The following is a 60,948-nucleotide window of genomic DNA, read 5'->3' as shown; positions in this document are numbered from 1 at the left end:
GTGCAGGACGCCAGCGGTGGTAAACAACAGAGGTGTGCAGGACGCCAGCGGTGGTAAACAACAGAGGTGTGCAGGACGCCAGCGGTGGTAAACAACAGAGGTGTGCAGGACGCCAGCGGTGGTAAACAACAGAGGTGTGCAGGACGCCAGCGGTGGTAAACAACAGAGGTGTGCAGGACGCCAGCGGTGGTAAACAACAGAGGTGTGCAGGACGCCAGCGGTGGTAAACAACAGAGGTGTGCAGGACGCCAGCGTTGGTAACCAACAGAGGTGAGCAGGACGCCAGCGGTGGTAAACAACAGAGGTGTGCAGGACGCCAGCGGTGGTAAACAACAGAGGTGTGCAGGACGCCAGCGGTGGTAAACAACAGAGGTGTGCAGGACGCCAGCGTTGGTAACCAACAGAGGTGAGCAGGACGCCAGCGGTGGTAAACAACAGAGGTGTGCAGGACGCCAGCGGTGGTAAACAACAGAGGTGTGCAGGACGCCAGCGGTGGTAAACAACAGAGGTGTGCAGGACGCCAGCGGTGGTAAACAACAGAGGTGTGCAGGACGCCAGCGGTGGTAAACAACAGAGGTGTGCAGGACGCCAGCGGTGGTAAACAACAGAGGTGTGCAGGACGCCAGCGGTGGTAAACAACAGAGGTGTGCAGGACGCCAGCGGTGGTAAACAACAGAGGTGTGCAGGACGCCAGCGGTGGTAAACAACAGAGGTGTGCAGGACGCCAGCGGTGGTAAACAACAGAGGTGTGCAGGACGCCAGCGGTGGTAAACAACAGAGGTGTGCAGGACGCCAGCGGTGGTAAACAACAGAGGTGTGCAGGACGCCAGCGGTGGTAAACAACAGAGGTGTGCAGGACGCCAGCGGTGGTAAACAACAGAGGTGTGCAGGACGCCAGCCTTGGACGCTGGAAGTCATGTATCATTATGAGTATTAAAGTCAGTAAGTAAGCAATGGCTTTATATCAACTGTACAAGCAAGACTTCCCCAGCAACACGCAACACCACAGAGCCGATGCTTGGTGCTCGTCCTGGTCACTTTCCTGGTTATTTCTTTCTCTGCCATCCAGCTCCTGCTGGGGCCCATAACTCTACTCCTCTCTTGACTCGTACTGATATTCCCTTCATCTCTCTACTTTTTCCGTCGCCCACCCAATGTTCTGTGGCTCGTATCTTTGTGAGTAAATGGTATACGATTTGTTCAATTTATCTCCCCCCCCCCAAATGTTCCACTTTTCTTCCTGATCTTAAACACCTGTTGGACTAAACAAATCCACAAGGGCCGTGACGAGGATTCGAACCTGCATCCAAGAGTATTCCAGACGCTGCCTTAATCGACTGAACTATGGCATGGTCAAAAGGAGTTGAAACCAAAGTTCTTCTGAACTTACTGGATCCTGCAGCCTCTCCGAGACACAAACCAGGGTTTTACACAACTCCCCCCCCTGCACTCGAGCTATGTCAATAGGCCGTTCTCCCTTTTTGCCCTTACTTCTCTCGGACGCAGGTTCGAATCCTCGTCACGGCCCTTGTGGATTTGTTCATTTGATGCATCACACAATTGTGATTTCTGTGTGTAACCTGTTGGACTCCTTACCAGAGCCGGTGCTCCTTTTGGGTGATTGTAACAGTCGACACACCCTCCGGGGTGATGCTCTGACAAACACCCGAGGCCGTCTTCTCGAACCATTTGTCCTCTATTCTTCTGTGTCTCTTCTGAATTTTTGTGAAGCCACTCATGTGGACTCCTGTACTCGTCCCCTCTCCTGTCTTGATCTTTCTCTCTGCTCGTCTTCTCTTTAGTTAGATCTTAAGTGGCGGGTTCTTGATGACCTCCATAACACTGATCATTTCCCCATCCTTGTCACCTTTTTCTCTTTTCACCCTCCCCCCCTCTCCTTCCCTAGGTGGCGGTTAGCCAAGACTGATTGGAATCTATTCACAATTAATGCTACTCTTTCCGACTTTTCCTCTCTGCCGCTCCCTCGAGCCCTCCTCCTTTATCATGACACCGTCTTCGACGCTGCCCTCCGCTCTATTGCTGGCTCTACCTCCCGGGGCACGAGGAAGTGTGTTCCCTGGTGGCGTGCAGACTGTGCTCGGGCTGTCCGCTAAGTGTGCAGCCTGGAAGAAACACCGCCGCCGGCAAACGTCTGATTCCTTTAATTTGTTTTGGTAGGCGAGTGCGGTGGCCCGTAGGACCATCCATACAGCTAAACATGAGAGCTGGAAATCTTATGTCTCCACCATTACGTCCGATACTCCTCTGCTGCAGATCTGGAAGAAAATCTGGAAGATAGCGGGTAAGTTTGTTCCAGATGTCTCATCAGTCCTTCACCTCCTTACAGTTCACCTTACAGTCTCCGTGGTGTAGTGGTAAGACACTCGCCTGGCGTTCCGCGAGCGCTATGTCATGGGTTCGTATCCTGGCCGGGGAGGATTTACTGGGAGCAATTCCTTAACTGTAGCCTCTCTTTAACGCAACATTAAAATGTGTACTTGGATGAAAAAACGATTCTTCGCGGCAGGGGATCGTATTCCAGCGACCTGCCCGAAACGCTACGCGTACTAGTGGCTGTACATGAATGTAACAACTCTTGTAACCTCCGTGGTACTCTTGTGGCAGATCCAGTGACGGTCGCGGGTCAACAAACTGGGTTCCCACTTTTCGACTATTAGCTCTGGTTCTCATCTTCCTCAATCCTTCCTTTTTCGTAAGCCCGTTCTTGAATCTCTTCCCTTTGATTTCCGCACTCATCTCCTACTTCCCTATAACGACCCCGTCTCTCTCTCTCCGAACTTTAGTCAGCTCTGGCTCTCTGCAGTTCTACTGCAGCGGGCTCAGATTATATTCATTATGAGATGCTTCACCATCTTCTTTCATGCATGTTACGGTATCAACACCGTCACTGGAGTATAGAGTGGCGATTTCAGCGCCATTTATGGGTCAGCACTCCAGCTCCGCCTAGTATTGGGAGCTACGTAGACAACGCCATCTGTTGAGGGTGGTGTGGTATCAATGAACGGCCCCGGTTTCCTGCCTCAGTTAGAAGGAGAGGTCGATGTGGATGACCTCTGGTGGGTGACGTATTGTAATCAACGCCATCTAGGTTGTGGCTACAAGTTACAATTTCAATTCCCAGGTGGATGGGTGTTATCCTAGTGTCACCCAGTGTACCGTCTGTCTAACTAATGACGTTTTATGTTCACAGAGGTGATGTAAGCAGGCGCTTGCACTGAGGAGGGCATTTCACCTTGGGCAGTCCTGAACTCTTGATCTGGTCCTGTGTGAGGAGTAAGTGGCCGCCGTCGGTTAGATCAGTGTGTTAGCTAGTGATGTATGCAGTGTTGTATGGACCGACGTACCCAAGATTGGCCAGGAAGAGTTACACGATGAAAGTGTTGTGTGTGTCGTGAAGTGCTGCTAGCAAGCCACTAGACTCTTCCGCCAGGGTGCTCGGTACCTTAGTATATGATTGTTTGAGACCCCTGTCAGCGTGTTGCTGAACCCTCTGCCAGCGTGTACCTGGAGAGTGGAGGCGGGGTACTGGCACATCGTGTATGAACATACAGTGTGTGAGGACTGGCCCGTGTTGAAGGTGAACTCGCCGGTGTTTACCATTAGGAGTGGACGACGTGTACCTGGAGAGTGGATTCACCGGGACTGATGAACACTGCTCTTGTACTGTGTCCTGCGTGAAAGACACACTGGTGTAAATAGGTGTAGTAACACTTTAATATATATATATATATATATATATATATATATATATATATATATATATATATATATATATATATATATATATATATATATATATAGTGGTGAAGGTGTTAATATATTGGTAAAGGTAATTGTGTAGTGCTTATCCCCCCCCCGCCTCTGTTTATTCATAACACTACTACTAGACACAGCCAGTTCTTGAAAGCTTACCACCACCAACTTGGGGTTGGGTATAGAGGAAGAGGTTATAACAGCAAGAACCCGGTTACTGGACCAAGCGGCCGTAACAGTGCACGTCTCAATATTTACTGAATCTGTATCATCGTATCTGGGAGTCGTCGTCAGTCCCTGAGGACTGGCTCCAGGCGGTGGTTCTTCCTGTTCGGAAGACTGGGTCAATAGGGTCATCCCTTAAGGACTTTCACCACATTGCCCTCACGAGTTGCGTCTGCAAACTCTTTTTACGTGTGGGCAATGTCTGTCTGATGGGGTTCTTGGAACACCATCACCTCCTCTCCCCTTCTCAATTTTGTTTTCACAAGTGCCGCAGGACGACTGATGTCCTGGTGAACTTGGAGGTCTATATTCGTACTGCTTTTGCTGCGAAGACCTCCGTTGTTGCCGTCCTTTTTAACCTGGAAAAGGCGTACGACACAGCCTGGCGGTATCACATTCTGTCCCAACTTCGTTCTTTTGGCCTTCGTGGTAATCTTCCTCTCTTCCTCCACAGCTTCCTCTCTTGTTGTTCCTTTAGAATGAGGCTTGGTGCCACTCTAGTTGTTCCCTTAGAATGAGGCTTGGTGCCACTCTAGTTGTTCCCTTAGAATGAGGCTTGGTGCCACTCTAGTTGTTCCCTTAGAATGAGGCTTGGTGCCACTCTAGTTGTTCCCTTAGAATGAGGCTTGGTGCCACTCTCTGGTACCAAGATCACATGAAGGCTCTGGCACACACTTGGCTACAGGCTCCTCCTCTTATATGATTGTCACCTAATATTGTTAATGAATAAAGCCTATTCCTACTGATGCATATAACAGACTCATAAAATAAATGGGTGTATAGGAGTAGGTTTCAACTGAGCTAAGGTAGGATTACAGCTCTTGCTTGCAGTTTCACCAGGTACATCATTTGACAGCCCTTATGAACCCCAGTCTTGGTTAGAAAAAAAGAGTGAGACAGAGAGAGGGAGAGAGAGAGAGAGAGAGAGAGAGAGAGAGAGAGAGAGAGAGAGAGAGAGAGAGAATAAGACAGAGAGTGAGAATGAGAAAGACAGAAAGAGAAGCAGAGAGGGAGAGAGTGAGAATGAGAGACAGAAAGAGAAATAGAGAGAGAGAGAAAAAGAGAGAGAGAGAGACTCGGGGACCGCCGGGTAACCTATCTAATGCATCTTGAAAATAATAATAATAATAATAATAATAATAATAATAATAATAATAATAATAATAATAATAATAATATCTATATAAATAAAAATGTAAATATTCGTTTGTTCAAAATCGCTAATCTCCGAAAGTTCTTCACCGATTACTTTGAAATTTTGACACAGCGTAGCATTCGAGGACGCACGTTTTTATATACCTAATATATAGATGCCACACCTGTGACAGGTAAAAACATATTTTTGTTTAAACAGCACCATCAGTTGGACGTAATAGCAACACACGCTATACTAAATATGTTACAATTCCATTTCAATGTTTCCGATTGCATTGATAAATTGAATTTTCATAGATTTCGATTTATTTTCATTTTGACTGAATTATTTTGTGTGACATTGCATTGGAATTGAGCTGTGTTGTTTACTATACTATTCATTTTGTGAGAATCGTTTATTTTTTTATTTTTTTATGGATTTTCATTTTGTTTTTTTAACTGGTTTTTATTTTTCAGTGATGCGAACATCAGATCATTTGATGTTCCCGTTTTTCTGATGCGAACATCAGATCATTTGATGTTTCCGTTTTTCTGATGCGAACATCAGATCATTTGATGTTCCCGTTTTTCTGATGCGAACATCAGATCATTTGATGTTCCCGTTTTTCTGATGCGAACATCAGATCATTTGATGTTCCCGTTTTTCTGATGCGAACATCAGATCATTTGATGTTCCCGTTTTTCTGATGCGAACATCAGATCATTTGATGTTCCCGTTTTTCTGATGCGAACATCAGATCATTTGATGTTCCCGTTTTTCTGATGCGAACATCAGATCATTTGATGTTCCCGTTTTTCTGATGCGAACATCAGATCATTTGATGTTCCCGTTTTTCTGATGCGAACATCAGATCATTTGGGAACGCATTAGGTGAGGGAATGGGGAATGGTGGGGAAGACGAGGGGACGGGGAAGTGGAGAACGGAGGAAAGAACTAGGGGACAGGGGAGTGCGGGATGGTGGGGAGGACGAGGGGACGGGGAAGTGGAGAACGGAGGAAAGAACTAGGGGACAGGGGAGTGCGGGATGGTGGGGAGGACGAGGGGACGGGGAAGTGGAGAACGGAGGAAAGAACTAGGGGACAGGGGAGTGCGGGATGGTGGGGAGGACGAGGGGACGGGGAAGTGGAGAACGGAGGAAAGAACTAGGGGACAGGGGAGTGCGGGATGGTGGGGAGGACGAGGGGACGGGGAAGTGGAGAACGGAGGAAAGAACTAGGGGACAGGGGAGTGCGGGATGGTGGGGAGGACGAGGGGACGGGGAAGTGGAGAACGGAGGAAATAACTAGGGGACAGGGGAGTGCGGGATGGTGGGGAGGACGAGGGGACGGGGAAGGGGGGAATGGGGAGGATAGGGGGGACATGGGGAGGGCTGCTGTGGCTCAGAAGCACACATGCTTTGCTGAGCCACAGCAACACGTGGCCGGGTACAGCTAATAATAATAATAATAATAATAATAACAATAATAATAATAATAATAATAATATTACATATACAAGTATAGAGAGTAGGATGTTAGGCGCAATAAAACACAGCAATAACGTCGAATTGCTTTAATTACACTTAGTAAATTATCAGCTTAAATAATGTTACTGGAGACCTGATTTATACGTATAGTGTGTTAGGTCAGTTGTATTGTGTGTTAGGTCAGTTGTATTGTGTGTTAGGTCAGTTGTATTGTGTTAGGTCAGTTGTATTGTGTGTTAGGTCAGTTGTATTGTGTTAGGTCAGTTGTATTGTGTGTTAGGTCAGTTGTATTGTGTGTTAGGTCAGTTGTATTGTGTGTTAGGTCAGTTGTATAGTGTGTTAGGTCAGTTGTATTGTGTGTTAGGTCAGTTGTATTGTGTGTTAGGTCAGTTGTATTGTGTGTTAGGTCAGTTGTATTGTGTGTTAGGTCAGTTGTATTGTGTGTTAGGTCAGTTGTATTGTGTGTTAGGTCAGTTGTATAGTGTGTTAGGTCAGTTGTATAGTGTGTTAGGTCAGTTGTATAGTGTGTTAGGTCAGTTGTATAGTGTGTTAGGTCAGTTGTATAGTGTGTTAGGTCAGTTGTATTGTGTGTTAGGTCAGTTGTATAGTGTGTTAGGTCAGTTGTATTGTGTTAGGTCAGTTGTATTGTGTTAGGTCAGTTGTATAGTGTGTTAGGTCAGTTGTATAGTGTGTTAGGTCAGTTGTATAGTGTGTTAGGTCAGTTGTATAGTGTGTTAGGTCAGTTGTATTGTGTGTTAGGTCAGTTGTATTGTGTGTTAGGTCAGTTGTATAGTGTGTTAGGTCAGTTGTATAGTGTGTTAGGTCAGTTGTATTGTGTGTTAGGTCAGTTGTATAGTGTGTTAGGTCAGTTGTATTGTGTTAGGTCAGTTGTATTGTGTTAGGTCAGTTGTATAGTGTGTTAGGTCAGTTGTATAGTGTGTTAGGTCAGTTGTATAGTGTGTTAGGTCAGTTGTATAGTGTGTTAGGTCAGTTGTATAGTGTGTTAGGTCAGTTGTATTGTGTGTTAGGTCAGTTGTATTGTGTGTTAGGTCAGTTGTACTGTGTGTTAGGTCAGTTGTATAGTGTGTTAGGTCAGTTGTATTGTGTGTTAGGTCAGTTGTATTGTGTGTTAGGTCAGTTGTATAGTGTGTTAGGTCAGTTGTATAGTGTGTTAGGTCAGTTGTATTGTGTGTTAGGTCAGTTGTATTGTGTGTTAGGTCAGTTGTATTGTGTGTTAGGTCAGTTGTATAGTGTGTTAGGTCAGTTGTATAGTGTGTTAGGTCAGTTGTATAGTGTGTTAGGTCAGTTGTATAGTGTGTTAGGTCAGTTGTATTGTGTTAGGTCAGTTGTATAGTGTGTTAGGTCAGTTGTATTGTGTTAGGTCAGTTGTATAGTGTGTTAGGTCAGTTGTATTGTGTGTTAGGTCAGTTGTATTGTGTGTTAGGTCAGTTGTATAGTGTGTTAGGTCAGTTGTATTGTGTTAGGTCAGTTGTATTGTGTTAGGTCAGTTGTATAGTGTGTTAGGTCAGTTGTATTGTGTTAGGTCAGTTGTATAGTGTGTTAGGTCAGTTGTATTGTGTTAGGTCAGTTGTATAGTGTGTTAGGTCAGTTGTATAGTGTTAGGTCAGTTGTATTGTGTTAGGTCAGTTGTATAGTGTGTTAGGTCAGTTGTATTGTGTGTTAGGTCAGTTGTATTGTGTGTTAGGTCAGTTGTATAGTGTGTTAGGTCAGTTGTATTGTGTTAGGTCAGTTGTATTGGTGTTAGGTCAGTTGTATTGGTGTTAGGTCAGTTGTATTGGTGTTAGGTCAGTTGTATAGTGTGTTAGGTCAGTTGTATAGTGTGTTAGGTCAGTTGTATAGTGTGTTAGGTCAGTTGTATTGGTGTTAGGTCAGTTGTATTGTGTGTTAGGTCAGTTGTATAGTGTGTTAGGTCAGTTGTATTGGTGTTAGGTCAGTTGTATTGGTGTTAGGTCAGTTGTATTGTGTGTTAGGTCAGTTGTATAGTGTGTTAGGTCAGTTGTATAGTGTGTTAGGTCAGTTGTATTGGTGTTAGGTCAGTTGTATTGGTGTTAGGTCAGTTGTATTGGTGTTAGGTCAGTTGTATTGTGTGTTAGGTCAGTTGTATTGTGTGTTAGGTCAGTTGTATTGGTGTTAGGTCAGTTGTATAGTGTGTTAGGTCAGTTGTATAGTGTGTTAGGTCAGTTGTATAGTGTGTAAGGACAGTTGTATTGGTGTTAGGTCAGTTGTATTGGTGTTAGGTCAGTTGTATTGGTGTTAGGTCAGTTGTATTGTGTGTTAGGTCAGTTGTATTGTGTGTTATGTCAGTTGTATTGTGTGTTAGGTCAGTTGTATTGTGTGTTAGGTCAGTTGTATTGTGTGTTACGTCAGTTGTATTGTGTGTTAGGTCAGTTGTATTGTGTGTTAGGTCAGTTGTATTGTGTGTTAGGTCAGTTGTATTGGTGTTAGGTCAGTTGTATAGTGTGTTAGGTCAGTTGTATTGGTGTTAGGTCAGTTGTATTGTGTGTTAGGTCAGTTGTATTGTGTGTTAGGTCAGTTGTATTGTGTGTTAGGTCAGTTGTATTGGTGTTAGGTCAGTTGTATTGGTGTTAGGTCAGTTGTATTGTGTGTTAGGTCAGTTGTATAGTGTGTTAGGTCAGTTGTATTGTGTGTTAGGACAGTTGTATTGTGTGTTAGGTCAGTTGTATTGTGTGTTAGGTCAGTTGTATTGTGTGTTAGGTCAGTTGTATTGTGTGTTAGGTCAGTTGTATTGTGTGTTAGGACAGTTGTATAGTGTGTTAGGTCAGTTGTATTGTGTGTTAGGTCAGTTGTATTGGTGTTAGGTCAGTTGTATTGTGTGTTAGGTCAGTTGTATAGTGTGTTAGGTCAGTTGTATAGTGTGTTAGGTCAGTTGTATTGGTGTTAGGTCAGTTGTATTGTGTGTTAGGTCAGTTGTATTGGTGTTAGGTCAGTTGTATTGTGTGTTAGGTCAGTTGTATAGTGTGTTAGGTCCGTTGTATTGTGTGTTAGGTCAGTTGTATTGTGTGTTAGGTCAGTTGTATTGGTGTTAGGTCAGTTGTATTGGTGTTAGGTCAGTTGTATTGTGTGTTAGGTCAGTTGTATAGTGTGTTAGGTCAGTTGTATTGTGTGTTAGGACAGTTGTATTGTGTGTTAGGTCAGTTGTATTGTGTGTTAGGTCAGTTGTATTGTGTGTTAGGTCAGTTGTATTGTGTGTTAGGTCAGTTGTATTGTGTGTTAGGTCAGTTGTATTGTGTGTTAGGTCAGTTGTATAGTGTGTTAGGTCAGTTGTATAGTGTGTTAGGTCAGTTGTATTGGTGTTAGGTCAGTTGTATTGTGTGTTAGGTCAGTTGTATTGGTGTTAGGTCAGTTGTATTGTGTGTTAGGTCAGTTGTATAGTGTGTTAGGTCCGTTGTATTGTGTGTTAGGTCAGTTGTATTGTGTGTTAGGTCAGTTGTATTGGTGTTAGGTCAGTTGTATTGGTGTTAGGTCAGTTGTACTGTGTGTTAGGTCAGTTGTATTGTGTGTTAGGTCAGTTGTACTGTGTGTTAGGTCAGTTGTATTGTGTGTTAGGTCAGTTGTATAGTGTGTTAGGTCAGTTGTATTGTGTGTTAGGTCAGTTGTATAGTGTGTTAGGTCAGTTGTATAGTGTGTTAGGTCAGTTGTATTGTGTTAGGTCAGTTGTATAGTGTGTTAGGTCAGTTGTATTGGTGTTAGGTCAGTTGTATAGTGTGTTAGGTCAGTTGTATTGTGTTAGGTCAGTTGTATAGTGTGTTAGGTCAGTTGTATAGTGTGTTAGGTCAGTTGTATTGGTGTTAGGTCAGTTGTATTAGTGTGTTAGGTCAGTTGTATTGTGTGTTAGGTCAGTTGTATTGTGTGTTAGGTCAGTTGTATAGTGTGTTAGGTCAGTTGTATTGTGTTAGGTCAGTTGTATTGGTGTTAGGTCAGTTGTATTGGTGTTAGGTCAGTTGTATTGTGTGTTAGGTCAGTTGTATAGTGTGTTAGGTCAGTTGTATAGTGTGTTAGGTCAGTTGTATAGTGTGTTAGGTCAGTTGTATTGGTGTTAGGTCAGTTGTATTGTGTGTTAGGTCAGTTGTATAGTGTGTTAGGTCAGTTGTATTGGTGTTAGGTCAGTTGTATTGGTGTTAGGTCAGTTGTATTGTGTGTTAGGTCAGTTGTATAGTGTGTTAGGTCAGTTGTATAGTGTGTTAGGTCAGTTGTATTGGTGTTAGGTCAGTTGTATTGGTGTTAGGTCAGTTGTATTGGTGTTAGGTCAGTTGTATTGTGTGTTAGGTCAGTTGTATTGTGTGTTAGGTCAGTTGTATTGGTGTTAGGTCAGTTGTATAGTGTGTTAGGTCAGTTGTATAGTGTGTTAGGTCAGTTGTATAGTGTGTAGGACAGTTGTATTGGTGTTAGGTCAGTTGTATTGGTGTTAGGTCAGTTGTATTGGTGTTAGGTCAGTTGTATTGTGTGTTAGGTCAGTTGTATTGTGTGTTATGTCAGTTGTATTGTGTGTTAGGTCAGTTGTATTGTGTGTTAGGTCAGTTGTATTGTGTGTTACGTCAGTTGTATTGTGTGTTAGGTCAGTTGTATTGTGTGTTAGGTCAGTTGTATTGTGTGTTAGGTCAGTTGTATTGGTGTTAGGTCAGTTGTATAGTGTGTTAGGTCAGTTGTATTGGTGTTAGGTCAGTTGTATTGTGTGTTAGGTCAGTTGTATTGTGTGTTAGGTCAGTTGTATTGTGTGTTAGGTCAGTTGTATTGGTGTTAGGTCAGTTGTATTGGTGTTAGGGTCAGTTGTATTGTGTGTTAGGTCAGTTGTATAGTGTGTTAGGTCAGTTGTATTGTGTGTTAGGACAGTTGTATTGTGTGTTAGGTCAGTTGTATTGTGTGTTAGGTCAGTTGTATTGTGTGTTAGGTCAGTTGTATTGTGTGTTAGGACAGTTGTATAGTGTGTTAGGTCAGTTGTATTGTGTGTTAGGTCAGTTGTATTGGTGTTAGGTCAGTTGTATTGTGTGTTAGGTCAGTTGTATAGTGTGTTAGGTCAGTTGTATAGTGTGTTAGGTCAGTTGTATTGGTGTTAGGTCAGTTGTATTGTGTGTTAGGTCAGTTGTATTGGTGTTAGGTCAGTTGTATTGTGTGTTAGGTCAGTTGTATAGTGTGTTAGGTCCGTTGTATTGTGTGTTAGGTCAGTTGTATTGTGTGTTAGGTCAGTTGTATTGGTGTTAGGTCAGTTGTATTGGTGTTAGGTCAGTTGTATTGTGTGTTAGGTCAGTTGTATAGTGTGTTAGGTCAGTTGTATTGTGTGTTAGGACAGTTGTATTGTGTGTTAGGTCAGTTGTATTGTGTGTTAGGTCAGTTGTATTGTGTGTTAGGTCAGTTGTATTGTGTGTTAGGTCAGTTGTATTGTGTGTTAGGTCAGTTGTATTGTGTGTTAGGTCAGTTGTATAGTGTGTTAGGTCAGTTGTATAGTGTGTTAGGTCAGTTGTATTGGTGTTAGGTCAGTTGTATTGTGTGTTAGGTCAGTTGTATTGGTGTTAGGTCAGTTGTATTGTGTGTTAGGTCAGTTGTATAGTGTGTTAGGTCCGTTGTATTGTGTGTTAGGTCAGTTGTATTGTGTGTTAGGTCAGTTGTATTGGTGTTAGGTCAGTTGTATTGGTGTTAGGTCAGTTGTATTGTGTGTTAGGTCAGTTGTATAGTGTGTTAGGTCCGTTGTATTGTGTGTTAGGTCAGTTGTATTGTGTGTTAGGTCAGTTGTATTGGTGTTAGGTCCGTTGTATTGTGTGTTAGGTCAGTTGTATTGTGTGTTAGGTCAGTTGTATTGTGTGTTAGGTCAGTTGTATTGGTGTTAGGTCAGTTGTATTGTGTGTTAGGTCAGTTGTATTGTGTGTTAGGTCAGTTGTATTGTGTGTTAGGTCAGTTGTATTGTGTGTTAGGACAGTTGTATAGTGTGTTAGGTCAGTTGTATTGGTGTTAGGTCAGTTGTATTGTGTGTTAGGTCAGTTGTATTGTGTGTTAGGTCAGTTGTATTGTGTGTTAGGACAGTTGTATAGTGTGTTAGGTCAGTTGTATTGGTGTTAGGTCAGTTGTATTGTGTGTTAGGTCAGTTGTATTGGTGTTAGGTCAGTTGTATTGTGTGTTAGGTCAGTTGTATAGTGTGTTAGGTCAGTTGTATAGTGTGTTAGGTCAGTTGTATAGTGTGTTAGGTCAGTTGTATTGGTGTTAGGTCAGTTGTATTGGTGTTAGGTCAGTTGTATTGTGTGTTAGGTCAGTTGTATTGGTGTTAGGTCAGTTGTATTGTGTGTTAGGTCAGTTGTATTGTGTGTTAGGTCAGTTGTATTGTGTGTTAGGTCAGTTGTATTGTGTGTTAGGTCAGTTGTATAGTGTGTTAGGTCAGTTGTATAGTGTGTTAGGTCAGTTGTATAGTGTGTTAGGTCAGTTGTATAGTGTGTTAGGTCAGTTGTATTGGTGTTAGGTCAGTTGTATTGGTGTTAGGTCAGTTGTATTGTGTGTTAGGTCAGTTGTATAGTGTGTTAGGTCCGTTGTATTGTGTGTTAGGTCAGTTGTATTGGTGTTAGGTCAGTTGTATTGTGTGTTAGGTCAGTTGTATTGGTGTTAGGTCAGTTGTATTGTGTGTTAGGTCAGTTGTATTGTGTGTTAGGTCAGTTGTATTGTGTGTTAGGTCAGTTGTATTGGTGTTAGGTCAGTTGTATTGGTGTTAGGTCAGTTGTATTGGTGTTAGGTCAGTTGTATAGTGTGTTAGGTCAGTTGTATTGGTGTTAGGTCAGTTGTATTGGTGTTAGGTCAGTTGTATTGGTGTTAGGTCAGTTGTATTGTGTGTTAGGTCAGTTGTATAGTGTGTTAGGTCAGTTGTATAGTGTGTTAGGTCAGTTGTATTGGTGTTAGGTCAGTTGTATTGTGTGTTAGGTCAGTTGTATTGGTGTTAGGTCAGTTGTATTGTGTGTTAGGTCAGTTGTATAGTGTGTTAGGTCCGTTGTATTGTGTGTTAGGTCAGTTGTATTGTGTGTTAGGTCAGTTGTATTGGTGTTAGGTCAGTTGTATTGGTGTTAGGTCAGTTGTATTGTGTGTTAGGTCAGTTGTATAGTGTGTTAGGTCCGTTGTATAGTGTGTTAGGTCCGTTGTATTGTGTGTTAGGTCAGTTGTATTGTGTGTTAGGTCAGTTGTATAGTGTGTTAGGTCAGTTGTATTGTGTGTTAGGTCCGTTGTATTGTGTGTTAGGTCAGTTGTATTGTGTGTTAGGTCAGTTGTATAGTGTGTTAGGTCAGTTGTATAGTGTGTTAGGTCCGTTGTATTGTGTGTTAGGTCAGTTGTATTGTGTGTTAGGTCAGTTGTATTGTGTGTTAGGTCAGTTGTACTGTGTGTTAGGTCAGTTGTATTATGTGTTAGGTCAGTTGTATTGGTGTTAGGTCAGTTGTATTGGTGTTAGGACAGTTGTATTGTGTGTTAGGTCAGTTGTATAGTGTGTTAGGTCAGTTGTATTGTGTGTTAGGTCAGTTGTATTGTGTGTTAGGTCAGTTGTATTGGTGTTAGGTCAGTTGTATTGTGTGTTAGGTCAGTTGTATTGTGTGTTAGGTCAGTTGTATTGTGTGTTAGGACAGTTGTATTGGTGTTAGGTCAGTTGTATTGGTGTTAGGACAGTTGTATTGTGTGTTAGGTCAGTTGTATTGTGTGTTAGGTCAGTTGTATTGTGTGTTAGGTCAGTTGTATTGTGTGTTAGGTCAGTTGTATTGGTGTTAGGTCAGTTGTATTGTGTGTTAGGTCAGTTGTATTGTGTGTTAGGTCAGTTGTATTGTGTGTTAGGTCAGTTGTATTGTGTGTTAGGTCAGTTGTATTGTGTGTTAGGTCAGTTGTATTGTGTGTTAGGTCAGTTGTATTGTGTGTTAGGTCAGTTGTATTGTGTGTTAGGTCAGTTGTACTGTGTGTTAGGTCAGTTGTACTGTGTGTTAGGTCAGTTGTACTGTGTGTTAGGTCAGTTGTGCTGTGTGTTAGGTCAGTTGTATAGTGTGTTAGGTCAGTTGTATAGTGTGTTAGGTCAGTTGTACTGTGTGTTAGGTCAGTTGTATAGTGTGTTAGGTCAGTTGTATAGTGTGTTGGGTCAGTTGTGCTGTGTGTTAGGTCCGTTGTGCTGTGTGTTAGGTCCGTTGTATTGTGTGTTAGGTCCGTTGTGCTGTGTGTTAGGTCCGTTGTATTGTGTGTTAGGTCAGTTGTATAGTGTGTTAGGTCAGTTGTACTGTGTGTTAGGTCCGTTGTGCTGTGTGTTAGGTCCGTTGTGCTGTGTGTTAGGTCAGTTGTATAGTGTGTTAGGTCAGTTGTACTGTGTGTTAGGTCAGTTGTATTGTGTGTTAGGTCAGTTGTATTGTGTGTTAGGTCAGTTGTATTGGTGTTAGGTCCGTTGTACTGTGTGTTAGGTCCGTTGTACTGTGTGTTAGGTCAGTTGTATTGGTGTTAGGTCCGTTGTACTGTGTGTTAGGTCCGTTGTACTGTGTGTTAGGTCCGTTGTACTGTGTGTTAGGTCCGTTGTACTGTGTGTTAGGTCCGTTGTACTGTGTGTTAGGTCCGTTGTACTGTGTGTTAGGTCCGTTGTACTGTGTGTTAGGTCCGTTGTACTGTGTGTTAGGTCCGTTGTGCTGTGTGTTAGGTCCGTTGTGCTGTGTGTTAGGTCCGTTGTGCTGTGTGTTAGGTCCGTTGTGCTGTGTGTTAGGTCCGTTGTACTGTGTGTTAGGTCCGTTGTACTGTGTGTTAGGTCCGTTGTATTGGTGTTAGGTCCGTTGTACTGTGTGTTAGGTCCGTTGTACTGTGTGTTAGGTCCGTTGTGCTGTGTGTTAGGTCCGTTGTGCTGTGTGTTAGGTCCGTTGTGCTGTGTGTTAGGTCAGTTGTATTGGTGTTAGGTCCGTTGTACTGTGTGTTAGGTCCGTTGTACTGTGTGTTAGGTCCGTTGTGCTGTGTGTTAGGTCCGTTGTGCTGTGTGTTAGGTCCGTTGTGCTGTGTGTTAGGTCCGTTGTACTGTGTGTTAGGTCCGTTGTACTGTGTGTTAGGTCCGTTGTACTGTGTGTTAGGTCCGTTGTACTGTGTGTTAGGTCCGTTGTGACTGTGAGGCAGGGGGGAAGGGGGGCTGGGATACGATTGGTGTACCTGCAGTATACCTGGTATGCCATCAGTATACCAGCTTTATGTCTTGTGTAACACTGGTGTTGCCGCGTCATATCAGGTACTCCACTCGTGTACTTTACGCTGTAAGATTGTATAACTTATGCTATACTGTATATAGCACCACCACAACTGGCATTTCACCACTACAGATACACGCCATATAATCTGGTGTAACACCCCCGTGGCTTGCACCACTCTACTCTAAAACACACAAGAAAAAGCTGTCTCAATCAGCTGGTCCTTCAAACCGTACCATGCAGATGGCACTTAAGCGCGTGTCTGACCACTGAACAAGGTGATTCAACACTACTGTCTCTAAATCACTCCTACCTGGATCTAGCTTAGAGAGGTTTAGACTCTAGGAAAACCTGGGTAAATACTGGTTAGAAATGGTGGTGACTGATACATGAAACAGATTACCGAAAATTCAGCTGAGGTGATCACCTGATTGTTTCAAGCATAGGTTAGACATGAGTGAGTTAGTTTCAAATAGGAGCTGCCTCATATGGGTTGACAGAAGCTGCCTCGTGTGGACTAACAAGAGCTGCCTCGTGTGGACTAACAAGAGCTGCCTGGTTGTTTCATTAACTGTAATGAGGTAATGGTGAACGGCTGGTGACTGCTTACCGTGGTGATCAGGACTGGAAACTGCCGGAGGCGCCTCTGGATGACGTCTATCCATGGTTAAGAATTGTGAACCGATATAACGAGCACTGTCTATTGCCCTGCCCATTATAACGGTCACAACTCATAACTACGGAACAGGTAGTTGGCGCGTAATTTGCGCCACCGGCGGCTGATTGGTGCCCCGTCCCTGGGGGCTGATTGGTGCTCCGTCCCTGGGGGCTGATTGGTGCCCCGTCCCTGGGGGGTGATTGGTGCCCCGTCCCTGGGGGCTGATTGGTGCCCCGTCCCTGGGGGCTGATTGGTGCCCCGTCCCTGGGGGGTGATTGGTGCCCCGTCCCTGGGGGCTGATTGGTGCTCCGTCCCTGGGGGGTGATTGGTGCCCCGTCCCTGGGGGCTGATTGGTGCCCCGTCCCTGGGGGCTGATTGGTGCCCCGTCCCTGGGGGCTGATTGATGCTCCGTCCCTGGGACCTGATTGGTGCTCCGTCCCTTGGGGCTGATTGGTGCTCCGTCCCTGGGACCTGATTGGTGCTCCGTCCCTTGGGGCTGATTGGTGCTCTGTCCCTGGGGGCTGATTGGTGCTCCGTCCCTGGGGGCTGATTGGTGCTCCGTCCCTGGGGGGTGATTGGTGCCCCGTCCCTGGGGGCTGATTGATGCTCCGTACCTGGGACCTGATTGGTGCTCCGTCCCTGGGGGCTGATTGGTGCCCCGTCCCTGGGGGCTGATTGGTGCCCCGTCCCTGGGGGCTGATTGGTGCTCCGTCCCTTGGGGCTGATTGGTGCTCTGTCCCTGGGGGCTGATTGGTGCTCCATCCCTGGGGGCTGATTGGTGCCCCGTCCCTGGGGGGTGATTGGTGCCCCGTCGCTGGGGGCTGATTGGTGCCCCGTCCCTGGGGGCTAAGGTTTCCACGGCCACCTTACTCGAGCCTTCGTTACCTGTGAAACATACGGAACATGTGAGCGGGTCCTGGACACCATGTTTGTCTTCCGCTCTCCAGCCCCCCCTCACCCCTCCCCCAGCCCCCCTGCCCCAGCCCCAGCCCCCCCCCCCCGCCCCCCTGACTAGTCTCACACCTGCTGGGACGACGCACACTACTGACTGGTGGTGACGAATGGTGTCACCATAAGGGACGTGTAGTCACGGGTCACCACCAGGTCACACCTCTGTGTCACGGGTCATGAGAGATGTGAGGGTCCCCGTGACTGTGGATATAAGGGTCCCCGTGACTGTGAATATAAGGGTCCCCGTGACTGTGGATATTAGGGTCCCCGTGACTGTGGATATAAGGGTCCCCGTGACTGTGAATATAAGGGTCCCCGTGACTGTGAATATAAGGGTCCCCGTGACTGTGGATATAAGGGTCCCCGTGACTGTGAATATAAGGGTCCCCGTGACTGTGAATATAAGGGTCCCCGTGACTGTGAATATAAGGGTCCCCGTGACTGTGGATATAAGGGTCCCCGTGACTGTGAATATAAGGGTCCCCGTGACTGTGAATATAAGGGTCCCCGTGACTGTGAATATAAGGGTCCCCGTGACTGTGGATATAAGGGTCCCCGTGACTGTGAATATAAGGGTCCCCGTGACTGTGAATATAAGGGTCCCCGTGACTGTGGATATAAGGGTCCCTGACTCATGTGAACGAGACCGGGGGAGCGACAGCTGTGTGTGTGTGTGGGGGGGGGAGGGGGGGAGGGGGGGGGTGTTCAACAGGTGTGTGAGTGGTGTATTGATCCAAAGGTGTAGCTTATGGAGGGGGGGGGGGTCCTGGGGGTCCTGGGGGTGTGGGGGTTCCTGGGGGTCCTGGGGGTGTGGGGGGGGGGGGTCCTGTGGGGGGGGGGGGGTCCTGTTGGGGGGGTCCTGTGGGGGGGGGTCCTGTGGGGGGGGGGGAAGGATCACTATGTCTCTGGGCTTCTCTCTTCACTATTAATTACAACAGTTCACTTCACAGGTGAGTTGAGATCACTATTTGTTGAGCGTTGATGTCACCATCTGTTGTTACATCACCACCACACACATCACCACCACACATCACCACACATCACCACCACACACATCACCACCACACATCACCACCACACATCACCACACATCACCACCACACACATCACCACCACACATCACCACCACCACACACATCACCACCACACATCACCACCACCACACACATCACCACCACACACATCACCACCACACATCACCACCACACACATCACCACCACACATCACCACCACCACACACATCACCACCACACACATCACCACCACACACATCACCACCACACACATCACCACCACACATCACCACCACACACATCACCACCACACACATCACCACCACACACATCACCACCACACACATCACCACCACACATCACCACCACCACACATCACCACCACACACATCACCACCACCACACACATCACCACCACACACATCACCACCACACACATCACCACCACACACATCACCACCACACATCACCACCACACACATCACCACCACACACATCACCACCACACACATCACCACCACACATCACCACCACACACATCACCACACACATCACCACCACACACATCACCACCACACACATCACCACCACACACATCACCACCACACACATCACCACCACACACATCACCACCACACACATCACCACACACATCACCACCACACATCACCACCACACACATCACCACACACATCACCACCACACATCACCACCACACACATCACCACGACACACATCACCACCACACATCACCACCACACACATCACCACCACACACATCACCACCACACATCACCACCACACACATCACCACCACACATCACCACCACACACATCACCACCACACACATCACCACCACACATCACCACACATCACCACCACACATCACCACCACACATCACCACCACACACATCCCCACCACACACATCACCACACATCACCACCACACACATCACCACCACACATCACCACCACACACATCACCACCACACACATCACCACCACACACATCACCACACATCACCACCACACACATCACCACCACACACATCACCACCACACACATCACCACCACACACATCACCACACATCACCACCACACACATCACCACCACACACATCACCACCACACACATCATCACCACATATCACCACCACACATCACCACCACCACACATCACCACCACCACACATCACCACCACCACACATCACCACCACCACACATCACCATCACATACATCACCACCACACACATCACCACCACACATCACCACCACACACATCACCACACATCACCACCACACACATCACCACCACACACATCACCACCACACACATCACCACCACACATCACCACCACACACATCACCACCACACACATCACCACACATCACCACCACACACATCACCACCACACATCACCACCACACATCACCACCACACACATCACCACACATCACCACCACACACATCACCACCACACACATCACCACCACACACATCATCACCACATATCACCACCACACATCACCACCACCACACATCACCACCACCACACATCACCACCACCACACATCACCACCACCACACATCACCACCACACACATCACCACCACACACATCACCACCACACATCACCACCACACATCACCACCACACACATCACCACCACATACATCACCACCACATACATCATCACCACATATCACCACCACACACATCACCACCACACATCACCACCACCACACATCACCACCACACATCACCACCACACATCACCACCACACACATCACCACCACATACATCACCACCACACACATCATCACCACATATCACCACCACACACATCACCACCACACATCACCACCACCACACATCACCACCACCACACATCACCACCACCACACATCACCACCACACACATCACCACCACACATCACCACCACACACATCACCACCACATACATCACCACCACATACATCATCACCACACATCACCACCACACACATCACCACCACATACATCACCACCACACACATCACCACCACTACACATCACCACCACCACACATCACCACCCCACACCACCACCACCACCACACACCACCACCACCACACATCACCACCACACACACATCACCACCACACATCACCACCACACATCACCACCACGTACATCACCACCACACATCACCACCACCACACATCACCACCACATACATCACCACCACATACATCACCACCACACACCACCACCACACACCACCACCACACACATCACCACCACTCACATCACCACCACATACATCACCACCACCACACATCACCACCACACACATCACCACCACATACATCACCACCACCACACATCACCACCACTCACATCACCACATACATCACCACCACCACACATCACCACCACACACATCACCACCACACACATCACCACCACACACATCACCACCACCACACACCACCACCACCACACATCACCACCACACACATCACCACCACACACATCACCACCACACATCACCACCACACACACATCACCACCACACATCACCACCACCACACACACATCACCACCACACATCACCACCACCACACACACATCACCACCACACATCACCACCACACACACATCACCACCACACACATCACCACCACCACACATCACCACCACACACATCACCACCACACATCACCACACACATCACCACCACCGCACATCACCACCACACACATCACCACCACACATCACCACCACACACATTACCACCACACACATTACCACCACACATCACCACCACACACATCACCACCACACACATTACCACCACACATCACCACCACACATCATCACCACACATCACCACCACACACATCACCACCACACACACATCACCACCACCACACATCACCACCACACACATTACCACCACACATCACCACCACACACATCACCACCACACATCACCACCACACACATTACCACCACACATCACCACCACACACATCACCACCACACACATCACCACCACACACATCACCACCACACACATTACCACCACACATCACCACCACACATCATCACCACACATCACCACCACACACATCACCACACATCACCACCACACATCACCACCACACACATCACCACCACACATCACCACCACACACATCACCACCACACACCACCACCACACACATCACCACCACACACACATCACCACCACACATCACCACCACACATCACCACCACACATCACCACCACACACATCACCACCACACACCACCACCACACACATCACCACCACACACACATCACCACCACACATCACCACCACACATCACCACCACACACATTACCACCACACATCACCACCACACACATCACCACCACACATCACCACCACACACATTACCACCACACATCACCACCACACATCATCACCACACATCACCACCACACACATCAACACACATCACCACCACACATCACCACCACACACATCACCACCACACATCACCACCACACACATCACCACCACACACATCACCACCACACACATCACCACCACACACATCACCACCACACACATCACCACCAAACATCACCACCACACACATCATCACCACCACACATCACCATCACACACATCACCACCACACATCACCACCACACACATCACCACACATCACCACCACACATCACCACCACACACATCATCACCACCACACATCACCACCACACACATCACCACCACACATCACCACACACATCACCACCACCGCACATCACCACCACACACATCACCACACATCACCACCACACATCACCACCACACACATCACCACCACACACATCACCACCACACACATCACCACCACACATCACCACCACACATCACCACCACACATCACCACCACACACATCACCACCACACATCACCACCACACACATCACCACCACACATCACCACCACACACATCACCACCACACACATCACCACCACACATCACCACCACACACATCACCACCACACACATCACCACCACACATCACCACCACACACATCACCACCACACATCACCACCACACACATCACCACCACACACATCACCACCACACATCACCACCCCACACATCACCACCACACTCATCACCACCACACACATCACCACCACACACATCACCACCACACACATCACCACCACACACATCACCACCACTCATCACCACCACACATCACCACACACATCACCACACACATCACCACCACACACATCACCACCACACATCACCACACACATCACCACCACACATCACCACCACACATCACCACCACCACACATCACCACCACACTCATCACCACCACACATCACCACCACACATCACCACCACACTCATGACCACCACACATCACCACCACACATCACCACACACATCATCACACACATCACCACACACGTCACCACCACACACATCACCACACACATCACCACCACACACATCACCACACACGTCACCACCACACACATCACCACCACACACATCACCACCACACACATCATCACCACACACATCACCACACATCACCACCACACACATCACCACCACACATCACCACCACACACCACGACCACACATCACGACCACACATCACCACCACACATCACCACCACACATCACCACACATCACCACCACACACATCACCACCACACACATCACCACACACATCACCACCACACACATCACCACCACACACATCACCACCACACATCACCACACATCACCACCACACACATCACCACCACACATTACCACCACACATCACCACACATCACCACCACACACATCACTACCACACACATCACCACCACACACATCACCACCACACACATCACCACCACCACCACACACATCACCACCACACACAACACCACACATCACCACCATACATCATCACCACACATCACCACACATCACCACACATCACCACCACACACATCACCACCACATCACCACCACACTCATCACTACTACACACATCACCACCACACACATCACCACCACACACATCACCACCACATCACCACCACACTCATCACCACCACACACATCACCACACATCACCACCACACATCACCACCACACATCACCACCACACACATCACCACCACATCACCACCACACTCATCACTACTACACACATCACCACCACACATATCACCACCACACACATCACCACCACACACATCACCACCACATCACCACCACACTCATCACCACCACACACATCATCACACATCACCACCACACATCACTACCACACATCACCACCACATCACCACACACATCACCACCACACACATCACCACACACATCACCACCACAACATCACCACACACATCACCACCACACATTACCACCTCACATCATCACACATCACCACCACACATCACCACACACATCACTACACACATCACCACCACACACATCACCACACACATCACCACACACATCACCACCACACCATCACCACACACATCACCACCACACATTACCACCTCACATCATCACACATCACCACCACACATCACCACCACACACATCACCACACTCATCACAACCACACATCACCACACACACACATCATTACCACACATCACCACACACATCACTACCACACACATCACCACCACACATCACCACATCATCACCACACACATCACCACCACACATCACCACACATCACCATATCATCACCACACACATCACCACCACACATCACCACCACACATCACCACCACACATCACCACCACACATCATCACACATCACCACCACACATCACCACACATCACCACACACATCACCACACATCACCACCACACATCACCACACATCACCACAGACCACCACACATCACCACAGACCACCACACATCACCACACATCACCACAGACCACCACACATCACCACACATCACCACACATCATCACAGACCACCACACATCACCACATATCACCACATCATCACCACACATCACCACCACACATCACCACATCACCACACATCACCACATCATCACCACACATCACCACATCATCACCACACATCACCACATCATCACCACACATCACCACCACACATCACACATCACCACATCATCACCACACATCACCACACATCACCACCACACATCACCACCACACATCACCACACATCACCACACATCACCACATCATCACCACACATCACCACACATCACACATCACCACATCATCACCACACATCATCACCACACATCACCACCACACATCACCACCACACATCACCACACATCACCACATCATCACCACACATCACCACACATCACACATCACCACATCATCACCACACATCATCACCACACATCACCACCACACATCACCACCACACATCACCACACATCACCACACATCACCACATCATCACCACACATCACCACCACACATCACCACACATCACCACATCATCACCACACATCACCACCACACATCACCACACATCACCACCACACATCACCACACATCACCACACATCACCACCACACATCACCACATCATCACCACACATCACACATCACCACCACACATCACCACCACACATCACCACACATCACCACCACACATCACCACACATCACACATCACCACCACACATCACCACATCATCACCACACATCACCACACATCACCACCACACATCACCACCACACATCACCACACATCACCACATCACCACACATCACCACACATCACCACATCACCACCACACATCACCACATCACCACCACACATCACCACCACACATCACCACCACACATCACCACACATCACCACATCATCACCACCACACATCATCACCACACATCACCACATCATCACCACACATCACCACCACACATCACCACACATCACCACATCATCACCACACATCATCACCACACATCACCACATCATCACCACACATCATCACCACATCATCACCACACATCACCACACATCACCACACATCATCACCACACATCACCACACATCACCACATCATCACCACACATCACCACACATCACCACATCATCACCACACATCACCACCACACATCACCACACATCACCACACCATCACCACACATCACCACACATCACCACACATCACCACATCATCACCACACATCACCACACATCACCACATCATCACCACACATCACCACACATCACCACACATCACCACATCATCACCACACATCACCACACATCACCACACATCACCACCACACATCACCACACATCACCACATCATCACCACACATCACCACACATCACCACACATCACCACACATCATCACCACACATCATCACCACACATCACCACACATCACCACACATCACCACACATCACCACCACACATCACCACATCATCACCACACATCCATCACCACACATCACCACACATCACCACACATCACCACACATCACCACCACACATCACCACATCATCACCACACATCACCACACATCACCACACATCACCACCACACATCACCACATCATCACCACACATCACCACACATCACCACACATCATCACCACACATCACCACACATCACCACCACACATCACCACATCATCACCACACATCACCACACATCACCACCACACATCACCACACATCACCACATCATCACCACACATCACCACACATCACCACACATCACCACACATCATCACCACACATCATCACCACACATCACCACACATCACCACACATCACCACACGTCACCACCACACATCACCACATCACCACCACACATCACCACACATCACCACACCTCATCACCACACATCACCACACATCACCACACATCACCACCACACATCACCACATCACCACCACACATCACCACACATCACCACACATCATCACCACACATCACCACATCACCACCACACATCACCACACATCACCACACATCATCACCACACATCACCACCACACACCACCACACATCACCACACATCACCACACATCACCACACATCATCACCACACATCACCACATCACCACCACACATCACCACACATCACCACACATCATCACCACACATCACCACCACACATCACCACACATCACCACACATCACCACATCATCACCACACACCACCACACATCACCACACATCACCACACATCATCACCACACATCACCACACATCACCACCACACATCACCACACATCACCACACATCACCACCACACATCACCACACATCACCACATCATCACCACACATCACCACACATCACCACCACACATCACCACACATCACCACACATCACCACACATATGGGGTAAACACTGATTTTGGGCATTTGTGATCGTTGAGAGAGAATTAGCAGAGTTGTCTTGAAATATTCCTACTGGCCTAGTTGGTGAACAGTCAGCCCTGAGGGGCCCTGTTCCCCAGTGCCCTGGACGGGGACAGGCAGCCCTGAGGGCCCCTGTTCCCCAGTGCCCTGGACGGGGACAGGCAGCCCTGAGGGCCACTGTTCCCCAGTGCCCTGGACGGGGACAGGCAGCCCTGAGGGCCACTGTTCCCCAGTGCCCTGGACGGGGACAGGCAGCCCTGAGGGCCACTGTTCCCCAGTGCCCTGGACGGGGACAGGCAGCCCTGAGGGGCCCTGTTCCCCAGTGCCCTGGACGGTGACAGTCAGCCCTGAGGGCCACTGTTCCCCAGTGCCCTGGACGGGGACAGTCAGCCCTGAGGGCCCCTGTTCCCCAGTGCCCTGGACGGGGACAGGCAGCCCTGAGGGCCCCTGTTCCCCAGTGCCCTGGACGGGGACAGGCAGCCCTGAGGGCCACTGTTCCCCAGTGCCCTGGACGGGGACAGGCAGCCCTGAGGGCCCCTGTTCCCCAGTGCCCTGGACGGGGACAGGCAGCCCTGAGGGCCCCTGTTCCCCAGTGCCCTGGACGGGGACAGGCAGCCCTGAGGGCCCCTGTTCCCCAGTGCCCTGGACGGGGACAGGCAGCCCTGAGGGCCACTGTTCTCCAGTGCCCTGTACGGTGACAGGCAGCCCTGAGGGCCACTGTTCCCCAGTGCCCTGGACGGTGACAGGCAGCCCTGAGGGCCACTGTTCCCCAGTGCCCTGGACGGGGACAGTCAGCCCTGAGGGCCACTGTTCCCCAGTGCCCTGGACGGGGACAGTCAGCCCTGAGGGCCACTGTTCCCCAGTGCCCTGGACGGTGACAGGCAGCCCTGAGGGCCACTGTTCCCCAGTGCCCTGGACGGTGACAGGCAGCCCTGAGGGCCACTGTTCTCCAGTGCCCTGGACGGTGACATTCAGCCCTGAGGGCCACTGTTCTCCAGTGCCCTGGAGGGTGACAGGCAGCCCTGAGGGCCACTGTTCCCCAGTGCCCTGGAGGGTGACAGGCAGCCCTGAGGGCCACTGTTCTCCAGTGCCCTGGACGGTGACAGGCAGCCCTGAGGGCCACTGTTCCCCAGTGCCCTGGAGGGTGACAGGCAGCCCTGAGGGCCACTGTTCTCCAGTGCCCTGGACGGGGACAGTCAGCCCTGAGGGCCACTGTTCCCCAGTGCCCTGGAGGGTGACAGGCAGCCCTGAGGGCCACTGTTCTCCAGTGCCCTGGACGGTGACAGGCAGCCCTGAGGGCCACTGTTCTCCAGTGCCCTGGAGGGTGACAGTCAGCCCTGAGGGCCACTGTTCTCCAGTGCCCTGGACGGTGACAGGCAGCCCTGAGGGCCACTGTTCCCCAGTGCCCTGGACGGGGACAGGCAGCCCTGAAGGCCACTGTTCCCCAGTGCCCTGGACGGTGACAGTCAGCCCTGAGGGCCACTGTTCCCCAGTGCCCTGGACGGGGACAGGCAGCCCTGAGGGCCACTGTTCCCCAGTGCCCTGGACGGGGACAGTCAGCCCTGAGGGCCACTGTTCTCCAGTGCCCTGGACGGGGACAGGCAGCCCTGAGGGCCACTGTTCTCCAGTACCCTGGACGGGGACAGTCAGCCCTGAGGGCCACTGTTCCCCAGTGCCCTGGACGGGGACAGGCAGCCCTGAGGGCCACTCTTCTCCAGTGCCCTGGACGGGGACAGGCAGCCGTGAGAGCCACTGTTCCCCAGTGCCCTGGACGGGGACAGGCAGCCCTGAGGGCCACTGTTCCCCAGTGCCCTGGACAGGGACAGGCAGCCCTGAGGGCCACTGTTCTCCAGTGCCCTGGAGGGTGACAGTCAGCCCTGAGGGCCACTGTTCTCCAGTGCCCTGGACGGTGACAGGCAGCCCTGAGGGCCACTGTTCCCCAGTGCCCTGGACGGGGACAGGCAGCCCTGAAGGCCACTGTTCCCCAGTGCCCTGGACGGTGACAGTCAGCCCTGAGGGCCACTGTTCCCCAGTGCCCTGGACGGGGACAGGCAGCCCTGAGGGCCACTGTTCCCCAGTGCCCTGGACGGGGACAGTCAGCCCTGAGGGCCACTGTTCTCCAGTGCCCTGGACGGGGACAGGCAGCCCTGAGGGCCACTGTTCTCCAGTACCCTGGACGGGGACAGTCAGCCCTGAGGGCCACTGTTCCCCAGTGCCCTGGACGGGGACAGGCAGCCCTGAGGGCCACTCTTCTCCAGTGCCCTGGACGGGGACAGGCAGCCGTGAGAGCCACTGTTCCCCAGTGCCCTGGACGGGGACAGGCAGCCCTGAGGGCCACTGTTCCCCAGTGCCCTGGACAGGGACAGGCAGCCCTGAGGGCCACTGTTCTCCAGTGCCCTGGACGGGGACAGGCAGCCCTGAGGGCCACTGTTCTCCAGTGCCCTGGACGGGGACAGGCAGCCCTGAGGGCCACTGTTCTCCAGTACCCTGGACGGGGACAGGCAGCCAGCAGGTGGAGAGTGCGAGGCGGAAGAACCGCCGAAGAACGTAACTTAACCGCAGAAGAACACTGCAACAAGTCACCCGGAAGGAACAAGAAGATGTTGAGAGTGTGGTGAGAGTGTTGGGAGGCGTGAGGCAGGGAGGCGTGAGGCAGGGAGGCGTGAGGCAGGGAGGCGTGAGGCAGGGAGGCGTGAGGCAGGGAGGCGTGAGGCAGGGAGAGGTTGTGACTTACAGGCGACGCAGGAGGTGTGTGTGGCGGGGCCCGGGGCCGCCCTGCTGGTGACGCCGCCGCCGGGGGACAAGTGAGGGCCGCCACGCGCGCCGCCCCTCCACCTCCAGCCTCGCCGCCACGTGGCACGCCCACAATGGCCGCCACGTGCGACTCGTGGCACTGACGTTGCGCGTGCCACGTGACGCCATTGCGTCATCAACAATGGCTTACCGGGACGTGAAGGAAGGAGGCGAGCAGCGTGGAGGTGTGAGACAATGGGCGGCGAGGGCAACACTGGTGAGGGCGAGGCCGGGCCTCAGGTTATAAGCCCTGGCGCCCCTCACCTGCCCTCTTCCGCCCACCTGGCACTTCCCCTCCTCCTGCAGCCTCACCTGTTGCTGTTATCTCACCATCACCGGCCACCAGCACCGGCCGCCGGGGCACCACAACTGTGCCCGGCCGCCGAGGACCTGGTAGTTAAGATCACCTGATATACGGCGACCCTCCTATATCCCCCCCCCCCCCCACACTACACCCCCACACTACACCACCACTCTACAGCCCCACACTACACCCCCACACTACAGCCCCACACTACACCACCACTCTACAGCCCCACACTACACCACCACTCTACAGCCCCACACTACACCACCACTCTACACCCCCACACTACACCACCACTCTACAGCCCCACACTACACCCTCACTCTACAGCCCCACACTACACCCCCACTCTACAGCCCCACACTACACCCCCACTCTAGAGCCCCACACTACACCCCCATGCTACACCCCCACACTACACCCCCACTCTACAGCCCCACACTACACCACCACTCTACACCCCCACACTACACCCCCATGCTACACCCCCACACTACACCACCACTCTACAGCCCCACACTACACCCCCACTCTACAGCCCCACACTACACCACCACTCTACAGCCCCACACTACACCCCCATGCTATACCCCCACACTACACCACCACTCTACAGCCCCACACTACACCCCCATGCTACACCCCCACACTACACCACCACTCTACAGCCCCACGCTACACCCCCACTCTACAGCCCCACACTACACCACCACTCTACAGCCCCACACTACACCCCCACTCTACAGCCCCACACTACACCACTACTCTACAGCCCCACAATACACCCCCACTCTACAGCCCCACACTACACCACCACTCTACACCCCCACACTACACCTCCACTCTACAGCCCCACACTACACCCCCATGCTACACCCCCACACTACACCACCACTCTACAGCCCCACACTACACCACCACTCTACAGCCCCACACTACACCCCCACTCTACAGCCCCACACTACACCACCACTCTACAGCCCCACACTACACCACCACCCTACAGCCCCACACTACACCCTCACTCTACAGCCCCACACTACACCACCACTCTACACCCCCACACTACACCACCACTCTACAGCCCCACACTACACCACCACTCTACACCCCCACACTACACCACCACTCTACAGCCCCACACTACACCCCCACTCTACAGCCCCACACTACACCACCACTCTACACCCCCACACTACACCACCACTCTACAACCCCACACTACACCCTCACTCTACAGCCCCACACTACACCCCCACTCTACAGCCCCACACTACACCCCCACTCTACAGCCCCACACTACACCCCCATGCTACACCCCCACACTACACCCCCACTCTACAGCCCCACACTACACCACCACTCTACACCCCCACACTACACCCCATGCTACACCCCCACACTACACCAACACTCTACAGCCCCACACTACACCCCCACTCTACAGCCCCACACTACACCACCACTCTACAGCCCCACACTACACCCCCATGCTACACCCCCACTCTACACCACCACTCTACAGCCCCACACTACACCCCCATGCTACACCCCCACACTACACCACCACTCTACAGCCCCACACTACACCCCCACTCTACAGCCCCACACTACACCACCACTCTACAGCCCCACACTACACCCCCACTCTACAGCCCCACACTACACCACCACTCTACAGCCCCACACTACACCCCCACTCTACAGCCCCACACTACACCACCACTCTACACCCCCACACTACACCACCACTCTACAGCCCCACACTACACCCTCACTCTACAGCCCCACACTACACCCCCCACTCTACAGCCCCACACTACACCCCCACTCTACAGCCCCACACTACACCCCCATGCTACACCCCCACACTACACCCCCACTCTACAGCCCCACACTACACCACTCTACACCCCCACACTACACCCCCATGCTACACCCCCACACTACACCACCACTCTACAGCCCCACACTACACCCCCACTCTACAGCCCCACACTACACCACCATTCTACAGCCCCACACTACACCCCCATGCTACACCCCCACACTACACCACCACTCTACAGCCCCACACTACACCCCCATGCTACACCCCCACACTACACCACCACTCTACAGCCCCACACTACACCCCCACTCTACAGCCCCACACTACACCACCACTCTACAGCCCCACAATACACCCCCACTCTACAGCCCCACACTACACCACCACTCTACAGCCCCACACTACACCCCCACTCTACAGCCCCACACTACACCACCACTCTACACCCCCACACTACACCTCCACTCTACAGCCCCACACTACACCCCCATGCTACACCCCCACACTACACCACCACTCTACAGCCCCACACTACACCCCCATTCTACAGCCCCACACTACACCACCACTCTACAGCCCCACACTACACCACCACTCTACAGCCCCACACTACACCCTCACTCTACAGCCCCACACTACACCACCACTCTACACCCCCACACTACACCACCACTCTACAGCCCCACACTACACCCCCACTCTACAGCCCCACACTACACCACCACTCTACACCCCCACACTACACCACCACTCTACAGCCCCACACTACACCCTCACTCTACAGCCCCACACTACACCCCCACTCAACAGCCCCACACTACACCCCCACTCTACAGCCCCACACTACACCCCCATGCTACACCCCCACACTACACCCCCACTCTACAGCCCCACACTACACCACCACTCTACAGCCCCACACTACACCACCACTCTACAGCCCCACACTACACCCTCACTCTACAGCCCCACACTACACCACCACTCTACACCCCCACACTACACCACCACTCTACAGCCCCACACTACACCCTCACTCTACAGCCCCACACTACACCCCCCACTCTACAGCCCCACACTACACCCCCACTCTACAGCCCCACACTACACCCCCATGCTACACCCCCACACTACACCCCCACTCTACAGCCCCACACTACACCACTCTACACCCCCACACTACACCCCCATGCTACACCCCCACACTACACCACCACTCTACAGCCCCACACTACACCCCCACTCTACAGCCCCACACTACACCACCATTCTACAGCCCCACACTACACCCCCATGCTACACCCCCACACTACACCACCACTCTACAGCCCCACACTACACCCCCATGCTACACCCCCACACTACACCACCACTCTACAGCCCCACACTACACCCCCACTCTACAGCCCCACACTACACCACCACTCTACAGCCCCACAATACACCCCCACTCTACAGCCCCACACTACACCACCACTCTACAGCCCCACACTACACCCCCACTCTACAGCCCCACACTACACCACCACTCTACACCCCCACACTACACCTCCACTCTACAGCCCCACACTACACCCCCATGCTACACCCCCACACTACACCACCACTCTACAGCCCCACACTACACCCCCATTCTACAGCCCCACACTACACCACCACTCTACAGCCCCACACTACACCACCACTCTACAGCCCCACACTACACCCTCACTCTACAGCCCCACACTACACCACCACTCTACACCCCCACACTACACCACCACTCTACAGCCCCACACTACACCCCCACTCTACAGCCCCACACTACACCACCACTCTACACCCCCACACTACACCACCACTCTACAGCCCCACACTACACCCTCACTCTACAGCCCCACACTACACCCCCACTCAACAGCCCCACACTACACCCCCACTCTACAGCCCCACACTACACCCCCATGCTACACCCCCACACTACACCCCCACTCTACAGCCCCACACTACACCACCACTCTACACCCCCACACTACACCCCCATGCTACACCCCCACACTACACCACCACTCTACAGCCCCACACTACACCCCCACTCTACAGCCCCACACTACACCACCACTCTACAGCCCCACACTACACCCCCATGCTACACCCCCACACTACACCACCACTCTACAGCCCCACACTACACCCCCATGCTACACCCCCACACTACACCACCACTCTACAGCCCCACACTACACCCTCACTCTACAGCCCCACACTACACCACCACTCTACACCCCCACACTACACCACCACTCTACAGCCCCACACTACACCCCCACTCTACAGCCCCACACTACACCACCACTCTACACCCCCACACTACACCACCACTCTACAGCCCCACACTACACCCTCACTCTACAGCCCCACACTACACCCCCACTCTACAGCCCCACACTACACCCCCACTCTACAGCCCCACACTACACCCCCACTCTACAGCCCCACACTACACCCCCACTCTACAGCCCCACACTACACCCCCATGCTACACCCCCACACTACACCCCCACTCTACAGCCCCACACTACACCACCACTCTACACCCCCACACTACACCCCATGCTACACCCCCACACTACACCACCACTCTACAGCCCCACACTACACCCCCACTCTACAGCCCCACACTACACCACCACTCTACAGCCCCACACTACACCCCCATGCTACACCCCCACACTACACCACCACTCTACAGCCCCACACTACACCCCCATGCTACACCCCCACACTACACCACCACTCTACAGCCCCACACTACACCCCCACTCTACAGCCCCACACTACACCACCACTCTACAGCCCCACACTACACCCCCACTCTACAGCCCCACACTACACCACCACTCTACAGCCCCACACTACACCCCCACTCTACAGCCCCACACTACACCACCACTCTACACCCCCACACTACACCACCACTCTACAGCCCCACACTACACCCTCACTCTACAGCCCCACACTACACCCCCCACTCTACAGCCCCACACTACACCCCCACTCTACAGCCCCACACTACACCCCCATGCTACACCCCCACACTACACCCCCACTCTACAGCCCCACACTACACCACTCTACACCCCCACACTACACCCCCATGCTACACCCCCACACTACACCACCACTCTACAGCCCCACACTACACCCCCACTCTACAGCCCCACACTACACCACCACTCTACAGCCCCACACTACACCCCCATGCTACACCCCCACACTACACCACCACTCTACAGCCCCACACTACACCCCCACTCTACAGCCCCACACTACACCACCACTCTACAGCCCCACACTACACCCCCACTCTACAGCCCCACACTACACCACCACTCTACAGCCCCACACTACACCCCCACTCTACAGCCCCACACTACACCACCACTCTACACCCCCACACTACACCTCCACTCTACAGCCCCACACTACACCCCCATGCTACACCCCCACACTACACCACCACTCTACAGCCCCACACTACACCCCCATTCTACAGCCCCACACTACACCACCACTCTACAGCCCCACACTACACCACCACTCTACAGCCCCACACTACACCCTCACTCTACAGCCCCTCACTACACCACCACTCTACACCCCCACACTACACCACCACTCTACAGCCCCACACTACACCCCCACTCTACAGCCCCACACTACACCCCCACTCTACAGCCCCACACTACACCCCCATGCTACACCCCCACACTACACCCCCACTCTACAGCCCCACACTACACCACCACTCTACACCCCCACACTACACCCCCATGCTACACCCCCACACTACACCACCACTCTACAGCCCCACACTACACCCCCACTCTACAGCCCCACACTACACCACCACTCTACAGCCCCACACTACACCCCCATGCTACACCCCCACACTACACCACCACTCTACAGCCCCACACTACACCCCCATGCTACACCCCCACACTACACCACCACTCTACAGCCCCACACTACATCACCACTCTACAGCCCCACACTACACCACCACTCTACAGCCCCACACTACACCACCACTCTACAGCCCTACACTACACCACCACTCTACAGCCCCACACTCCACCACCACTCTACAGCCCCACACTACACCACCACTCTACAGCTCTACACTACACCACCACTCTACAGCCCCACACTACACCACCACTCTTCAGCCCCACACTACACCACCATTCTACAGCCCCACACTACACCTCCACTCTTCAGCCCCACACTACACCACCATTCTACAGCCCCACACTACACCACTACTCTACAGCCCCACACTACACCACCACTCTTCAGCCCCACACTACACCTCCACTCTTCAGCCCCACACTACACCACCACTCTACAGCCCCACACTACACCACCACTCTACAGCCCCACACTACACCCTCACTCTACAGCCCCACACTACACCACCACTCTACAGCCCCACACTACACCACCACTCTTCAGCCCCACACTACACCTCCACTCTACAGCCCCACACTACACCACCACTCTACAGCCCCACACTACACCTCCACTCTACAGCCCCACACTACACCACCATTCTACAGCCCCACACTACACCACCACTCTACAGCCCCACACTACACCACCACTCTACAGCCCCACACTACACCTCCACTCTACAGCCCCACACTACACCCCCACTCTACAGCCCCACACTACACCACCACTTATGGGAGAAATTCAGATTTTTTTAGAGTCCAGTGGTTTAAAAATATTTCATAGTTCATATAATCATAGAAGTTTTGTTAAAGAAAATAGACATCTTAGATGTAACCTTTAGTTTTAAATCCATATCCCTGGAAAGACAAACCGAGACTGTCTCTATTTTCCGCTTGTTACAACTTGTAATAAAGTTGTTACATCTTGGCTTAACGTGTTTATGACGTATTAGAACGTTGTTACAACTTGTTATATTGGTTGTTATAACTGGTTAGGAGGGGTTAAAACTTGTTCGAACGTTGTACCAACGTCGTAGTTTCGGTGTGTGTTTGGAGGGATACCTCTGTCACACATTTTTAAGATTAAAATGATGTCAGAGATTTAATCCTCGCTGCTGTCTTAAGGATTTCTTACAGATGGAATTCAAATATTTTCAGTCGTGTGTGAGGTCAAATATGTTTGTCTCACATGTGTCATCTGAGTCATGGGAGTTAAGACTGAATTAATCCTCGCTGCCGTTTCTAAAATAGATCTTATGGAGCAAATTAAACTCTACGGACTTGAGCAGATATTTTAAAAAGTTTATTAGATATTAGCTCCTGGACCCGACTCTATACATTTATAAGTCTAGTTTCGCTATTAACTAATCAATTTCCCTGAAATTTAAACCATAGTTATTTCGTACGCAGTAATTAAAGAAAATTAAGTTACCGAGTTCTAGCTCTCGTCCTCCGCCTTAGTTTACTAATACAACTTCGTTATTAAAATACCAAGTTTTAATATCCCTGTATCTGTATTTAATATCCCTATAGTATCCTTGAAATTTAATATCCCTGTATCTGTATTTAATATCCCTATAGTATCCTTGAAATTTAATATCCCTGTATTTCAGACATAGTAAAATACAAAAAATTGTTACCGAGCTCCAGCTCCTGTCCCCCACCTTAGCCTCTTCTCTTATCTTCGTTAGTAACTATCCCAATCCACTAAGATTTAAACTTGCTATATTTCTGATATAGTAAATAAGATGACGAAAGTTTCCGAGTTACAGCTCTTGTCCCCCACCTCAGTTCATTCGTCAGTAAATATCCAAATATCCTCCGTCACTAAATATCCAAATCCTCTATAATTTAAACCTGCTGTATTTCAGACACTTTAAAATACAGTAAAACAAATACTGAGTTCTACGGTATGTAATCGAAAATACGATTCATACCATCAAAAGTTATACTCAGAGTCATCAAAGGTAATGGGGCCGAGGACTGGTTGACAAGTTTAGCAGTTACCAGGGAGGATGTTATTAAACAATTAGAAAAACTCAAACCAAGCAAATCCCCAGGGCCAGATGAAGTGTTTGCCAGGGTGCTAAAAGAATGCAAAGAGGAGCTTTGCGAGCCACTGTCTACCATATTTAATAAATCAATAGAGTCAGGCAGAGTGCCAGAGTCATGGAAGGTAGCTAGTGTGGTACCAATTTTTAAGAAAGGAGATAGATCACTTGCGTCAAACTATCGGCCAATTAGCCTAACGTCTATTGTGGGAAAGTTACTTGAATCGATAATTGCAAATACAATTCGTCTTCATCTTGAAAAACATAAATTAATAAATGAGTCGCAACATGGTTTTTACAAATGGCCGTTCATGTTTAACAAATTTGCTAACTTTTTATTCAAGCATAGTTGAGGCAGTTGATAGTGGTAAGGATTGTGATGTTGTGTACCTTGACTTTAGCAAAGCTTTTGATACAGTGCCACATGAAAGACTAATTAAAAAAATAGAAGCTCATGGTATTGGGGGTGCTATATTAACTTGGATTAGGGCATGGCTATACCAAAGGAAACAGAGAGTTAGTATAAATGGGGTTAAGTCAGAGTGGGATAATGTTGTTAGTGGAGTGCCTCAGAGCTCTGTCCTGGGACCTCTGTTGTTTATAATATATATAAATGATTTAGATTCAGGTTTGAGTAGCAACATTTGCAAATTTGCAGATGATACAAAAATCGGTAGGGAAATTAACACGGAAGAAGACTCACTATCACTTCAAGTTGATCTAAATAGGGTTTTGAAATGGTCAAAAGATTGGCAGATGCAGTTTAATGCTGATAAATGTAAAGTTCTGAGGCTAGGTAATGATGATAGAGTTACAAGATACGAGCTAGATGGTGTTGAGAATGCGAAGTCGAATTGCGAAAGGGATCTGGGAGTAATGATTAGTAAGAATTTAAAACAAAAGGATCAATGCATGAATGTTCGTAATAAGGCGAATAGGACACTGGGATTTATTAATCGAAGCGTTAGTAACAAGACACCTGGTGTGGTTCTTCAGCTATATCTTGCTCTGGTTAGGCCCCATTTAGATTATGCAGTTCAGTTTTCGTCGCCATACTATAGAATGGATATAAATTCACTTGAATATGCCTAGTGTAGGATGATTTAGTGAATTCCCCAAAGACAGGAGGCACTGAACTACAGGCCAGTGTCCCTAACCTGCATACCATGCAAGCTGATGGAGAAGATTGTGCGAAGAAAGCTAGTGGAACATCTGGAGCGAAAGAACTTTGTAACACAGCATCAACATGGTTCAGGGATGGCAGGTCCTGCCTCACAGGGTTACTTGAATTCTACGACCAGGCAACAAAAATAAGGCAAGAAAGAGAAGGGTGGGCAGACTGCATATTTTTGGATTGTCAGAAAGCCTTTGATACAGTACCACACAAGAGGCTAGTGAAAAAGCTGGAGATGCAGACTGGAGTGAAAGGGAAGGTACTCCGGTGGATAGAGGAGTACCTAAGCAACAGGACACAACGAGTCAATGTGAGGGGTGAGGTCTCAGATTGGCGAGACGTTACGAGTGGAGTCCCGCAGGGGTCAGTCCTTGGACCTATACTGTTTCTGGTATATGTAAATGATCTCCCAGAGGGTATAGAATCGTTTCTCTCAATGTTTGCCGATGATGCAAAAATTATGAGGAGGATTGAAACAGAGGATGATAGTAGGAGGCTACAAGATGACCTAGACAGACTGAGTGAATGGTCCAACAAATGGCTCTTGAAGTTCAAACCGAGTAAATGCAAAGTAATGAAACTAGGCAGTGGAAACAGGAGACCAGACACAGGATACAGAATAGGAGATGAAGTACTTAATGAAACGAACAGAGAGAAAGATCTAGGAGTTGATATCACACCAAACCTGTCTCCTGAAGCCCACATAAAGAGAATAACGTCTGCGGCATATGCGAGGCTGGCTAACATCAGAACAGCGTTCAGGAACCTGTGTAAGGAATCATTCAGAATCTTGTACACCACATATGTAAGACCAATCCTGGAGTATGCGGCCCCAGCATGGAGCCCGTATCTTGTCAAGCACAAGACGAAGCTGGAAAAAGACCAAAGGTATGCCACTAGACTAGTCCCAGAACTAAGAGGCATGAGTTACGAGGAAAGGCTGCGGGAAATGCACCTTACGACACTGGAAGACAGAAGAGTAAGAGGGAACATGATCACAACCTACAAAATCCTCAGGGGAATCGACTGGGTAAACAATGATAAACTATTCAACACTGGTGGGACGCGAACAAGGGGACACAGGTGGAAGCTGAGTACCCACATGAGCCACAGAGACGTTAGAAGGAACTTTTTCAGTGTCAGAGTAGTTAACGGATGGAATGCATTAAGAAGTGATATGGTGGAGGCTGACTCCATACACAGTTTTAAATGTAGATATGATAGAGCCCAGTAGGCTCAGGAACCTGTACACCAGTTGATTGACAGTTGAGAGGCGGGACCAAAGAGCCAGAGCTCAACCCACGCAAGCACAAATAGGTGAGTACACACACACACAGCTTGTTCCCCCAAGCTGGTGGGGGAACAGCCTCCCCCACCAGCAGAACACTCACCAAGGAGGAGATTTGAGAAGAGACAGAAGAAAGTGAGCCTCAAGGCAATGTACACTAACATAGATGGAATTACAAATAAAGCAAATGAACTTGGAGAATGGGTACTAGAAAAAAACCCAGACATAATAGCCCTCACAGAAACAAAGATCACGAAAACGATAACAAACGCAGTGTTCCCACAGGACTATTATGTTATGAGGAAAGAGAGGGAAGGAAGAGGTGGGGGTGGTGTAGCTCTGCTGGTAAGACAAGGCTGGGATTTTGAGGAGATGGATATTCAGGGGTGTGAAGGTTTCAGTGACTACATAGCAGGTACCATAACAACTGGAGGGCAAAAAATTATAGTCGTAGTCATATATAATCCACCACCAAATGACAGAAGACCCAGACAGGAGGATGATAGAAACAACATGGCCACCATTAACATAATAGAGAGAGCAGCTTCTGTTGCTAGCAGGAATGGATCTGGACTACTAATTATGAGAGACTTCAACCATGGGAAGATAGATTGGGAGAACAGAGACCCACATGGAGGACCAGAAACATGGAGAGCTAAGCTGCTGGACGTGGCAACAAGAAACTTTCTAAGCCAGCACATCAAGGAACCAACAAGAATGAGAGGAGAGGATGAACCAGCAATGCTTGATTTGATATTTACCCTAAATGAATGGGATATAAGGGAAGTTAAGATGGAAGCGTCCTTGGGAATGAGTGATCACAGTGAATTGAACTTTGAGTACCTGGTAGAGCTAGGAATTATCCCCCCCCCAAAAAAGAACTAGGAAACAAAAGGCTGGCATACCGAAAGGGAAATTATGAGGAGATGAGAAGTTTCCTAAGGGAAATACCTTGGGACACAGACCTCAGAGATAAGTCTGTACAGGGTATGATGGACTATGTCACCCAAAAGTGTCAAGAGGCAGTAAGCAGATACATCCCGGCCCAAAAGGAAAAATCCGAGAAGCAAAAGGAGAATCCATGGTATAATAGGTCATGTATGGAAGCGAAGAAACTGAACAAAAGGGCATGGAGGAACTTCCGGAATAACAGAACACCAGAAAGCAGAGAGAGATACCAGAGAACCAGGAATGAGTATGTCAGGGTGAGAATAGAAGCAGAGAAAAGTTATGAAAATGATATAGCAAACAAAGCCAAGACCGAACCAAAGCTACTCCACAGTCACATCAGAAGGAAAACAACAGTGAAAGAACAGGTATTGAAACTTAGAACAGGCGAGGACAGGTATACAGAGAATGACAGAGAGGTGTGTGAAGAACTCAACAAGAGGTTCCAGGAGGTCTTCACAACAGAACAAGGTGAGGTCACTGTGCTAGGAGAAAGGGAGGTAAACCAGGCGGCCTTGGAGGAGTTCGAAATTACGAGAGAGGAGGTCAAGAGACACCTGCTGGATCTGGATGTTAGAAAGGCTGTTGGTCCAGATGGGATCTCACCATGGGTACTGAAAGAGTGTGCAGAGGCACTTTGCTTGCCACTCTCCATAGTGTATAGTAAGTCACTGGAGACGGGAGACCTACCAGAAATATGGAAGACGGCGAATGTGGTCCCAATATACAAAAAGGGTGACAGACAAGAGGCACTGAACTACAGGCCAGTGTCCTTGACTTGTATACCATGCAAGGTGATGGAGAAGATTGTGAGAAAAAACCTGGTAGCACATCTGGAGAGAAGGGACTTCGTGACAAATCGCCAACATGAGTTCAGGGAGGGTAAATCTTGCCTTACAGGCTTAATAGAATTCTACGACCAGGTGACAAAGATTAAGCAAGAAAGAGAGGGCTGGGCGGACTGCATTTTCTTGGATTGTCGGAAAGCCTTTGACGCAGTACCGCATAAGAGGCTGGTACATAAGCTGGAGAGACAGGCAGGTGTAGCTGGTATGGTGCTCCAGTGGATAAGGGAGTACCTAAGCAATAGGAAGCAGAGAGTTACAGTGAGGGGTGAGACCTCCGATTGGCGTGAAGTCACCAGTGGAGTCCCACAGGGATCTGTACTCGGTCCTATCTTGTTTCTGATATATGTAAATGATCTCCCAGAGGGTATAGATTCATTTCTCTCAATGTTTGCGGACGATGCCAAAATTATGAGAAGGATTAAGGCAGAAGAGGACTGTTTGAGGCTTCAAGAAGTCCTAGCCAAGCTGGAGGAATGGTCGAACAAATGGTTGTTAGAGTTTAACCCAACCAAATGCAATGTAATGAAGATAGGTGTAGGGAGCAGGAGGCCAAATACAAGGTATCATCTGGGAGTGGAAATTCTTCAGGAGTCAGAGAAAGAAAAAGACTTGGGAGTTGATATCACGCCAGACCTGTCTCCTGCAGCACATATCAAGAGGATAACATCAGCGGCATATGCCAGGCTGGCCAACATACGAATGGCATTCAGAAACTTGTGCAAAGAATCATTCAGAACTTTGTATACCACATATGTCAGGCCAATCCTGGAGTATGAAGCCCCAGCATGGAGTCCATATCTAGTCAAAGATAAGACTAAACTGGAAAAGGTTCAAAGGTTTGCCTTTGCCACCAGACTAGTACCCGAGCTGAGAGGTATGAGCTACGAGGAGAGACTACGGGAATTATCCTTCACGTCGCTAGAAGACAGAAGACTAAGGGGGGGGGGATATGATCACCACGTACAAGATTCTCAGAGGAATTGATAGGGTAGATAAAGACGGGCTATTTAACACAAGGGGCACACGCACAAGGGAACACAGGTGGAAACTGAGTGCCCAAATGAGCCACGGAGATATTAGAAAGAACTTTTTTAGTGTCAGAGTGGTTGACAAATGGAATGCATTAGGAAGTGATGTGGTGGAGGCTGACTCCATACACAGTTTCAAAGTGTAGATATGATAGAGCCCAATAGGCTCAGGAACCTGTACACCTGTTGATTGACAGTTGAGAGGCGGGACCAAAGAGCTAAAGCACAACCCACGCAAGCACAACTAGGTGAGTACACACACGACTGGCGAACAGTAACGAGTGGAGTACCTCAAGGATCGGTGCTGGGACCAATCCTATTTCTTGTATATGTTAACGACATGTTTACAGGAGTAGAGTCCTTCATATCGATGTTCGCGGATGACGCAAAGTTGATGAGAAGAGTTGTGACAGATGAGGATTGCAGGATCCTCCAAGAGGACTTGAACAGGTTGCAGAGATGGTCAGAGAAATGGCTACTGGAGTTCAACACGAGCAAATGTAAAGTTATGGAAATGAGACTAGGAGATAGGAGACCAAAAGGGACAGTACACAATGAAGGGGAACAGCCTACCTGTGACGACGCGTGAAAGAGACCTGGGGGTGGACGTAACACCTAATCTATCTCCTGAGGCACATATAAATAGGATAACGACAGCAGCGTACTCTACACTGGCAAAAGTTAGAACATCATTCAGAAACCTAAGTAAGGAGGTATTTAGGGCGCTTTACACTGCCTACGTGAGGCCAGTCTTAGAGTATGCCGCCTCATCATGAAGTCGCCATCTGAAGAAACACATAAGGAAACTGGAAAAGGTTCAGAGGTTGCAACGAGACTCGTCCCAGAGCTACGAGGGATGGGGTATGAGGAGCGCCTGAAGGGACTGTGCCTTACGACACTAGAAAAAAGAAGGAGAGGGGACATGATAGGAACGTATAAAATACACAGGGGAATTGACATAGTGGACATAGATGAAATGTTCACACGGAATAGTAACAGAACGAGGGGACCTGGATGGAAGCTTGAAACTCAGATGAGCCACAGAGATGTGAGGAAGTTTTCTTTTAGCGTGAGAGTAGAGGAAAAATGGAATGCACTTCAGGAACAGGTTGTGGAAGCAAATACTATTCATAATTTTAAAACTAGATATGATAGGGAAATGGGACAGGAGTTATTGGTGTAAACAACCGATGGCTTGAAAGGCGGGATCCAAGAGTCAATGCTCGATTCTGCAGACACAACTAGGTGAGTACACTCATGTATCAAGCGACCAAGGGAGCAGACTGTAGTGTTCAAGAGGTCATTACCAACACTACACCCGGACACTACCACACTCTCAGGCGGGCTGTGGTGACCATGGTGGTGATGTGGTGACCGTGGTGGTGGTGTGGTGACCGTGGTGGTGGTGTGGTGACCGTGGTGGTGGTGTGGTGACCGTGGTGGTGGTGTGGTGACCGTGGTGGTGGTGGTGTGACCGTGGTGGTGGTGGTGTGACCGTGGTGGTGGTGGTGTGACCGTGGTGGTGGTGTGGTGACCGTGGTGGTGGTGGTGTGGTGACCGTGGTGGTGGTGTGGTGACCGTGGTGGTGGTGTGGTGACCGTGGTGGTGGTGTGGTGACCGTGGTGGTGGTGTGGTGACCGTGGTGGTGGTGTGGTGACCATGGTGGTGGTGTGGTGACCGTGGTGGTGGTGTGGTGACCGTGGTGGTGGTGGTGTGACCGTGGTGGTGGTGTGGTGACCGTGGTGGTGCTGTGGTGACCGTGGTGGTGGTGTGGTGAGCGTGGTGGTGCTGTGGTGACCGTGGTGGTGGTGTGGTGACCGTGGTGGTGCTGTGGTGACCGTGGTGGTGGTGTGGTGAGCGTGGTGGTGCTGTGGTGACCGTGGTGGTGGTGTGGTGACCGTGGTGGTGGTGTGGTGACCGTGGTGGTGTGGTGACCATGGTGGTGTGGTGACCATGGTGGTGTGGTGACCGTGGTGGTGGTGTGGTGACCATGGTGGTGTGGTGACCGTGGTGGTGTGGTGACCGTGGTGGTGGTGTGGTGACCGTGGTGGTGGTGTGGTGACCGTGGTGGTGGTGTGGTGACCGTGGTGGTGGTGTGGTGACCATGGTGGTGGTGTGGTGACCGTGGTGGTGGTGTGGTGACCGTGGTGGTGGTGTTACAGGATGAGAGCTACGCTCGTGGTGTCCCGTCTTCCCAGCACTCTTTGTCATATAACGCTTTGAAACTACTGACGGTCTTGGCCTCCACCACCTTCTCACTTAACTTGTTCCAACCGTCTACCACTCTGTTTGCGAAAGTGAATTTTCTTATAATTCTTCGGCATCTGTGTTTAGCTAGTTTAAATCTATGACCTCTTGTTCTTAAAGTTCCAGGTCTCAGGAAATCTTCCCTGTCGATTTTATCAATTCCTGTTACAATTTTGTATGTAGTGATCATATCACCTCTTTTTCTTCTGTCTTCAAGTTTTGGCATATTTAATGCCTCTAACCTCTCCTCGTAGCTCTTGCCCTTCAGTTCTGGGAGCCACTTAGTAGCATGTGTGTGTGTGTGTGTGTACTCACCTAGTTCACCTAGTTGTACTCACCTAGTTGTGTTTGCGGGGGTTGAGCTCTGGCTCTTTGGTCCCGCCTCTCAACTGTCAATCAACAGGTGTACAGGTACCTGAGCCTATTGGGCTCTATCATATCTACACTTGAAACTGTGTATGGAGTCAGCCTCCACCACATCACCCCCTAATGCATTCCATTTGTCAACCACTCTGACACTAAAAAGTTCTTTCTAATATCTCTCTGGCTCATTTGGGCACTCAGTTTCCACCTGTGTCCCCTAGTGCGTGTGCCCCTTGTGTTAAATAGCCTGTCTTTATCAACCCTATCAATTCCCTTGAGGATGTGTGTGTGTGTATGTGTGTATGTGTGGGTGTGTGTGTGTGTGTATGTGTGTATGTGTGGGTGTGTGTGTGTGTGTATGTGTGTATGTATGGGTGTGTGTGTGTGTGTATGTGTGTATGTATGGGTGTGTGTGTGTGTGTATGTGTGTATGTGTGGGTGTGTGTGTGTGTGTATGTGTGTATGTATGGGTGTGTGTGTGTGTATGTGTGTATGTATGGGTGTGTGTGTGTGTGTATGTGTGTATGTGTGGGTGTGTGTGTGTGTGTATGTGTGTATGTATGGGTGTGTGTGTGTGTGTATGTGTGTATGTGTGTATGTGTGGGTGTGTGTGTGTGTGTATGTGTGTATGTGTGGGTGTGTGTGTGTGTGTATGTGTGTGTGTATGGGTGTGTGTGTGTGTGTATGTGTGTATGTGTGGGTGTGTGTGTGTGTATGTGTGTATGTATGGGTGTGTGTGTGTGTGTATGTGTGTATGTGTGGGTGTGTGTGTGTGTGTATGTGTGTATGTATGGGTGTGTGTGTGTGTGTATGTGTGTATGTGTGGGTGTGTGTGTGTGTGTATGTGTGTATGTATGGGTGTGTGTGTGTGTGTGTGTGTGCGTGTGTGTGTGTGTGTGTGTGTGTGTGTGGGTTGAGCCCATCAGAGCGGGTTCCTGGCCTGTGATCTATGACGCCTCTGCTATATTTTTGGTCTTCCAGGCCTCTGTTGCCCTTGATAATGTTCTGTCCTCCCCACCAGCACCCTGCCTGTCCTCCCCACCAGCACCCTGCCTGTCCTCCCCACCAGCACCCTGCCTGTCCTCCCCACCAGCCCCTGCCTGTCCTCCCCACCAGCACCTGGCCTGTCCTCCCCACCAGCACCTGCCTGTCCTCCCCACCAGCACCCTGCCTGTCCTCCCCACAGCACCCTGCCTGTCCTCCCCACCAGCACCTGGCCTGTCCTCCCCACCAGCACCTGGCCTGTCCTCCCCACCAGCACCCTGCCTGTCCTCCCCACCAGCACCCTGCCTGTCCTCCCCACCAGCACCCTGCCTGTCCTCCCCACCAGCACCCTGCCTGTCCTCCCCACCAGCACCCTGCCTGTCCTCCCCACCAGCACCCTGCCTGTCCTCCCCACCAGCACCTGGCCTGTCCTCCCCACCAGCACCTGGCCTGTCCTCCCCACCAGCACCCTGCCTGTCCTCCCCACCAGCACCCTGCCTGTCCTCCCCACCAGCACCCTGCCTGTCCTCCCCACCAGCACCCTGCCTGTCCTCCCCACCAGAACCCCTGCCTGTCCTCCCACCAGCACCCTGCCTGTCCTCCCCACCAGCACCCTGCCTGTCCTCCCCACCAGCACCCTGCCTGTCCTCCCCACCAGCCACCCTGCCTGTCCTCCCCACCAGCACCCTGCCTGTCCTCCCCACCAGCACCCTGCCTGTCCTCCCCCACCAGCACCCTGCCTGTCCTCCCCACAGCACCCTGCTGTCCTCCCCACCAGCACCCTGCTGTCCTCCCACCAGCACCCTGCCTGTCCTCCCCACCAGCACCCTGGCCTGTCCTACCCACCAGCACCCTGCCTGTCTCCCCACCAGCCACCCTGCCTGTCGCCTCCCCACCAGCACCATGGCCTGTCCTCCCACCAGCACCCTGCCTGGCCTCCCCACCAGCACCCTGCCTGTCCTCCCCACCAGCACCCTGGCCTGTCCTCCCCACCAGCACCCTGCCGTCCTCCCCACCAGCACCCTGCCTGTCCTCCCCACCAGACACCCTGCCTGTCCTCCCCCAACCAGCACCTGCCTGCCTCCCCACCAGCACCCTGCCTGTCCTCCCCACCAGCACCCTGCCTGTCCTCCCCACCAGCACCCTGCCTGTCCTCCCCACCAGCACCCTGCCTGTCCTCCCCACCAGCACCCTGCCTGTCCTCCCCACCAGCACCCTGCCTGTCCTCCCCACCAGCACCTGGCCTGTCCTCCCCACCAGCACCCTGCCTGTCCTCCCCACCAGCACCCTGCCTGTCCTCCCCACCAGCACCCTGCCTGTCCTCCCCACCAGCACCCTGCCTGTCCTCCCCACCAGCACCTGCCTGTCCTCCCCACCAGCACCCTGCCTGTCCTCCCCACCAGCACCCTGCCTGTCCTCCCCACCAGCACCCTGCCTGTCCTCCCCACCAGCACCCTGCCTGTCCTCCCCACCAGCACCCTGCCTGTCCTCCCCACCAGCACCCTGCCTGTCCTCCCCACCAGCACCTGGCCTGTCCTCCCCACCAGCACCCTGCCTGTCCTCCCCACCAGCACCCTGCCTGTCCTCCCCACCAGCACCCTGCCTGTCCTCCCCACCAGCACCCTGCCATGTCCCTCCCCACCAGCACCATGGCCTGTCCTCCCCACCAGCACCTGCCCTGTCCTCGCCCACCACACCCTGCCTGTCCTCCCCACCAGCACCCTGCCGGTCCTCCCCACCAGCACCCTGCCTGTCCTCCCCACCAGCACCCTGCCTGTCCTCCCCACAGCACCCTGCCTGTCCTCCCCACCCAGCACCCTGCCTGTCCCCGGTCCTCCCCACCAGCACCACTGCCTGTCCTCCCCACCAGTACCCTGCCTGTCCTCCCCACCAGCACCCTGCCTGTCCTCTCCACCAGCACCTGGCCTGTCCTCCCCCACCAGCACCCTGCCTGTCCTCCCCACCAGCACCCTGCCTGTCCTCCCCACCAGCACCCTGCCTGTCCTCCCCACCAGCACCCTGCCTGTCCTCCCCACCAGCACCCTGCCTGTTCCTCCCCACCAGCACCTGGCCTGTCCTCCCCAACCAGCACCCTGCCTGTTCTCCCCACCAGCACCTGCCTGTCCTCCCCACCAGCACCCTGCCTGTCCTCCCCACCAGCACCCTGCCTGTCCTCCCCACCAGCACCCTGCCTGTCCTCCCCACCAGCACCTGGCCTGTCCTCCCACCAGCACCCTGCCTGTCCTCCCCACCAGCACCCTGGCCTGTCCTCCCCACCAGCACCCTGCCTGTCCTCCCCACCAGCACCCTGCCTGTCCTCCCCACCAGCACCCTGCCTGTTCCTCCCCACCAGCACCTGGCTCTGTCCTCCCCACCAGCACCCTGCCATGTCCTCCCCACCAGCACCCTGCCTGTACTCCCCACCAGCACCTGGCCTGTCCTCCCCACCAGCACCCTGCCTGTCCTCCCCACCAGCACCCTGCCTGTCCTCCCCACCAGCACCCTGCCTGTCCTCCCCACCAGCACCCTGCCTGTCCTCCCCACCAGCACCCTGCCTGTCCTCCCCACCAGCACCTGGCCTGTCCTCCCCACCAGCACCCTGCCTGTACTCCCCACCAGCACCTGGCCTGTCCTCCCCACCAGCACCTGGCCTGTCCTCCCCACCAGCACCCTGCCTGTACTCCCCACCAGCACCCTGCCTGTCCTCCCCACCAGCACCCTGCCTGTCCTCCCCACCAGCACCCTGCCTGTCCTCCCCACCAGCACCCTGCCTGTCCTCCCCACCAGCACCTGGCCTGTCCTCCCCACCAGCACCTGGCCTGTCCTCCCCACCAGCACCTGGCCTGTCCTCCCCACCAGCACCCTGCCTGTCCTCCCCACCAGCACCTGGCCTGTCCTCCCCACCAGCACCTGGCCTGTCCTCCCCACCAGCACCTGGCCTGTCCTCCCCACCAGCACCCTGCCTGTCCTCCCCACCAGCACCTGGCCTGTCCTCCCCACCAGCACCCTGCCTGTCCTCCCCACCAGCACCCTGCCTGTCCTCCCCACCAGCACCTGGCCTGTCCTCCCCACCAGCACCTGGCCTGTCCTCCCCACCAGCACCCTGCCTGTCCTCCCCACCAGCACCCTGCCTGTCCTCCCCACCAGCACCCTGCCTGTCCTCCCCACCAGCACCCTGCCTGTCCTCCCCACCAGCACCCTGCCTGTCCTCCCCACCAGCACCCTGCCTGTCCTCCCCACCAGCACCTGGCCTGTCCTCCCCACCAGCACCTGGCCTGTCCTCCCCACCAGCACCCTGCCTGTCCTCCCCACCAGCACCCTGCCTGTCCTCCCCACCAGCACCCTGCCTGTCCTCCCCACCAGCACCCTGCCTGTCCTCCCCACCAGCACCTGGCCTGTCCTCCCCACCAGCACCCTGCCTGTCCTCCCCACCAGCACCCTGCCTGTCCTCCCCACCAGCACCTGGCCTGTCCTCCCCACCAGCACCCTGCCTGTCCTCCCCACCAGCACCCTGCCTGTCCTCCCCACCAGCACCTGGCCTGTCCTACCCACCAGCACATGGCCTGTCCTCCCCACCAGCACCTGGCCTGTCCTCCCCACCAGCACCCTGCCCGTCCTCCCCACCAGCACCCTGCCTGTCCACCCCACCAGCACCCTGCCTGTCCTCCCCACCAGCACCTGGCCTGTCCTCCCCACCAGCACCTGGCCTGTCCTCCCCACCAGCATTCTGCCTGTCCTCCCCACCAGCACCCTGCCTGTCCTCCCCACCAGCACCCTGCCTGTCCTCCCCACCAGCACCTGCCTGTCCTCCCCACCAGCACCCTGCCTGTCCTCCCCCCACCAGCACCCTGCCTGTCCTCCCCACCAGCACCCTGCCTGTCCTCCCCACCAGCACCCTGCCTGTCCTCCCCACCAGCACCCTGCCTGTCCTCCCCACCAGCACCCTGCCTGTCCTCCCCACCAGCACCCTGCCTGTCCTCCCCACCAGCACCCTGCCTGTCCTCCCCACCAGCACCCTACCTGTCCTCCCCACCAGCACCCTGCCTGTCCTCCCCACCAGCACCCTGCCTGTCCTCCCCACCAGCACCCTGCCCTGTCCTCCCCACCAGCACCCTGCCTGTCCTCCCCACCAGCACCCTGCCCTGTCCTCCCCACCAGCACCTGCCTGTCCTCCCCACCAGCACCTGCCTGTCCTCCCCACCAGCACCTGGCCTGTCCTCCCCACCAGCACCCTGCCTGTCCTCCCCACCAGCACCTGGCCTGTCCTCCCCACCAGCACCCTGCCTGTCCTCCCCACCAGCACCCTGCCTGTCCTCCCCACCAGCACCCTGCCTGTCCTCCCCACCAGCACCCTGCCTGTCCTCCCCACCAGCACCCTGCCTGTCCTCCCCACCAGCACCTGCCTGTCCTCCCCACAGCACCCTGCCTGTCCTCCCCACCAGCACCCTGCCCTGTCCTCCCCACCAGCACCTGGCCTCTCCTCCCCACCAGCACCCTGCCTGTCCTCCCCACCAGCACCTGGCCTGTCCTCCCCACCAGCACCCTGCCTGTCCTCCCCACCAGCACCTGGCCTGTCCTCCCAACCAGCACCTGCCTGTCCTCCCCACCAGCACCCTGCCTGTCCTCCCCACCAGCACCCTGGCCTGTCCTCCCCACCAGCACCTGGCCTGTCCTCCCCACCAGCACCCTGCCTGTCCTCCCCACCAGCACCTGCCTGTCCTCCCCACCAGCACCTGGCCTGTCCTCCCCACCAGCACCCTGGCTGTCCTCCCCACCAGCACCCTGCCTGTCCTCCCACCAGCACCCTGCCTGTCCTCCCCACCAGCACCCTGCCTGTCCTCCCCACCAGCACCTGCCTGTCCTCCCCACCAGCACCCTGCCTGTCCTCCCCACCAGCACCCTGCCTGTCCTCCCCACCAGCACCTGGCCTGTCCTCCCCACCAGCACCTGGCCTGTCTTCCCCACCAGCACCTGACCTGTCCTCCCCACCAGCACCCTGCCTGTCCTCCCCACCAGCACCCTGCCTGTCCTCCCCACCAGCACCCTGCCTGTCCTCCCCACCAGCACCCTGGCCTGTCCTCCCCACCAGCACCCTGCCTGTCCTCCCACCAGCACCCTGCCTGTCCTCCCCACCAGCACCCTGATTGTCCTCCCCACCAGCACCTGGCCTGTCCTCCCCACCAGCACCTGGCCTGTCCTCCCCACCAGCACCTGCCTGTCCTCCCCACCAGCACCTGGCCTGTCCTCCCCACCAGCACCCTGCCTGTCCTCCCCACCAGCACCCTGCCTGTCCCCCACCAGCACCCTACCTGTCCTCCCACCAGCACCCTGCCTGTCCTCCCCACCAGCACCCTGCCTGTCCTCCCCACCAGCACCTGGCCTGTCCTCCCCACCAGCACCCTGCCTGTCCTCCCCACCAGCATCCTGCCTGTCCTCCCCACCAGCACCCTGCCTGTCCTCCCCACCAGCACCCTGCCTGTCCTCCCACCAGCACCCTGCCTATCCTCCCCACCAGCACCTGGCCTGTCCTCCCCACCAGCACCTGGCCTGTCCTCCCCACCAGCACCCTGCCTGTCCTCCCCACCAGCACCCTGCCTGTCCTCCCCACCAGCACCCTGCCTGTCCTCCCCACCAGCACCTGGCCTGTCCTCCCCACCAGCACCTGGCCTGTCCTCCCCACCAGCACCCTGCCTGTCCTCCCCACCAGCACCCTGCCTGTCCTCCCCACCAGCACCTGGCCTGTCCTCCCCACCAGCACCCTGCCTGTACTCCCCACCAGCACCTGGCCTGTCCTCCCCACCAGCACCCTGCCTGTCCTCCCCACCAGCACCCTGCCTGTCCTCCCCACCAGCACCTGGCCTGTCCTCCCCACCAGCACCCTGCCTGTCCTCCCCACCAGCACGTGGCCTGTCCTCCCCACCAGCACCTGGCCTGTCCTCCCCACCAGCACCTGGCCTGTCTTCCCCACCAGCACCTGACCTGTCCTCCCCACCAGCACCCTGCCTGTCCTCCCCACCAGCACCCTGCCTGTCCTCCCCACCAGCACCTGGCCTGTCCTCCCCACCAGCACCCTGCCTGTCCTCCCCACCAGCACCCTGCCTGTCCTCCCCACCAGCACCTGCCTGTCCTCCCCACCAGCACCTGCCTGTCCTCCCCACCAGCACCTGGCCTGTCCTCCCCACCAGCACCTGGCCTGTCCTCCCCACCAGCACCTGGCCTGTCCTCCCCACCAGCACCCTGCCTGTCCTCCCCACCAGCACCCTGCCTGTCCTCCCCACCAGCACCCTACCTGTCCTCCCCACCAGCACCCTGCCTGTCCTCCCCACCAGCACCCTGCCTGTCCTCCCCACCAGCACCTGGCCTGTCCTCCCCACCAGCACCCTGCCTGTCTTCCCCACCAGCACCTGCCTGTCCTCCCCACCAGCACCCTGCCTGTCCTCCCCACCAGCACCCTGCCTGTCCTCCCCACCAGCACCCTGCCTGTCCTCCCCACCAGCACCCTGCCTGTCCTCCCCACCAGCACCTGGCCTGTCCTCCCCACCAGCACCCTGCCTGTCCTCCCCACCAGCACCCTGCCTGTCCTCCCCACCAGCACCTGCCTGTCCTCCCCACCAGCACCCTGCCTGTCCTCCCACCAGCACCTGGCCTGTCCTCCCCACCAGCACCCTGCCTGTCCTCCCCACCAGCACCTGGCCTGTCCTCCCCACCAGCACCTGGCCTGTCCTCCCCACCAGCACCCTGCCTGTCCTCCCCACCAGCACCCTGCCTGTCCTCCCCACCAGCACCCTGCCTGTCCTCCCCACCAGCACCCTGCCTGTCCTCCCCACCAGCACCTGGCCTGTCCTCCCCACCAGCACCCTGCCTGTACTCCCCACCAGCACCTGGCCTGTCCTCCCCACCAGCACCCTGCCTGTCCTCCCCACCAGCACCCTGCCCTGTCCTCCCCACCAGCACCTGCCTGTCCTCCCCACCAGCACCCTGCCTGTCCTCCCCACCAGCACCCTGCCTGTCCTCCCCACCAGCACCTGGCCTGTCCTCCCCACCAGCACCTGCCTGTACTCCCCACCAGCACCTGGCCTGTCCTCCCCACCAGCACCTGGCCTGTCCTCCCCACCAGCACCCTGCCTGTACTCCCCACCAGCACCCTGCCTGTCCTCCCCACCAGCACCCTGCCTGTCCTCCCCACCAGCACCCTGCCTGTCCTCCCCACCAGCACCTGGCCTGTCCTCCCCACCAGCACCTGGCCTGTCCTCCCCACCATCACCTGGCCTGTCCTCCCCACCAGCACCTGCCTGTCCTCCCCACCAGCACCTGGCCTGTCCTCCCCACCAGCACCCTGCCTGTCCTCCCCACCAGCACCTGGCCTGTCCTCCCCACCAGCACCCTGCCTGTCCTCCCCACCAGCACCCTGCCTGTCCTCCCCACCAGCACCTGGCCTGTCCTCCCCACCAGCACCTGGCCTGTCCTCCCCACCAGCACCCTGCCTGTCCTCCCCACCAGCACCCTGCCTGTCCTCCCCACCAGCACCCTGCCTGTCCTCCCCACCAGCACCCTGCCTGTCCTCCCCACCAGCACCTGGCCTGTCCTCCCCACCAGCACCTGGCCTGTCCTCCCCACCAGCACCCTGTCTGTCCTCCCCACCAGCACCCTGCCTGTCCTCCCCACCAGCACCCTGCCTGTCCTCCCCACAGCACCCTGCCTGTCCTCCCCACCAGCACCTGGCCTGTCCTCCCCACCAGCACCTGGCCTGTCCTCCCCACCAGCACCTGGCCTGTCCTCCCCACCAGCACCTGCCTGTCCTCCCCACCAGCACCCTGCCTGTCCTCCCCACCAGCACCCTGCCTGTCCTCCCCACCAGCACCTGGCCTGTCCTCCCCACCAGCACATGGCCTGTCCTCCCCACCAGCACCTGGCCTGTCCTCCCCACCAGCACCCTGCCTGTCCTCCCCACCAGCACCCTGCCTGTCCTCCCCACCAGCACCCTGCCTGTCCTCCCCACCAGCACCTGGCCTGTCCTCCCCACCAGCACCTGGCCTGACCTCCCCACCAGCATTCTGCCTGTCCTCCCCACCAGCACCCTGCCTGTCCTCCCCACCAGCACCCTGCCTGTCCTCCCCACCAGCACCTGGCCTGTCCTCCCCACCAGCACCCTGCCTGTCCTCCCCACCAGCACCCTGCCTGTCCTCCCCACCAGCACCCTGCCTGTCCTCCCCACCAGCACCCTGCCTGTCCTCCCCACCAGCACCCTGCCTGTCCTCCCCACCAGCACCCTGCCTGTCCTCCCCACCAGCACCCTGCCTGTCCTCCCCACCAGCACCCTGCCTGTCCTCCCCACCAGCACCCTACCTGTCCTCCCCACCAGCACCCTGCCTGTCCTCCCCACCAGCACCCTGCCTGTCCTCCCCACCAGCACCCTGCCCTGTCCTCCCCACCAGCACCCTGCCTGTCCTCCCCACCAGCACCCTGCCCTGTCCTCCCCACCAGCACCTGGCCTGTCCTCCCCACCAGCACCTGGCCTGTCCTCCCCACCAGCACCTGGCCTGTCCTCCCCACCAGCACCCTGCCTGTCCTCCCCACCAGCACCTGGCCTGTCCTCCCCACCAGCACCCTGCCTGTCCTCCCCACCAGCACCCTGCCTGTCCTCCCCACCAGCACCCTGCCTGTCCTCCCCACCAGCACCCTGCCTGTCCTCCCCACCAGCACCCTGCCTGTCCTCCCCACCAGCACCCTGCCTGTCCTCCCCACCAGCACCCTGCCTGTCCTCCCCACCAGCACCCTGCCCTGTCCTCCCCACCAGCACCTGGCCTGTCCTCCCCACCAGCACCCTGCCAGTCCTCCCCACCAGCACCTGGCCTGTCCTCCCCACCAGCACCCTGCCTGTCCTCCCCACCAGCACCTGGCCTGTCCTCCCAACCAGCACCTGGCCTGTCCTCCCCACCAGCACCCTGCCTGTCCTCCCCACCAGCACCTGGCCTGTCCTCCCCACCAGCACCTGGCCTGTCCTCCCCACCAGCACCCTGCCTGTCCTCCCCACCAGCACCCTGCCCTGTCCTCCCCACCAGCACCTGGCCTGTCCACCCCACCAGCACCCTGCCTGTCCCCCACCAGCACCCTGCCTGTCCTCCCCACCAGCACCCTGCCTGTCCTCCCCACCAGCACCCTGCCTGTCCTCCCACCAGCACCTGGCCTGTCCTCCCCACCAGCACCCTGCCTGTCCTCCCCACCAGCACCCGCCTGTCCTCCCCACCAGCACCCTGCCTGTCCTCCCCACCAGCACCCTGCCTGTCCTCCCCACCAGCACCTGGCCTGTCCTCCCCACCAGCACCTGCCTGTACTCCCCACCAGCACCCTGCCTGTCCTCCCCACCAGCAACCCTGCCTGTCCTCCCCACCAGCACCCTGCCTGTACCTCCCCACCAGCACCTGGCCTGTCCTCACCCACCAGCACCCTGGCCTGTCCTCCCCCCACCAGCACCCTGCCTGTCCTCCCCACCAGCACCCTGCCTGTCCTCCCCACCAGCACCTGGACTGTCCTCCCCACCAGCACCTGGCCTGTCCTCCCCACCAGCACCTGCCTGTCCTCCCACCAGCACCTGCCTGTCCTCCCCACCAGCACCCTGCCTGTCCTCCCCACCAGCACCCTGCCTGTCCTCCCCACCAGCACCCTGCCTGTCCTCCCCACCCCAGCACCCTGCCTGTCCCTCCCACCAGCACCCTGCCTGTCCTCCCCACCAGCACCCTGCCTGTCCTCCCCACCAGCACCCTGCCTGTCCTCCCCACCAGCACCCTGGCCTGTCCTCCCCACCAGCAACCCTGCCTGTCCTCCCCACCAGCACCCTGGCCTGTCCTCCCCACCAGCACCCTGGCCTGTCCTCCCCACCAGCACCCTGCCTGTCCTCCCCACCAGCACCCTGCCTGTCCTCCCCACCAGCACCCTGCCTGTCCTCCCCACCAGCACCCTGCCCTGTCCTCCCCACCAGCACCCTGCCTGTCCTCCCCACCAGCACCTGGCCTGTCCTCCCCACCAGCACCTGCCTGTCCTCCCCACCAGCACCTGCCTGTCCTCCCCACCAGCACCCTGCCTGTCCTCCCCACCAGCACCCTGCCTGTCCTCCCCACCAGCACCTGGCCTGTCCTCCCCACCAGCACCCTGCCTGTCCTCCCCACCAGCACCCTGGCCTGTCCTCCCCACCAGCACCCTGCCTGTCCTCCCCACCAGCACCCTGCCTGTCCTCCCCACCAGCACCCTGGCCTGTCCTCCCCACCAGCACCTGCCTGTCCTCCCCACCAGCACCCTGCCTGTCCTCCCCACCAGCACCCTGCCTGTCCTCCCCACCAGCACCCTGCCTGTCCTCCCCACCAGCACCCTGCATGTCCTCCCCACCAGCACCCTGCCTGTCCTCCCCACCAGCACCCTGCCTGTCCTCCCCACCAGCACCTGGCCTGTCCTCCCCACCAGCACCCTGCCTGTCCTCCCCACCAGCACCTGCCTGTCCTCCCCACCAGCACCTGCCTGTCCTCCCCACCAGCACCCTGCCTGTCCTCCCCACCAGCACCCTGCCTGTCCTCCCACCAGCACCCTGCCTGTCCTCCCCACCAGCACCTGCCTGTCCTCCCCACCAGCACCCTGCCTGTCCTCCCCACCAGCACCCTGCCTGTCCTCCCCACCAGCACCTGCCTGTCCTCCCCACCAGCACCCTGCCTGTCCTCCCCACCAGCACCCTGGCCTGTCCTCCCCACCAGCAACCCTGCCTGTCCTCCCCACCAGCATCCTGGCCTGTCCTCCCCACCAGCACCTGGCCTGTCCTCCCCACCAGCACCCTGCCTGTCCTCCCCACCAGCAACCCTGCCTGTCCTCCCCACCAGCACCTGCCTGTCCTCCCCACCAGCACCCTGCCTGTCCTCCCCACCAGCACCCTGCTGTCCTCCCCACCAGCACCCTGCCTGTCCTCCCCACCAGCACCTGCCTGTCCTCCCCCCCCCCCCCACCTGTCCTGCCTCACCCACCAGCACCCTGCCTGTCCTCCCCACCAGCACCCTGCCTGTCCTCCCCACCAGCACCCTGCCTGTCCTCCCCACCAGCACCCTGCCTGTCCTCCCCACCAGCACCTGGCCTGTCCTCCCACCAAGCACCTGGCCTGTCCTCCCCACCAGCACCTGCCTGTCCTCCCCACCAGCACCCTGCCTGTCCTCCCCACCAGCACCCTGCCTGTCCTCCCCACCAGCACCTGGCCTGTCCTCCCCACCAGCACCCTGCCTGTCCTCCCCACCAGCACCCTGCCTGTCCTCCCCACCAGCACCCTGCCTGTCCTCCCCACCAGCACCCTGCCTGTCCTCCCCACCAGCACCCTGCCTGTCCTCCCCACCAGCACCCTGCCTGTCCTCCCCACCAGCACCCTGCCTGTCCTCCCCACCAGCACCTGGCCTGTCCTCCCCACCAGCACCTGGCCTGTCCTCCCCACCAGCACCTGGCCTGTCCTCCCCACCAGCACCTGGCCTGTCCTCCCACCAGCACCCTGCCTGTCCTCCCCACCAGCACCCTGCCTGTCCTCCCCACCAGCACCCTGCCTGTCCTCCCCACCAGCACATGGCCTGTCCTCCCCACCAGCACCCTGCCTGTCCTCCCCACCAGCACCCTGCCTGTCCTCCCCACCAGCACCCTGCCTGTCCTCCCCACCAGCACCCTGCCTGTCCTCCCCACCAGCACCTGGCCTGTCCTCCCCACCAGCACCCTGCCAGTCCTCCCCACCAGCACCTGGCCTGTCCTCCCCACCAGCACCCTGCCTGTCCTCCCCACCAGCACCCTGCCTGTCCTTCCCACCAGCACCCTGCCTGTCCTCCCCCACCAGCATCCTGCCTGTCCTCCCCACCAGCACCCTGCCTGTCCTCCCCACCAGCACCCTGCCTGTCCTCCCCACCAGCACCCTGCCTGTCCTCCCCACCAGCACCCTGCCTGTCCTCCCCACCAGCACCCTGCCTGTCCTCCCCACCAGCACCCTGCCTGTCCTCCCCACCAGCACCTGGCCTGTCCTCCCCACCAGCACCCTGCCTGTCTTCCCCACCAGCACCCTGCCTGTCCTCCCCACCAGCACCCTGACTGTCCTCCCCACCAGCACCTGGCCTGTCCTCCCCACCAGCACCCTGCCTGTCCTCCCCACCAGCACGTGGCCTGTCCTCCCCACCAGCACCTGGCCTGTCCTCTCCACCAGCACCCTGCCTGTCCTCCCCACCAGCACCCTGCCTGTCCTCCCCACCAGCACCTGGCCTGTCCTCCCCACCAGCACCCTGCCTGTCCTCCCCACCAGCACCCTGCCTGTCCTCCCCACCAGCACCCTGCCTGTCCTCCCCACCAGCACCCTGCCTGTCCTCCCCACCAGCACCCTGCCTGTCCTCCCCACCAGCACCCTGCCTGTCCTCCCCACCAGCACCTGGCCTGTCCTCCCCACCAGCACCTGGCCTGTCCTCCCCACCAGCACCCTACCTGTCCTCCCCACCAGCACCTGGCCTGTCCTCCCCACCAGCACCCTGCCTGTCCTCCCCACCAGCACCCTGCCTGTCCTCCCCACCAGCACCCTGCCTGTCCTCCCCACCAGCACCCTGCCTGTCCTCCCCACCAGCACCCTGCCTGTCCTCCCTACCAGCACCTGGCCTGTCCTCCCCACCAGCACCTGGCCTGTCCTCCCCACCAGCACCCTGCCTGTCCTCCCCACCAGCACCTGGCCTGTCCTCCCCACCAGCACCTGGCCTGTCCTCCCCACCAGCACCCTGCCTGTCCTCCCCACCAGCACCCTGCCTGTCCTTCCCACCAGCACCCAGCCTGTCCTCCCCACCAGCACCCTGCCTGTCCTCCCCACCAGCACCTGGCCTGTCCTCCCCACCAGCACCTGGCCTGTCCTCCCCACCAGCACCCTACCTGTCCTCCCCACCAGCACCTGGCCTGTCCTCCCCACCAGCACCCTGCCTGTCCTCCCCACCAGCACCTGGCCTGTCCTCCCCACCAGCACCCTGCCTGTCCTCCCCACCAGCACCCTGCCTGTCCTCCCCACCAGCACCCTGCCTGTCCTCCCCACCAGCACCCTGCCTGTCCTCCCCACCAGCACCCTGCGTGTCCTCCCCACCAGCACCTGGCCTGTCCTCCCCACCAGCACCTGGCCTGTCCTCCCCACCAGCACCTGGCCTGTCCTCCCCACCAGCACCCTACCTGTCCTCCCCACCAGCACCTGGCCTGTCCTCCCCACCAGCACCCTGCCTGTCCTCCCCACCAGCACCTGGCCTGTCCTCCCCACCAGCACCCTGCCTGTCCTCCCCAGCAGCACCCTGCCTGTCCTCCCCACCAGCACCCTGCCTGTCTTCCCCACCAGCACCTGGCCTGTCCTCCCCACCAGCACCTGGCCTGTCCTCCCCACCAGCACCCTGCCTGTCCTCCCCACCAGCACCCTGCCTGTCCTCCCCACCAGCACCCTGCCTGTCCTCCCCACCAGCACCCTGCCTGTCCTCCCCACCAGCACCTGGCCTGTCCTCCCCACCAGCACCTGGCCTGTCCTCCCCACCAGCACCTGGCCTGTCCTCCCCACCAGCACCTGGCCTGTCCTCCCCACCAGCACCTGGCCTGTCCTCCCCACCAGCACCCTGCCTGTCCTCCCCACCAGCGCCCTGCCTGTCCTCCCCACCAGCACCCTGCCTGTCCTCCCCACCAGCACCCTGCCTGTCCTCCCCACCAGCACCTGGCCTGTCTTCCCCACCTACACCCTGACAGCCCCCCCCACCTAATGCTGCCTGTCCCAGCCCCCACCACCCCTTGCTGCCTGTCCCAGCCCCCCCCCCCACCCCTTGCTGCCTGTTCCAGCCCCCCCACCCCTTACTGCCTGTCCCAGCCCCCTCCCACCCCTTGCTGCCTGTCCCAGCCCCCCCCACCCCTTGCTGCCTGTCCCAGCCCCCCCCACCCCTTGCTGCCTGTCCCAGCCCCCCCCACCCCTTGCTGCCTGTCCCAGCCCCCCACCCCTTGCTGCCTGTCCCAGCCCCCCCACCCCTTGCTGCCTGTCCCAGCCCCCCACCCCTTGCTGCCTGTCCCAGCCCCCCCATCACCCCTTGCTGCCTGTCCCAGCCCCCACCACCCCTTGCTGCCTGTCCCAGCCCCCCCCCACGCTTGCTGCCTGTCCCAGCCCCCACCACCCCTTGCTGCCTGTCCCAGCCCCCCCCCACCCTTGCTGCCTGTCCCAGCCCC

At 54.6% G+C, this 60,948-nt stretch overlaps 1 protein-coding gene across 2 annotated transcripts; it reads right to left on the bottom strand.

Moving 5' to 3' along the window:
• Positions 1–793: 793 nt before the first annotated feature.
• Positions 794–29,859, bottom strand: LOC123768050 (proline-rich protein HaeIII subfamily 1-like). 2 transcript variants are annotated; one of them, XR_011223184.1, is made up of 4 exons: positions 29,603–29,859; positions 16,432–17,364; positions 2,604–3,691; positions 794–2,337 (listed from the first exon to the last, which is right to left on the bottom strand). XR_011223184.1 is itself a non-coding variant. In XM_069306541.1 (2 exons), exons 1-2 carry the CDS (start codon positions 29,796–29,798, stop codon positions 16,559–16,561), a joined length of 1,002 nt encoding a protein of 333 aa, XP_069162642.1. In that variant the 5' UTR covers positions 29,799–29,859; the 3' UTR covers positions 15,548–16,558. The 2 variants fall into 2 exon arrangements, 1 of the variants encoding a protein (XP_069162642.1); XM_069306541.1 differs by lacking the exons at positions 794–2,337; positions 2,604–3,691 and having other exon boundaries at positions 15,548–17,364.
• Positions 29,860–60,948: the final 31,089 nt, after the last annotated feature.

Source organism: Procambarus clarkii, chromosome 58 (assembly GCF_040958095.1).
Source record: "Procambarus clarkii isolate CNS0578487 chromosome 58, FALCON_Pclarkii_2.0, whole genome shotgun sequence".
Classification (NCBI taxonomy): Eukaryota; Metazoa; Arthropoda; class Malacostraca; order Decapoda; family Cambaridae; genus Procambarus; species Procambarus clarkii.
The sequence above is the reverse complement of the archived record's forward strand: the minus strand, read 5'-3'. Positions and strand labels throughout refer to the sequence as shown.

Excerpts from the sequence above, each read along its gene's own strand:
- LOC123768050 (XM_069306541.1), bottom strand. The coding sequence starts at position 29,798 with ATGACGCAATGGCGTCACGTGGCACGCGCAACGTCAGTGCCACGAGTC. Across the intron at positions 17,365-29,602 it reads ACACACCTCCTGCGTCGCCT|GTAACGAAGGCTCGAGTAAG; the intron begins GTAAGTCACAAC and ends TATGTTTCACAG.